The sequence below is a fragment of the Cannabis sativa genome, chromosome 1, assembly GCF_029168945.1.
Source record: "Cannabis sativa cultivar Pink pepper isolate KNU-18-1 chromosome 1, ASM2916894v1, whole genome shotgun sequence".
In the NCBI taxonomy this organism is placed as follows: Eukaryota; Viridiplantae; Streptophyta; class Magnoliopsida; order Rosales; family Cannabaceae; genus Cannabis; species Cannabis sativa.
The window spans coordinates 41656512-41718185 of record NC_083601.1 but is presented as its reverse complement, the minus strand read 5'-3'; the positions used below and the strand labels follow the sequence as shown (position 1 = coordinate 41718185).

Here is a 61674-nt window from a genome sequence, read left to right as displayed (position 1 = left end):
GAAAATAAAATAAACACAAATCTCTACATACAATAGTATAAATACATTTAAATTATATTTAAATTATGTATTTATGTTAAGTATATTTATGTTTAAATTTAACAAGAATTATGGAATCTAAAAAAAAGAAATGTAAAATAGTCTATAATTATTATTATATATATATTATAAAAAAAATTGAAAAAAAGTTTCTAATTGTATATAAAAATGTATGAGAAAATAGTAATAAATTTTTTTGCACATATTTTGTAATTAATTAAAATAATTTATACAAAATTGTAAAATACCCTAAAAATTAATGCAAAAAGAACTTTTTATAAAATTAGTGTCCATATTATAAAGTATTTCTATAAATTTATAGCGAGTCAAACTTTAATTGTAAATATAACTATTTGTCATGAATTTTTTGTTAGACATTTATTTGTATAGACTAAAACATACATGATTATGAATAAAGTGCGGAATTAATAAATCATATATGCACTATAATTTAAGGATCGAAATACCTCCAGCCATTGAATCTTGAGCTTCAAACCCACATGTTCTGATCTGCAAAGGAAACTGACTACCATGGGTAATCGGGCTTCCTCGCTCTCTCAACTCTCTTTAGATGGATTTTGCTGTTATGAACAGAATGAGTGAGGAGCTCGGGGACCGAGACCCTATATTTATAGGTGAGATACTCCATCAGTATCTGCGCCACATTAATTGTCAGAATATTTTGACAATTAATTCAGGAAATCAAATCGGGTAATGAATATAGAAATCTGACCATATATAGAATATTACATAATTGATTTTGTCCAGATTCAATGAATATAAAATATTCATTTATCAGAAAATCAATTATTTATTTTATTTCCTTAAATAGAAATTTATTTCTTTAAATAGAAATATATTTCCTTAAATAAAAATATTCTTATATTCTCCCACTTGGTCAGCATTTAGACTAAAACATTCAAACCCAAACGTTCCTCATTATATAATAAACATACGAATCATAGCGACATGTCCTCATTATAAGTCGAGTATTATCTTCCATGTATTACGATATATTTATTATATAACAATGTACTTTATGTGGCAATGTACTTAAGCGAATAAACCCTAACCCTTATGTTTATTCAGGTCCTCTTACGATAATTTTCTTAGATGAAATTAAGGTGCACATAAATATGAGAAAATATCGAAATTAGAGTTTCGTTGAATAATTTTTGGTTGTACAAATAAAAACTGCATATGGGTTAACTGAATCCCATATTTACTTTATGATCCTTGAATTTGTGTTGCGGCATGCCTTTAGTCAAGGATATGTGCGATCACCCAATTCAGTTTGCGTGATTAATGACCACTTATCACGCCTTTTATGGCTATATACTTAATGTCGATATGCTAGCTTCGACCAGTACTCTTATAGTTTTTAGCCATAAATATTGTAGCTGAATTTATCGCAAAATTTTCTTAATGGCCTAATGAAACTGTAATTCTGAACTCTAGGCCTACTATGAAACTCTATAATACATCTTACGAGATGTATCCTCAAAACAATAAATGAATCTGACTTCTATAGTGGAAATAACAATCAAGATTCTCTACAATATAACTTACTGGTAATCTTAAGGACGTAATAAAATATTGATTTACGTGAATCAATACAACCAGTGAAGTACATTAGAATCTAATTGGTTAACTATATTTCCAGATGGTCAATTCATCTTAACAAAATATGTATGAATATAATTTTTTTTTTTTTTTAGTATCTTAAAGACACCTCATCACTTTGTATGAAGAATAAAGTGGTCTTGACTTTAGTTATTCTGATACTGCTTAACGATCCTGAAACAAATGTAATGCAAAATCTTATTCAGACTTTTAGGCATACATTAGGCTTCTAAAATAGAAGCGAATGAATGTTCTTAATTTATTCTCACTCCAGATCATTTTTCAGATGCTGGTTCGAGTTGAATTTATCACACTTAAAGATAAAAGTTATATCAGATGAATAATACATAATTTTATTTAATCAGAGATGCTGTGGCTACTCTCTAATTAATTAAAATTATATATATTATTTATATTCCTTATCTCAAAATAATAATTTGAGATATGAATTATTTTAACCTATATAGAAAACTTTTATCATCATTTGCAAGTAACATATTGTGTACGTATAAAACAAATATTACTCCCACTAACCTTCTGGTATATAATTATTTCAATAATTCTCTTTTCAAACCTAAAGGAAAAGATGATATAATACCAATTTGTGAGATTTTTGTTTTAATCTACAAGTAGACACCTTAAGCTTACATATGTTCACCACTATTAGAGGAAAAATTTATGGCAGTCTGTATACATTCTCCTCTAGTTCACTGTTTGGAACTGATTAATGAATTGAAACGAGCAACAAATGCCAAGGTCTATAATAGAATCATTTATAAAAAACAAGTGAGAATGTAAATCTCCTTTGTTATTGATTCTTAGTTCAAAATGAACTTCCTAGCAATGAATATTCTTTTATATCTTTATGTTTCTCAATGTTGCCTAATGAATATTATTGGTGAAAAAACTTATGCTTAATTAATGTTCTCCACCCCATTAGGCAACTTTAATAAAGATAAACTTTATTAATCGCTCTTTAAGATATTTATTTCTTCATTCATGGCATGTTGTACTGCAACTTCAATTCTTTATCATTCTATAATTTAATTTATGTCTCAAATTAATATTGTAGTTGAACTCTTATTGTACAAAAATGTAATCACTAGAAAACATTGATCTTACTGTTCTAATAAGTCATCTTAAGGATGGACCAACAAACTCTTAAAAGAGCAAATGGTTCAATAACATGTTATTTTAGAAATTGTAAGCAATTACTAAATAACATAACTTATTAGAATTTTACCAATGACTTGTATATTATTAATGATTAGTTATGAATTCTCAATAACCATTAATCTTAAGGGTTGTTGTGAATCATAATTAATCTAACACTTGAGGTGGAAGTTTGAGAAAATATGAATGATCTTTCTCGGAAACTAGGTTCCTAGATTGATCACTCCCACTGATCAAGTCAATTCTTAATTCCACAATTCTAGTGTTGTGAGATGGATAATAAAATATGTAACCCTTAAACCTTATAGCTTTTCAAATGAAATATGCTCATTTATTGTTTAGGGCCCAGATCTTTTCTTTGACAATTGTACTCTAACTATATATGGGTATTTATAAAATGTGTACATGTCATCAAGTCAGTTTTCAACCTTATCACAACTCAAAATATGTTTGAGAAACAACTTTGGTTAGAACACGATTCGATATGTACACCCCATTGTTGAGTATCAATAGACAAAGATTTAGGAAAGATTGGAGTTTGCTATGTAGGCTCCACCCCATGTCCAAAAATGCTTAGTTTCTTAAATCTGTTACACACTATAATTTGGGTGTACCAAGCATATGTATCGGGCAATGAACCCATGCTTTTAAAGAAACTTTACAAATAGACTGGGAGTTTATCCATACTCACGAATTTTAATGTAGTATTCTCCATTTTATATTTGATCTCACTATCTTAATATGCAAAATGCACCATTTCTCTACTTAAGATTTAAATGTCTTTGAAACATATAAATCTATACTTTTGTAGAAAAATTATTTATGTGAGTAATCGTTAAAAAGGAGATGCAAAATTTGAGTCCATGTCTTCAAAATTAATTGACTTGTATGATTTCTAATATGATAGAATTCTAGTATGCACCGATTTTGACTTGTTGGAATACATATTCTTAATGAAATTCACACAAGTTCTAAATAAAGTTAGTAAAATCAAGTGTAATGAATATCCCCACCATTTACTAACATTTATTCTATTTATGGAGATATGTTCCATAATCTTTGGTGCTATAATGTAGAAGAATTCTTATTAATAATACATTTCTTATTGTCAGATTGAACTTGCATATCTTTATGAGTGACATCATTTGTAGTAAAGACCTCTAAATGTGTCTAAATCAAGTTTCAATAGAATCTTGGAACATAAAGATCTTTGCCAATTTTAAAACAAAGCCACTACTATATTGCTTGTTCCTTAAACTTCTAAATGTGAGAACTTATCTTGTCTGTGGATAAGATTTGCTCACAGTTACTGACTTTCTTAGGTTTATTTGTAAACCTTGCAAGAAATTATGAATGTGGAATAACAATCTAAAATAATCCACTATGTGTTAATAATCACATTAACTATATTAGAATGAATTCATACACAATAAATTAAAATTTATTGGTGATAATAAAGTGTGATTTATTTTTCTTAATTATACAGTAAAAACTGTATATGCTAGATGAAGTTATCAGAATAAATTTTCTACTAGTATGGAAGAAATTTATGAATAGTGATGTAATAAAATTACATATATAGTTTTGAGGTTTAAATGAATCATGTTTTTACCAATGAATAAACATGCTTAAATATGAAATCTTATTAAACAAAAATTGCCTGTGGGCTAAATTTTTAATTTAATAAGATTAGATTTAGATGTAGATTATGATAGATTTACACAATTTATGAAAAACTTAAAGTTTAATATTTCTATCTTAATGAAATGTATGAAACACTTAATTATTTATAAATGTTTCAAAATTTTATACTTTATGATAAAATTATTAAATTAAATCTACATAATTTCCTGTGGGATAAATTAAGAGAATTTAATTTAATATATTAATTATGTAAATATAATAAAATCCCTGTAGGGTAAGATTATTATGTTCACATAATTCATGTCTATTATCTGATCTTAATCCACTTAATATATATAATTTTATATAATTAAGGATGATGTGGCTACTCCCTAATTATTTAAAATTATGTGGTTCACTAGACACCAAAGTATAAACTGAAGATTAAAATTTTACTAAATCCAAAATTGCTTGTGGGCTAAATTTTAAATTTAATAAAATTAGATGAACTTTATGATAGATTTAATTAAACAATTAGTTTTGGAAAATGAAGGTTTATTATCTATCTTTAATTAAATTTGTGATAACACTATTAAATTAAATCCCCATAACTCCCTGTGGGGTAAATTAAGAGAACTTAATTTAACATATTATCCTAATTAATTATACAAATATAATAAAATCCCTGTGGGGTAAAATTATTATACCTATATAATTAATTACAAGTTATGTCCATTAAGGTGAATGTTAATTAATATATAATTTTATATAAATAAGGATGCTGTGGCTACTCCCTAATTATATAAAATTATATTTTCACTTTGACATTAGGTATTGGGCTCTACCTAAAAGTAATTTCGTTATTAACATAATAGACAATCACTGAGATTAGTGCTCCTAGTGTGGTCGTCCGAAGATCATTAAAAACCGTTCTAGATATGAGCATTTGTCCCAAATTCATGTTTTCTTATGTCAAACCACAAAATTACTTACATTTTATTCATATTTTATTCATTTTAGGAAGTTTTATGAATATTTTATGAATAATTTTATGAAGTTTTATGAAACTTAATGTGCTAAATAAAATATTCAACCTATCTTAATGTTTGAATATTTCTAAATATATCTAGCACTATAAAAGGAATTTATGTATAACATTTAAATCATACAAATCAAAATTAATTGTACTAAAAATAAATTTGTCAAATAAATACAAATTAAAACAATTATTGTATGATAATAAATTAAATGCTTAATTCCATGATATGTAATTAATTATGCATTTATAACCATATAATATCTTAAATATTTGTACTAATAATTAATTTGTATAAATAAGGTAAATATACAAATTAGTACAATTAATTATATGAAATGAATTAAATCACTACTACAAATTACACTATTCACGTCGGTCAACGCTACTGTTCATAGCGTTGACCGACGTGAATAGTACTCAAATAATTGGGGCGTCTCTTTAAAAATGACACTAATAATATGTTATTTGCGTCTTTTAAAATATGACGCTAAAAACTAAACTGACGAGAATAAGCAGAAAATTTAAAACTTTACGTTTCATTTGCGAGCTTTTAAAAACGACACAAAATAGACTCAACAAAAAGTGAAATCCCTAAAACTATAAAACGCAAAATACTCACGTAAGCCCTCTCTCTCTCGTTCGATTCTCTTAAGATGCTTCAGACGACAGTGAGAACTCACCCTAAAATCCCAAAATCTGTGCCGTTCTAAGCCGCATTCGCCGTCGTTGTGGAAAATCGTCTGTTGGCCGTGTGATTTTCTTCCCCGAGGATCAAATTTGGGGTTGGTCTGCACTTCACTGGAAGAAATTGGAGGCCATTGTTCTTTTCTTCCTGGTTTGAATTTGAGCTCATTTGGTATTTATTTCTGTTTGCCTTTTCATAAATGAATAAATAATGTGTTTTGATTGAATTTCAATATATTATCTCGAGTTTGATTTGTACGGATTTTTAGCTTCCTCGTTCTTTCTTGTGATTTCCTTTTTCTTGGGTTCAACTTCGAGACTGTTCGGACCCAAAACCATTACCAGCAGCTCTGGAATTGAAGAATGATTTTGAAAAGAAGTACAATCAACTCAATGAACAGGTATTTGTTATACGCATGTGGTATATTAGAGTGGTGTTTATTACACGCATACCTGAAACGCACCACCAGCAGCCATTTTTGCTTTCTCTTCTCTAAACCCTTTCTCATGGTAATCTATTTTTGGGTCATTTTTAGGATATGGTATTAATTAACTAAGATATCTTTTTATCGGTCCCAATTAATTTTGATCCCCTTTGCTCACTTTCTCTGACTCCTTTTTCTTTTCTTCAGAAATTAGGGTTTCACTTTTTCTTTGAATTATTATAAAATGAATGAACATTAGTACATTTACAGTGTTTTCCATAGATTTGTTTTGTTATGTAGTCATCCACTTATATATATATTTACATGTTTCACTAAAGTTATCAATTTTATTATGTAGGCTAACACGCATACTATCATTTTGATGCAAACTTCTTAGAACAGAGCAACAAGGACTTTTATGGATTATGATTCGATCAGTCAAGCAATAGATGGTATGTTTTTAGTCAAAGTAGTCTTTGTTCTGGAAAATTGTTACAAGATTTTCAAGGGTAAACACTTAATCTTGAAAACAGTTGTATTGTATCAACCTTTTTTTTTATTGATTTCTTTGTTTTGTCTTAAATAATATGAACCAATCAACTCATCACTGTCCTCTTATTGGATCACAACAAAATGAATGTCATCATCAATATCTAAATTTATGGTAGTCCAAGTTTGATTTGATTTTGTAAATCTCTGCCTACATATTTTGTTCATATTATCATAGATTTATAACTAGTTTTTAGTATATATCTTAGTGAAGATTTACTGTAGATGCTGCTAAGTAATTTGGATTTGGAGTTAAACAACAATCTTAGGGAAAGTGCATTAGTAGCTTTAGTGCAGTTGAATATAGTAATGACTTTTTTTTTTCCCTTCTATCAATTGTCAAGTATATATCTCTCTAAGGCTAATAAATTAAGTTTTCAAGCTTCACCATTGCTCAGATCTCACACAATTTACATACTCTGGTTTATTTTTTGTTTTGAAAAGAAATGGAAACAATTAATTTCTGGTGTTGGCCCATTTTTTTTTTATATATAATTATTGAGTTATTTCTGGTTCTTTTGATTCTATAATGTGTTCCTATAAAAGCATGAAGATTTACAAAATTTGTGTGCACATGAACTGTGTGATGAAATTCCTCAATAAGTATTTGCTTCAAACTGTTTGTGGGTTATATATTCCTCAATAACTTTAACCATTATTTGTCCTCTGTGAGTGTTTGTGCTATCAAAATGTTGAATTTGCTGCATGTATTTATATATTTTTATCATTACTTTCAGGGCAAGGGTTAATTGAGACCGCTATTGTGAGCTAATCATGAGTAGTAAAAGCATAAAATCCGGGCTATTATACTTTCCCAGCTCAATGTTTAGCTTGTGTACTTCTGAACTTGTGCTGCCAGACAGCGTTGAAACTGCGGGGTTCGATAGTTCAGCGTTGCATTTCAGACATACGAAGACACATTTACTTCTATAGAGTTAAGAAGAGCCTGACCAGGCATTATAATGTTAAAGCTGTCTTTTTTTCATTCCTTCTATTTTCTCTTTTCTATTTGAAACTAATGTATAATTGAAATTCTGACTTTGTTGTGTGGTGGAATTGGAGTTAATTACTTACTGTGTTCCATTGGCCATTGTTGCTTTGAGATTGGGAAAACTTATTGATTTTTTACTCATGTAGAGTGATAGTGATGCAAGTGATTCAAGTGGAAACAACAGTTAAAGTAGTAAAAATGACAGAAGAAGAGAATTCAATAGTGAAAACAACAAGAGTAGTAGTAAAATTGATCGAAGCTTGTCAGGAGAACCACCCAAATATTTGGTAAAAAAAAAGTATTTTCGTAATGGATATGGCATTTTTGAACCGACGTAATAAGTTTTTTGTGACAATTTTAAAATGCCATAAACAATTTTGCGTCATTTCTAAACCGACGCAGAAAATAAAATAGAAAAGTACATATTTTGCGTCGGTTTGTAAATGTAGATAATTATTTTTTGCGTCGTTTTAAAAACGACGCTAATAAAAAACTATTTGCGACCACGGTATATACGTCGGTTTTTTGAACCGACGTAAATTCTTTACATGACACTTAAAAACCGTCGGGAATTATACTTTTTGTAGTAGTGAATGCAAAATTAAAGAATGTACTTAATGGCAGGTTATCAATTAATTCAATCCGTAAATTACTTAATTGGTAAACAAATATAATAATTGCGCACTTAATTGTAGAATAATTAAATATTCACATTCTTAAAATATCCCAATTATTATAATTACATGTAAAAATAAAGCATGTAATTTATTTACCAAGTTAAAAACTTTCCATAATAATTTATTACTAAATAACATATAATATATGAAGATATATGTTAAATAAGAATGGAAAGTTTAAAACAAATGTAATTTAATTGAATAAATTAACAAAAATAAGGAAATAAAATAAAATTCCAAAAATAAATCAAAATAATAAAATTTTGAAATTTTCTTAAATTTTTCTTAATTTTCCTTTTTTTTTTTTTTTTTGAAAAAAAAAAAGCTGCCCTGAAAAACGACACCGACAACTAAAATTGATGAAATCAATTTCAAAATGATCTAAATGAAAAAATTAAGCCATTCATATAGATTTCATGCATCGAAAACACGTAAAACAAAGACTTTAAAATCACCCAAAATTTCGGGTCCGATTTTTTTTTTTTTTGGAGATTTCTTTGTTTTTCAAAATGAGTTTTCATGCTTTAGAACAATCTATATTAATATATGAATGTATTGATTCAGAATGTATAATGTATATATAAACATATATATATATATACAGAAAATAAAATAATGTAGCGTATGTATATATATAATCATGAAATGTATATATGTAAATATTTATATATAGCATTTAAGTATATAAACAATATGATATAATGAATATATGAACATATATATATATACAATATATATACCTAATGAAATGAAGAAAATATCTATATATATAAACTGTATATGAATATATATATATAAACTGAATGTATATATAAACAGAATGTATATAAATATATATATAAACTGAATGTATATAGGTATATACGTATGAAAGTGTATATATATAACATGAATATATATATAATATGAATGTATATACGAACCCGAAAACGAATATATAATATATATATATATGAACACCGTATATACGTATATATATATTAAACTCAAGCTAAATCAAGGCAGAGATATATAATCCGCTCTGATACCAACTGTTAGACATTTATTTGTATAGACTAAAACATACATGATTATGAATAAAGTGCGGAATTAATAAATCATATATGCACTATAATTTAAGGATCGAAATACCTCCAGCCATTGAATCTTGAGCTTCAAACCCACATGTTCTGATCTGCAAAGGAAACTGACTACCATGGGTAATCGGGCTTCCTCGCTCTCTCAACTCTCTTTAGATGGATTTTGCTGTTATGAACAGAATGAGTGAGGAGCTCGGGGACCGAGACCCTATATTTATAGGTGAGATACTCCATCAGTATCTGCGCCACATTAATTGTCAGAATATTTTGACAATTAATTCAGGAAATCAAATCGGGTAATGAATATAGAAATCTGACCATATATAGAATATTACATAATTGATTTTGTCCAGATTCAATGAATATAAAATATTCATTTATCAGAAAATCAATTATTTATTTTATTTCCTTAAATAGAAATTTATTTCTTTAAATAGAAATATATTTCCTTAAATAAAAATATTCTTATATTTTTTATATATGATATCCAATAAAAATAAAATAATGTCACTGGTTAGTTTTTGAGAAAATAATGACACACATAACTTTATCTACTTCTTAAGATTAATATATAATAATATATCCTCCAAAATCACATATTTACACATGACCAACCCGTTGATTTTGCTTTGGTGTTGGATAATAGACATAAATATGTTAATAACAATAAAATATGTATTTTAATAAAAATGGATCATCTATATATTAATTTTTCTTTCTACAATTTCATTTATAGGGTAATTATATATAAATTATATATTATATTATTAGCTGGAGTGCACGAACCCTGGATGATTATATAAATTAATAATGTGTTTGTGTGTATACATATATAGTATGCATATTACATAAATATACAATATATTTCTTTTCTAGTATGTATGAATGAACAGTGAACTTATTGCCTATTTGATAGGGTACTGCAATTATGGAAGAGCACTTATTTATTATTTATAACTTATGCACCGCAATTAGTTTTTTATATAATTTATTCTTAAATTTTTTCTTCCAATTCATATTCATAAAAAATATAACTATAAAATAAAATTAAATTATATTTTAAATATTATGACCGAAACATTAAAATAAAAAATTTTATGAAATTTTCTTAAAAAAAAGATAAAAAATATATATACATGAATTAGAAAAAATTATGAAAATGAAATCAAAATAAGTATTGAAATTAACATAAAATAATGTGAGAAAAAAATTTAAAAAAAAAATATCAAGAGTAATTTTTAATAATTATTTAAGTTTATATTTTTTTTAATAATGAAGTGTATTTATAATTTTATGTGCAAATAAAAGTCCCCTTTATTTATCTATTATTTTTTTTATTACAAAAAAGTCCACTGCGCAAGTTGGTGTGTAGACTTTATAATTAACTTGAAACCAAGATCCACGTGGTACATAATGCTAATCTGAAAGCTCGCGTAATAAAATGAAACAAATTAATCATAATTATGATCTTAATTAATATTGTTCCGTTAATTTATCCAAAAACAAAAAATAAAATAAAAAGGAGAATTGTTTCTTTGCCTGTCCTCGATCTAATCGGCGGCTTTTCTATTCTTTATATCGAAAAGATAAAACAAAATCTTAAACCATTTCCCTTTACTTTCAATCAACTCTACTTAATTTCTACATTTCAAAAATAAAAAATCAACTCTTGTTTCCCTATATTAAATATGTTTATTTAAAACTAATTGTTAGAGGAATATTAAATAACTTACTTAAAATCTTTTAGTTAATTTCTGCGCTCAAAATTACATATATAGATATTTTTTTAAAAACAATATTCGTTATAATTACAATATTATTCTTGTAAATTTTTAAAAAATTTCAATTAGTTTACTATACTAAAAATAGAGCTACTGATATTCCTGTCTATTACACGTGTTAGAAAAAATTTCGAACATATTTTCAACACCATAAATTATATGATTTTTTTGAAAAGTTTTATAAGGATGATGTTGTAACTATAACGAACACCATTGTGAAAAAAAATATTTCAGCATGTATTTTTAGCAGGGTTGACCCTAAAATATAGTGGGTCATAGGAAAATAAATATGTTTGAACCCTTATTTAGAAAAAAAAATATTTTGGCATGTGTTGTTCAACAGGACTGACCCTAAAATATAGTGGGTCATAGGAAAATATATGTTTGGCCTTACTTAGAAAAAAAAAATGGTATTTTCTAAAATCAGTCAAAAAAAATATATAATTTTAATAGTGAAAAAAAAAATTGAGCCCTTGGGCTAAGTGGGTTCTAGGCACATGCATAATATGCCTATGTCTTGGACCGAGCTTGATTTTTGGGCACGGAGGTTGACTAGAGCATCTCCAATGGTTCAATTTTGGAGGATATTTGTTTATGTGGATTACTTATTTGATAAAACACAAGGATGTTATACTATTAGAGATAAATAGGTACTATCATAGAATATCACTAACATTGATGCTATCTCTTTTTTAAAAAATAAAAAATAGAAAATTAAAAATAAATAAGTAGGGTGACAATATTTATAATTAAAACAAGTAATATATTAAATAATAATTTGTGAGATATATTATACCATTAACAATTATCAAAATAAAGTGGAAGATAATTAATAAATTAATTTAATATATTTTTGGATAATATAAAATTTGTTAGCACCATTAGAAAATAGTAGGACAAAAAATTGCAATAACACTCTTCATTAAAAGAAAAAGCTTCATAGTTATCAACGAAAGTGCATTATTGCAGAAAATATTGATTAAAAGTAAATGTTATAAATAGATATATTGTTTAGTTATAGCAATAAAAAAGGGAAATTTGATTTTCTATACTTAAACATTTTCAAAATTTCTTTTTTGAACCAATACATTTTATACTATGAAAAATATGATTCTTTTTTCAAAACTCCAAAAATACCCCCTCTATCTACTTTGTCTCTCTCTCTCTCTCTCGGACCGAAAAAAAAAAAAAAAAAAACATATGGTCCGACCATCGGACCATGTCCATCTCTCTCTTCGTTTTCCTTAAAAAAAAAAAAAAATGGTCGATGGTCGGACCACATGGTCCGATGGGTCCGATTGCGGACCCCATCGGACCATGTGGTCCGACCATCGGACCATATGTTTTTTTTTTTTTTTTCCTATTCGAGAGAGAGAGAGAGACGAAGAGAGTGAGAGGGGGCGGTACAGTGGGTGGGTGGTGGAGGTGAGCCGTGGTGGTGCATTTGAAGGTGGGGGCGGTGAAATGGTTTGAGCATCGACGGCGTGGGTGGTCTGCCGTGGGGTGTGTGGGTGCGGCACCGAGAGAAAGAGAGAAAGAAAAAAAGAGAGGCGAAAGAGAGAGAGAGGGCTGATGGTTTCAAATGGGGAGGTATTGTGGGAATTAAGAAAATATTATCCCATTTTACCAATATTCCCCATTTTAAGTTTAGGGAAAAAATTATTCCTTAATGTAAGCATAGAAATTCAAATTTCCCATAAAAAATGTGCTATTATAAATATCTATATAAGTCATAAAATAAATTATTTTAGTAGTAATTAAACATGATCATATTATTTATTAGTTATAAAATACTTTTGTTGTGTTATATATAATAATACATATAAATTAATGGTTTTTTGTGTGTGTTTGTGATATGTGGGTCAAATTATTTGATCAACATCAATTATTATAGGGAAATTTGAATTAAGATCAAGTATATTATAATGCATGCATGCATGCATGCCCCGTACCTGTAAACGTGCATGCCCTACTTGGAATTATTATCTATATTTTCCATGCGCTCTTATATATTATTTTCTTTATTTTAAGAAAAATAATGATAGAAAATCATATATATATATATATGGTAGGAATATTAATTAAAAGATCTATATATCTATATATAGTGATGAAGAAAAGAAGACAGTAGTCTTCCGTATTTGATATATAAAAAATATATGGAGAGATATCTGATTCTTATAATCATCAAGTCAAGTCGATCTAGCTATATGATAACATTTATTAATGAATATGTTGAAGTAAACCCCATATTATCTATACACTGTCAAACCAGATTTTTTACACAGAGATTACAAAGACAGTAAAAATCTTATGTGGCCTCAGGCCTCTATTTACCTAGACAGGTTTATAAGTTAATTAATAAAGTTTGTTAAAACTTTATTATTAACTCTTCTCCTGTATTCCACTACTATATAAAAAGCCAAAGATTATAACATCAAATAGAGAAGAAAAAAATCCAGATCAGTAACAACACAACAAAAGACAGAACATTACAAAACCAGATCAGAGACAAATATTCAGATTCTTCTAGAGATCAATACAGAGCAACAAAAGGAGGGAGTTCGTGGTTGAGGCTTACAAAGGTTTTGCCTTGAAGCCCTAGTTTGGGTTTGGAGATCCACAACTCAAGAAGGTGTTGTTCATGTAACAAAGAAGACAAAATACACAATTGTTAGTAGTGATTGTTGAGAGAAACAAAGAGAATAGAGAGCAAGAAAATATTGCATATATATTCGGATTACCACTCTTACCATTGTGAGCTGGAATCCAAGCTTTGTAACTCTGAAGATTCATAGTGGAACGAGGCGAGCTCGAAGAGGACGTACCCGCACAATTTAGGGGAACCTCTATAAAATTTTGGTGTGTTCTCTCCATTTTATTTTCTGCAATTACTATTGTGTTTTTTGCTATTTTCGGTTTGGTTTTTCTGGTTTATTGTGAATCGGGTTGGGCTGTAATTTTCTGGGTATTGTGTTTGTTGTTCTTCGTGTTCTTCTGTGAAGAACAACGAAGAAGGTGGCTCTGTTGAAGAGGGATAATTTTCTGGGGATAGATTCGAACTAGGGTGCAATCGGGTTGGGTTTATTCTCTAGCTGGGGTTGTTTTTCTGGGTTATTTCTGGTTTGTTGTGGCTGGTGTTCTTCATGTTCTTCATAGAAGAACATTGAAGAAGAAGGAGGATTTTATTTCTCTGCTAGGGTTTTGTTAGTGGAGGCCGTGTATAGGTTTGAATGATAAAAGAGTATATATATGTGTGATACATTTAGGGTTGCTGTGATATGTTAAAAACGACCTGTAGTATTAATTTAAAATTAAAAAGGGTCTGTCGTTTGGGTTGGTTCCAGGTCAGAGGGTCAAAAGAAAGCTTTGACTTGTTTTTTCCTTTTGCTGTGGTGTAGGGCATTAAATCCTACAGTGGTATCAGAGCCAAACAAGGCACAATCTGCAGCAAAGATTAATCAAGAAAGCATAAAGAAATCATCAAGAAAGCATCAAGATTCACATTCATACCAGCAAGAATTCAAACACACAAAACCAAGATTGCAAAGAACAACACCAGGATTTTTCTAAACTCATTATCTATATAATTTCTTTGAAATAACTTTATACATATACAATTATGAGTTCCATGAAGGTTGATATAGATAAGTTTGATGGTTCAGGTGATTATCGTATTTGGAGGAAGAAGATTAGGGCTCTATTGGCTCGGCACGAAGTTTGTTGAAGGTTCTTAAAGATCCGGTGGAATGGTCAAGTGATACGACCAAAGACCAGCAAGAAGAGTTGCTGGAAACAGCAACCGGATTGATCATTTTCAACCTTTCTGATGCTATAATCAGATTGGTTGACAAGGAAGATACACCTGCCAAGATTTGGAACAAGTTGGAAGAGCAATTTCAAAAGAAATCTTTGATCAACAAGATTTACTTGAAAGAGAGAATCTTTGGTTTTAAAATGAGTCCATCTAAATCTCTAGAACAGAACTTGGATGAGTTTTTGAGATTACACATTGAGTTAGCAAACTCGGGGGAAAATGAGGCCTTAAGTGATGAGAATCAAGCAATTATAATTCTCAATTCACTACCGGAATCCTACAGGGAGGTTAAGACAGCCATTAAGTATGGGAGAACTGAGATCACTCTTGAAGAAGTAATCTCAGCTTTGAAATCGAAAGATTTGGAAATGAAGGTTGAAAGACCGGGGCATACTAATGGGGATGTTAACCTAAGTAGGGGAAGGCCTGGACAAAAGAAACCATGGCATAATAAGGGTAGAAGCACTAGTAGAGGTTCAAGCACTAGTAGGGGTTCACACAAGGGCAGCAATCATCATCACAAAGGGAGGTCAAATTCAAAGGGTCCTAAAGATCCAAATGGGTGCTACCATTGTGGAAAGTTAGGGCATTTCAAGAGAGAATGCTACTTTTACAAGAAAAGCAATGGGAAACAAAATTCAGATCATCAAGAGGAATCAAACAAATCAAACAAGACTAAAAATGACTATCAAAATGCAAACCTAAGTGATGGTTATGATAGTGGAGATGTCTATGTGGCTGCATCATCTTTTAAAGATGATTGGATTATTGATTCGGGTTGTACTTTTCACATGACTAACAATAAGTCTTATTTGTTTGATTATAGGGAATCTAGAGGGGGCAAAGTCATTCTTGGGAATGACCAAACTTGCAACATTGAAGGTTCAGGTTCTATTAACTTTAAAATGTTTGATGGCATTATTAGAACCTTAACTAATGTTAGATATGTTCCTGATTTATCTAGAAACTTAATTTCTATTAGTGTACTTGATGATCTTGGTGTTGTTAGCAAAATTGAGGCAGGTACAATAAAGTTGGCAAAAGGTTCTATGACTATCATCAAAGGACACAAAAATGGTGGTCTATACTACTTGCAAGGAAGCCCCGTAGCTTGCTGCCACAACACCAAGGAGCATGTGACGGAAGACACTAAGGCTATCCTATGGCATAGGAGGTTGGGACACATTAGTGAAAGAGGGCTACAACTTATGAGTGAACAAAAGCTACTTGGTAAGGACAAGGTAACCAAGGTAGATTTTTGTGAATTTTGTGTACTAGGAAAGCATCATAGACTTAAATTTCAAACTAGCACACACAAATCACAAGGTATATTAGATTATGTTCATTCGGATTTGTGGGGTCCTGAGAAAACCCTAACTTTTGGGGGTAGTGCCTATTTCTTGTCTATTGTTGATGATTATTCTAGGAAGGTTTGGGTTTATCTGTTAAAGCATAAAAATGAGGCTTTTCAAAAATTTGTACATTGGAAATTACTTGTTGAAAACCTAACTAACCGGAAATTGAAAACCCTAAGAACAGATAATGGCCTAGAATTTTGTAATGATGAGTTTACAGGTTACTGTCAAGACAATGGAATCCAAAGGCATAGGACCGTGAGAAAAACTCCTCAACAAAATGGTGTTGCTGAAAGGATGAATAGAACCATATTGAACAAAGCAAGGTGCATGCTTTTCAATGCCGGGCTCGCAAATGGATTTTGGGGAGAAGCAGTTGTAACTGCAACATACCTAATCAACAGAAGTCCCTCTAGTGCAATTGAAGGTAAAACCCCTGAAGAAAGGTGGACTGGTAAACCACCTGACTTGTCTAATTTGAAAGTTTTTGGATGTGCGGCTTATGCACATCAAAGTGTAGGCAAGTTAGAGCCAAGGGCTCTAAAATGCGTGTTTCTGGGTTACCCCGAGGGTGTAAAGGGCTATAGATTGTGGGTGAAAGGGAAAGGAGGTTTCAAAACTCTCATTAGTAGAGATGTGATTTTTCAAGAAAATGATTTTCCTTGTAAAAATACTAATGAGCTTGATGCAGGTTCCACAGAAACTAACCCTGCAGGTACATCTATTGGAGTCTCTCAAACCGGCCCAACTGAAGTGGAACCGAATCCTAATCAGGTGGAACCAATTCAAATGGAACCTCAAGAAGCACCAAATCAGGTGGAACAAGTTCAGGTGGAACATGAAGTTCAAGATGAAGAAGACGGGAATCAGGAAGACCTCACAGAATATCAGCTTACAAGAGATAGAGCTAAAAGAGTCCCTAAACCGAACCAGAAGTACAGTTACAATGTGTGGGATGAGAGTATTGCCTATGCCTATATGTGCAAACTTAAAGCCGAGATCTATGAGCCACAATCTTATGAAGAAGCACTCAAAGACCGAAACTACAAGGCTTGGTTGAAAGCAATGAAGGAGGAAATGTACTCTCTCATAAAGAATAAGACTTGGAGAGTTGTACTTAGACCCGATGGCAAGAGTGTGGTATCTTGCAAATGGCTTTTCAAAGTCAAGGAAGGGAGAACCGAGGATGAACCGGTAAGGTTCAAAGCGAGATTGGTGGCAAAGGGGTTCACACAGAAAGAAGGGATAGACTTCACAGAAATATTCTCACCGGTGGTGAAATATAAGACTATAAGGTTGATGCTCGCACTAGCTACTCAGTTTGACATGGAGATTGACCAAATGGATGTGACCACGGCTTTTCTACATGGGGATCTAGAAGAAGACATCTATATGGAGCAGCCAAAGGGGTTTGTGGTTAAAGGCAAGGAAGACCATGTTTGCAAGCTTGACAAGTCTCTTTATGGATTGAAGCAATCCCCGAGACAATGGAACAAACGGTTTGACACCTTTATGACCAAACAAGGGTTCAATAGAAGCTACTATGACCACTGTTTGTATTTTAAAGGTTCGGAAATTACTAAAGTCACTTACTTGCTACTTTATGTGGATGATATGCTAATAATTAGCAAGGAGAGGTCAAATGTCAACAAGGTCAAGGATTTGCTCAAGTCGGAATTTGAAATGAAGGACATAGGTGTGGCTACTAAGATTTTGGGGATCAACATTCAAAGGGATAGAGGCAAAGGGAAACTCATGCTACATCAGGAAGACTATATCAACAAGATCATAGAAAAGTTTTCTATGAAAGATTCAAAGGTTGTTTCACAACCGATTACCAACCAATACCTTATGTCTAAATCTATGTGCCCTAAGACCAAGTTAGAACAAGAAGAGATGGCGAATGTTCCCTACTCTAATGCAGTGGGGTCCATAATGTACTTGATGGTTAGTACTAGACCTGACCTTGCTTATGCAATCAGTGTGCTAAGCAGGTTCATGTCTAGTCCTGGAAAGGAGCATTGGAAAGCCATGAAATGGCTTATGAGATACTTAAAAGGTACATCTAAGTTGGGATTGGTCTATCAGGGTCACCAAACACATCAGAACATCGAAGGGTTCAGCGATGCAGTTATGCGGGGACGGGGACACTAGAAGATCTACTTCGGCCTACTTTTTCTTAACGGGGGGAAATTGTACTAGTTGGAAAGTACAATTACAGCCAGTAGTGGCGTTGTCCACTACTGAATCTGAATATATAGCTACTACAGAAGCTATTAAAGAGGCTCTATGGTTAAAAGGTCTTATGGAGGAGCTGAAGTTAATGAAAAAGGAGCCTATAATCTACTCCGATAGTCAGAGCAGCATCTATTTATGCAAAAACCCAGTTTTTCATGATAGGACAAAACACATTGAGATAAAATATCACTTTATCAGGGATAAAGTTTCACAAGGACAGATCGGGATAGACAAAGTGCCTACTGAAGTGAATCCAGCAGACATGGGCACTAAGGTTGTGTCCCTCAATAAGTTTAAGCTTTGCTTAAGCTTATTGGGGATTGACACAGGTTGGTAAAACCCTTAATGGGTTCGAGCTAAGACCCTCAGTTACACTCAAACAACACAGAGACTACAGTGAACAGTTCATATGGGGTTTAGGTGGAAATTGTTGAAGTAAACCCCATATTATCTATACACTGTCAAACCAGATTTTTTACACAGAGATTACAAAGACAGTAAAAATCTTATGTGGCCTCAGGCCTCTATTTACCTAGACAGGTTTATAAGTTAATTAATAAAGTTTGTTAAAACTTTATTATTAACTCTTCTCCTGTATTCCACTACTATATAAAAAGCCAAAGATTATAACATCAAATAGAGAAGAAAAAATCCGGATCAAGAATAACACAACAAAAGACAGAACATTACAAAACCAGATCAGAGACAAATATTCAGATTCTTCTAGAGATCAATACAGAGCAACAAAAGGAGGGAGTTCGTGGTTGAGGCTTACAAAGGTTTTGCCTTGAAGCCCTAGTTTGGGTTTGGAGATCCACAACTCAAGAAGGTGTTGTTCATGTAACAAAGAAGACAAAATACACAATTGTTAGTAGTGATTGTTGAGAGAAACAAAGAGAATAGAGAGCAAGAAAATATTGCATATATATTCGGATTACCACTCTTACCATTGTGAGCTGGAATCCAAGCTTTGTAACTCTGAAGATTCATAGTGGAACGAGGCGAGCTCGAAGAGGACGTACCCGCACAATTTAGGGGAACCTCTATAAAATTTTGGTGTGTTCTCTCCATTTTATTTTCTGCAATTACTATTGTGTTTTTTGCTATTTTCGGTTTGGTTTTTCTGGTTTATTGTGAATCGGGTTGGGCTGTAATTTTCTGGGTATTGTGTTTGTTGTTCTTCGTGTTCTTCTGTGAAGAACAACGAAGAAGGTGGCTCTGTTGAAGAGGGATAATTTTCTGGGGATAGATTCGAACTAGGGTGCAATCGGGTTGGGTTTATTCTCTAGCTGGGGTTGTTTTTCTGGGTTATTTCTGGTTTGTTGTGGCTGGTGTTCTTCATGTTCTTCATAGAAGAACATTGAAGAAGAAGGAGGATTTTATTTCTCTGCTAGGGTTTTGTTAGTGGAGGCCGTGTATAGGTTTGAATGATAAAAGAGTATATATATGTGTGATACATTTAGGGTTGCTGTGATATGTTAAAAACGACCTGTAGTATTAATTTAAAATTAAAAAGGGTCTGTCGTTTGGGTTGGTTCCAGGTCAGAGGGTCAAAAGAAAGCTTTGACTTGTTTTTCCTTTTGCTGTGGTGTAGGGCATTAAATCCTACAGAATATATAATTATAATGAGAAAGTGCAACATATTATTGAGACACAAAATTAATTTTTAATATGGCTGTACACAACTTAGATAGCTAGCTAGAATTCTAATAATAAATATCCTTTTTATAACAAAACAGTTTTTTTTTACGTATCCCTCGAACTATATAGCACTTGTTTAACCTTTTTGTCCAGAAAAAAAAAAAATAAACAGTTTGCTAATGGTATTTTTTTCTTATTAATTAATTATTATGTTACCAATTTAAATAAGAACATAAATTACTCTAATAGTTACCAATTTATTTTGAGTCATGCCATTTGTCCCACATTGATTATTTTATATTTTTTTTTTAAAAAAAAAAATAAGTTAATTAGAATTATTTTAAAACAAAAAAATTAATAAAAACTTAATTTTAAATTTTTTAAAAATAATAATAAAAAAAACATATTAACATAGAACTGTTTTTTTTTTTAAAAGTAAAACACTAATAATCAACGTTAAAACTAACATACAAATCTATAAACAAGTATTATTATACTTGAAATAAAAACTAAAAACTCAAATATTCAATCTCAACAAAAAGTTAAGAAAACAAAAAAAAAAAATGGATGAAATTCATTGGCTGAATAAAAATAAATTTAGTTGATGACATGTTTTTATTAAGAGTAATTTGCGGCAAAACTTCCCAACTATCAATTTACTTGCAAAAAATCATCCAACCTTATATTTTGGTGGAAAACCCTCCAAAGTACTGTTCCGTTTACATTTTTAAGGTGTCGTCTGTCCAGCCTCGTTAAGTTCTAATTTTACCCACGTGGCAATGACAGGTCACTAAAAAATTATCCTATGTGGCCATATTTTACAAAATAAAATAAAAACTTTAAGAGTAATTTGCGGCAAAACCCCCCCAACTATCAATTTACTTGCAAAAAACCATCCAAAAACTTTAAGGTTGGATGGTTTTTTGTAAGTAAATTGATAGTTGGGGGAGTTTTGCCGTAAATTACTCTTAAATTTTTTATTTTAATTTTTATATTAATTTTGTAAAATATTGCCACGTAGGATAATTTTTTAGTGACCTGTCATTGCCACGTGGGCAAAATTAGGACTTAACGAGGCTGGATAGACAACACCTTAAAAATGTAAACGGAACAGAACTTTGGAGGGTTTTCCCACCAAAATATGAGGTTGGATGGTTTTTTGCAAGTAAATTGATAGTTGAGGGAGTTTTGCTGCAAATTACTCTTTTATTAAACTATGTTTTTTATTTGTTATTTTGAATTATTTTTTTTACTAAAATAAGTAATATAAATAATTTATTTAGTTGTTGTTTATATATTAGGTCTTTAGCTTTGAAATAATTTTCACTTTTTTAAAAAAATTTAAAAACAGCTAATTAATAAAAAATACCATAAAATATTTTTTAAAAAATATTTTGCAAGCGCGATGCATAAGTGGGTTAAGCATATACTTAATTAGATCGAGCCCACCCATCCCATGCGCCAAAAAAAAATTCTTCTAAAAATGTACATATATATATATATACAGTAGAACCTCTATTTAAGAATACTCTATTCAAGAATAACCTCTAATTTGTTATAAAAAAATTAAGTCCTGATTTGGGCCAGTTATAAATAAGAATAACCTCTAAATTGTAATTAGTTATACATTTTCTAAGTCCCGTAGTAACAAAGTATACCTCTATATAAGAATAATTACATCTTAATAAAATATACTTGTATTTTGTAAATTTATTTATGTAAAATTAATAATTTTATCTTAAATTATAATACATGTATGAAATTATATTTACTCTAAAATATTTCTATTATGATATAGTATTAATGATTATTTATTGTTATTATTGTTACATTGATATTTTTTAGTTTTTTAATTTTTTTTTTCTAGTATAACTCTATTTAGTTATAACCTCCCAATTAAAATATAATTTACTTGGTCCCAAGTGTATTCTTGGATAGAGGTTCTACTGTATATATATTTTTACTCATTTTGAAAGTACCATATTTCTAAATAAGGGTCTATTTTTTTTAATGGCTCGCTAAAGTTTAAGGCTAACCCTGCTGGTAGCAAACCGTTGATTTTTTAAATAGAATGAGCAAAAGTCTACAAATATTATTTATACTTCGGGAGTATTTTTGCTAAGCAAAATAATTTATAGGACTGAAGTCTACAAGCTCTATAATTTAAGCGTAAAAAACTTTTTATCATAGCAAGTATTTCAAAATATAAGTCAGCTTGTACTTTGTGTGATCAAGGATTTATCAAGGACAGTGGCGGACCCAGAATAATTAAGACATTAAATATAAGTATTATTGGTAGAGTTTCAAAAAGTAAAATAAAAATATTAAAGTAAATATGCTTTTATTGGGATTAGAACACATGACCTCCTTTACATGTATGAAATGACTTTACCATTATATCAAAGCTTATTTTATGTGTATATATAGATATCACTTTTATTTATAAATATATGTTGTAACTAACTAAAATGCATATATATTTTTTTCTCGAATTTTTTTTTAGGGTGGACGACTGCCCCACCTCGCCTCTATGTGGGTCCGCCCCTGATCAAGGACATATATTATCTTTAGTTTATTTTTAGTATTTTATTAAGGCTATTTAAAAATTTTGTCCACCAAATCATGATCTATGTATTATTAAACTTGAACTTTTTAGTCTGTTATATATAATTTCAACAATAAAATTATTGTTAATTATTAAAATATAATAATTTCCCCCTTTTTTGTGTATTCTTCATGAAATACTATTCAACATTTTGACCATTCGGCCCATTTAATTCAAATACGTACGTACCATCCCATATCAAGATCGTGCAGGATTGAAATGATTATTAATAAATAATAAATGAACTAAAAAAAATCGCCAAGTGAATAATATGAGAAATTCTTAAAATAAAATAATATGAGAATTAATTAAAAACCCATATAATGTCCATCGATTATTCTCGAATAAAAAAACCATGTACTGTCCATCGATTTGGTTTGAATTGAGAAATGAGAATCTCATCATGATTTTTCAAATATGAAATGTCCTATTAAATAAAGAGGCTCGTGAAGATTGTGCTGTGAGAAAATTGGTATATTATCTTTCAATTATTTTTTTAAATTTGAATAATTTTTTTTTAGTAAATCATACAATTTTATTACTAGCAATCAGCTAAAATAATAGCCTACAAATAATCTAATAGAAATCTCTCCCGTAAGAGACACAACCACCTGACTAGAATTAGAATTAGAAAAACAAGTTAAATAATTTAATTCTCATACTATTTAAATCTTATTTCCTATACTATAGATTACTCAATTTTTTTCTTAAAAAAATTAATTAAGTCCGCTATAACGATACTGTATACATCGTTATACGTATCAAAAAACAGTTTATAATAATTTTTGTATATACTAAGAATAGAATATACTCTAAAGTGTTGGGTGTTCAAACTAACACATTGACTAGAATTAAAAAAGATCATCGATATATAAGTATGGATCATAATTATATTGGTATGAATATTCTTTTAGGAAGGTGCCCAAAAATAAATTTGTATGGAGCTTAGGCTTGAAGCGTACAATATCGTACCAATGTGGTGATAGATGATGTCCAACGTCCTGACGGTATCAAAGTCGGATCCCAAAGTTAGTCATGTGAATGAATTATTCTCATAATGTTAAACAAAAGGAGATGAGCCTAAATAATCTCACGATGAGATTTGTGAATGTGCTCAATTAGATAGGTGGTGTGTTTTGTATAGAGAAGTTAGCCTAAGAAAGAGCGAAAACTCTTGAGATAGTGGTGCTCCAACGCATTGGAGTGAAAACACTATTTGATGGAGAGTGAACATATGAGAAATTGTTTGAGAGGAGGCAAAAATTGTTGGGTGTACAACTAAAGTCCCACATTCATTAAAAAAGTGAAGTATCATGAGTATATAATGATGACCAATGTAAAAGATAAATAATGTCTAACATAAAACAATAAAATAAATAGGAAAAGGGTATGTAGTAGTAGGGGAAAAATGGTATGAGTTTTGGTTGGTAGAACTAGAAATAGAGATCTTTGATTAATTAGCACATGGAAAGCATGTTCTAATTAATTAATTATTCTTTTATTATTTATCAACTTATTCCTTGAGCAAAATTACAAAAACAAATCTTTTGGAATGAACATTTGGCACCTTTGTCGGTTAGTTTGAGCAATTCTCCAATTTCCAATTCATTTAAAAACACCAACGTGATTATTAATTAAGTTAAAGATTTTGTCATTCATATAAGCAAGAAAACGAGTATTAATTCTTAATGTTTAAAAAATAAAGCCAACTCGTTTTAACATATAATTAAAGTTATTAAAATCAATCATAATCATTGAAAGGACCTATTCAAAACCAATATGGGCCTAGTTGGCATGCCTAATGCTTCGGACTATGTTGGTGCGTGTAGTAATGGACTTTGCCGAGTGTAATCGGATATGCATACCTCGGATTTCACTACACATTTTTTAATTAAGAAAATAAGTGGAATTTTTTACCACTTAATTTGTTTTTATCATATTTTTTATTTGATATAGTTTCGACCTTTTCACATATATATAATTTAATCTATGGATTTATATATGAGACAATTTGAAACTTATTGAATATAAAACGTACTTTTGAAAAGGGTTAGTGACAATAAAAGGATTAGTGTTCTCTTTCTATCTCTTCCTAGCTAGGGTTTCCTTATCCCTTTCGATCTCGTGATCCATAGGATTTCTCCTCTTTTGTTGGGTTCGCCGATCAGATCTAGGTTGGTCGTTGGTGGCGCCCCGAGCTCTCAAGCTCTTTAGCACAGGTTGACAGACAAATATATGAGAACACTAACTTAAAACTATCAATGGAGATTACATAGAATGTTTTAATCTTCCAAGAACACTATTATTATTTTATGTATTTTTCTTTGAAGTGGAAGACGATAATACAAGAACACATTATTGTTTTTTTTTATAAGTGAACACATTATTGTTTCATGTATTATTTTCATGGCAATTTAATACTATTCAATACTTATAATGTAATTGCTCACTTTTTATTACATTTTATAGTAACATTATATATATGTGCCCGTACATAATTATATTTTAATATAACAATCTCTATTTAAGCAACATATATTACCTTATAAATGCCTGAACTAAAAATTTACTATCATATATATAAAATTATTTATAACAATCTCATCTATTAACTATATTCATATATAAAGAATCAAAGTAGTCTTCCTCATATTAATAATATTAAATGTTATTATTGTAGCCTTTATTAATAGGATATACCAAAATTGTAAAATTAATATTATACATATATATTTATTATTATTGTTGAGAATGATGGGGTTTCATCTCAAAACCAATTGACAGTAACTCATGTTCTTATATATGACTCACTTCTCTACCATTTATTCCATGTGGGACAATGTCCACAATAATTATTATTATTATTATGGTAATATGATTTTCATCATTTATTATAATCTCCACATTTGGTCATTTCGCTTAAAAAAATAAAAAAATAAATTTATGAATACTTAAAATAATAAAAAAAAAATTACAAAAATGTGAAATTAATTTTTTTTTTTAATATTTTTACGATTTTTTTTTTACAAAAATATAAATAATTATCTTTTATATTATTTTTTTAATTAAAAAATATTATTTTACATTGTTATTTTACTTTATGTTGTCATAATATGACATGAAAGTTCTTTTCTAGATCAATGTAATTAAACAAAAATTTTAAAAAGATATCCTTATAATGTAAAACTGAAAAAAGAAATCTGTCCTTTCAAAAAAATAAAAAATAAAAAATCTGTGAAAATGTAAATAATGGTTAGATTTTTGTAAGTAAATTGTATAAAAATAAATAAAAACGCCCTTTTAGTCTGCCCTTTTAGTGGGTCATAAATCATACCCAAATCCAACGCCTTAATCTCCTTTTTGTTCTGCATTTCCACAATATTATCAGCCAGCTTTGTCGATGGTTCAGTATCTGGGCACACTTCGCCCTTATTCCCTAACCTATTTTGCCCCCTACGCACGCCAAATCCCACTCCCCACTTCCTCAATTTTGCTTCCTAAGACTGCCTCATCTCCCTTTAGACGCTTTCTCCATGCTTGTCTTCGATATGGTAAGTAACCCTCTAAATAATCAATATATATATAATTTGTTTAGGGTTAATTTGTCTTGCGGCAGTTCTACATTATTATCAGAGTTTTAATTTTTGATTTGACATTGTGCTGTTTCACTTAAATTATAGATATCGATGAGTTTTATCAATGGCGTTTATGGGTGTTGTAAACTACGAAATTATTAGGATTATGTTGTTTAATAGACTAGCAATCTCAATTATGTCATTGTTATATTTATTTGGGTCCTGCTATTTCTCTACGTATGCTCTTGTACGTATAACTTTGATCATATAGAAAGTCCAAATCTTCTTTTTTTTTTTGTTAACTTCAAAAGTTTCTTGAGTTTATATCATTTTACTGTTTCTAAATAGACCAACCTTCTTAATTTTATTAAGGACACCTTGCTTTTGCTATTACTCTTTACTTGTTTTGCACAAGTATGGCATAGACATGAGATTTTTGTAATTAGTTGGGATTTTCAATGAAATGATTCAGGGTTGAATGCTGGTGCTATATGTTGTTTAAGAAGCTAAACTTGTTGCTAATGCTACAATGAATTCTCTTTCATCTGCTATCCATATGCAATTACTAGGCTCCTGTTTTTATGGCTGCTTCCATTGCCTATGTGAATTAGTGAAATATCAAGTAATTTGGAGGAAAAAATAATAATTATGTTGACTACTCATGACAAGAGCATTTATCATCGATGAGGAAACATACAGAGAATTCTGTTGATTTCCCCCGTATGCAGATTCCAAATGCAGTTGTTTATGACTTGATGACTCATGCGTAGCAGATAATGCAAGGGGGGTCTCTGGTGCGGAGTTACCTAAGGATCAATCAGAGATCATTTTTATGGGTACAGGAACAAGTGAAGGAATTCCTCGTGTGAGCTGCTTGACTAATCCTCTGAAGACATGCGAGGTATGAATGCGCCTATGTACTTTTTCTGCACTTTCTGCAAGTTTAAACTGATTCCTTATATTTCTTACAAAATAAAACTTTGATGATTCAGGCAATGTCATGATTTTTAATTTTACAGGTTTGCTCAAAAGCTGCAGAACCGGGTAATAAAAATAGGAGACTTAACACAAGCATCCTCATTCGACATGCCACAACATCTGGAATAAGTAACATCCTTATAGATGCGGGAAAGTAAGTATCTACATTGGTTCTGTTTAATCTGCATTGTTATGGGTCATGACAGTGTTTCACCAATTAGTTTTTGTAATGCAGATTCTTCTACCATAGTGCTCTTCGATGGTTTCCAGCCTATGGGTTAGTTATTATCTTGTTTAGTATTTATTTATTATTTCATTTTAATTTAATAGTGTAATTTTTTGCTGGTCACACTGGCTATCTGAGGGTCACAATATATGTATATGTAGTGGTTACATTTATAAAATGTCAAATTCGCATTGTGCAAATAGCAAAACTACCATTGACTGTCCATTTCATTTTTAGAGACCTCTGATATCTTTGTGTTGTTAGACCATCCAATTTCCCAGCGCTTCTCCTGCAGACTCATTATTATGTTTTTGCATTTTCTCTAGTATGTTTCTTCTCGTAACTAGTTTTATTTTGCCAGGCTAAGAACAATTGATGCGGTTATAATTACTCATTCTCATGCTGATGCAATTGGAGGTCTCTGGCATGCATACTTTCTATTCTTGAGATAACTAATAGATTAGTGATGATATAATAAAAAATTCCTTTCAATATGTATAGTTTTCCTGTCATATTCAAATTGGGAAGTTCAACCCTTTTGTTTATTTGTATCCAGGTCTTGATGACCTGCGTGATTGGACAAACAATGTCCAGCCATCTATTCCAATTTATGTGGCCCAGCGCGATTTTGAGGTCCATTCTTTGTTTTTTAATTACTTTCTTGCAAGAACTATAACATAGAATTTTTTTTATTGCTCAAGTTTATTACTAAGTTAGCTACACAATTATCTATCATCATCATTTTCGCCTTTGTTCAATTTTTTCCCCTCTAATTGTATATTGAAATAATTGCAGGTGATGAAAAAGACTCATTATTATATAGTTGATACAAGTGTTGTCACTCCTGGTGCTGCTGTTTCAGACTTGCAATTCAAGATCATAGATGAAGATCCATTCACTGTTCAAGGGTTAAAGGTCAGACTTCAAATTTTCTGCTTTAATTATATTATCTTATGAAGTTTGTTCATTTTTAAAAAATAAAATAAATAAACCTTTATCTTAAAAAAACTGCTCTTATAATTTAATATTTTGTGAAACAAAATTGTAGATAGTGAATATTCTTATGGAGAGCAAAGGAAAGTTTGAGAGAACAAAGAGAAGCCAAAACTTAAAATATAAATATGTACTGGAATTCAGTAAATCCTTCCAGTGTTGTTGCCTTGGTGGAACTGATTTACAACTCTACTACATTTTTTCTTTTCGGTTTATCAGCTGTCTGGCCAGCTTTGGTTATTTCTAGTTCAATTTGCATGCGTTCTATGTGCTCAGACATCAATAACAACTTATTTTTCATTTAAATCTTCTGTTTCAGTTTACCCCTTTGCCTGTGTGGCATGGTCGTGGTTACCGCTCCCTCGGTTTTCGTTTTGGTAATATTTGTTACATTAGGTAATGCTTTATTGTGCCACACAAATCTATATTATAAATGCAATCCTTGCACCTGGATTTCTTTAAAATTGATCAGGATTCCCGAGCTAATGTGATTCACTTGTGCAGCGATGTTAGTGAAATACCTGAAGAAACTTATCCACTCCTCAAGGATTGTGAAATCCTGATTATGGTGCCTCCCTATTCATTCATCTAACTATTCTGTTTAACTCAAAACTTTTATGAATAATTACACTCTTCAAAAAAGAAGTATATTAATTCAAAAATAGTTCAAAAGCATAATAACAATAAAATTTGGGCCTTGCTGATGTTTCAAATCATTTCCTTAGGATGCCTTAAGGCCGGACCGGTCATCATCAACACATTTTGGACTTCCAAAGGTAAAATCCAATTCATCCCTACAATAAAACTGTCTTTGTGAGAATCTTAATTTCAATTTGATCTCTTCCAGGCTTTGGAGGAAGTGCGGAAAATTCAACCGAAAAAAACTCTGTTCACTGGTATGTTTCAACTTCTTTTCTTGGTTTACTGGTTTTATTTATTAGTTACAAGAAAATTTAGTTTCTTTTGATCTACACCTTTAATTTACTTTCACAAGTCAATCAATTTTAACTCAGTTATAAAATTATGTGAGATCAGGGAAACAATAAGGTTATTCTAATTATTGAAAATTTAATAAATTATATATTTTTTTCTTCTTGATTTTTGCACTTGTAAAGGTATGATGCATCTAATGGACCATGAGAAGGTAAATAAGTATCTTATGAAGTTGATGGAGACAGAGGGCCTTGATGTACAACTGAGCTATGATGGGCTTCGGGTACCTATAATTCTCTAGACTTAAAATCAATCTCATAATTAAGGAAATTGTCTTTTGAACCACATTTGTCAACTGATCTTTCCTGGATTATATTGGTCTTCAAAATAAGAAAGAAGAAGAAGAAAAGAAATATTTTTAGCACTTTTTGGTGCATCATCCAATTTCATCACTTGACTATTGATTTTTCCTGGTAAATAAGATACGTGCTTTCAATAAAATATACCCAAGAATCTTTCTTTCATTACATTTCCATTTATATATATTTTTTCACACAAAATCAGAACAACAGTGGAGGATACAAGGCAATCACTGTTTAACTGAACCTTGACAGAAATTCTTCTTAAGATAAGTTTTTACTTTTGTGTTTTTTTTTCCTATAAAAAAGTGCAATCCAAAAAATATATAATTTTTGTAAAAGACAAGTTTCCTTTGGCCTTGTCCCCATCAATGATTTTTGAGTTGAAACTGAATGTGAAATCATCAAAGGACTGTTCTTTTGAAATTTGAGAAGATTCCTTCAAACCAAAAGGAAAATAAAAACTCATCAACTTTTGGGTTTTCAAGAGGTCAGTATTGTCTCAAGAGTGGGATTTGGTAGCAGCATAGCATGGGCATGAAAGAAAGAAAATAATAAGAGTGTGAGCTTGTTCTTCTGCTTTTGGGAACAAAAAAAAATTCCACAATATGGGTTTATGTTATTATAAAAATTCATCAACAAATTACACATTAACAATTGACTTAACTATCATTCCATCATAGGAGGTGGAAGGAATAATAATATGTTAGTTGATTGGACTAACAAAACAAAGCTTGATATTTTAGGTTGAGTTTATTATATGGTAATGTGAAAGTGAAGAGTCATTGTTTAATTGTGTAGATGAGATCACAGAGTTAGGATTATGAGGGGGAGCAAGGCAAGAAGAAGTAGAAATTGGGGGCATGCAAACCAAATATGTTGTGTCTCTGTGTGTGTCAATTGTTAATGTGATTTCTCAATTATTTAATGTGGGACTGAATGCTTTTTCACAAACCTTCGCAGTGACCTCTCTGTGACACAGTGTATAATAATAATATTAATTATTATTATTTTATTAATATATCTTTCATTTCCTCAAATTCACGATGATATATATATACTAGATGAGAGTTACTTGGCGAGACACGTAAATATTAGTTTTATTTTAAATTCTAGTGATTTTTCTTTAAGAATTTAGTGACTAATTGTAAATTATGTTATAAATGATATGTTTTATAAAACTAATTATTAAGAATGTCATAATTGTGTATATAAACCTATAATATATACATTGTTATTTAAATATTTTATGTTATAAACGATTTTTTTGTATAGAGTTTAAATTTTATATTGATGATTGTTATTTAGGGTGGATATCGGTGTAGTTTTTTTTAATTTAAAAAAAAAAGATGGTTTATTTGTTGGGTTTAATTATTGAGTTTAAACGTTTAAAAAAAGATTGTTTAATTTTTTGGGTTTAATTATTTATATATTTTTAAAAGTTAACGGTTATAAACGATTTTTTTTTGTATAGAGTTTAAATTTTATATTGATAATAGTTATTTAGGGTGGCTATAGGTGTAATTTTTTTAATTTAAAAATGTTTAATTTTTTGGGTTTAATTATTTATATATTTTTAAAAGTTAACGAGAGAATCAAACCTACTAACATCGTTAAATTTAACATAATATTCTTTTATTTTTAAGTATATTCTGTTAAACCAAGAAATGTCTTTAGATAGACACTTTTAATATATAAAGATATATATTATATTTATGTATATATACTAGTATGAAACGTAGTTACGTACTTAAAAACTAGTGAAACTGACATACAGGCGGAAGATGGTGGGAGTGGGCAAAAAGAAATTGTTCATCAACCGAAAGTGTCGCTTATAAGCAAAATCATTTAACTCCTATAGACTTGGACGAAGAATAAGCAAGATTATCTCACGTGTCAACAAGCCCACCAATTCGGAGTAGAGACCGTCCAGGTGTGTGTACATAGATTTCGTATACAACATACCTACAAACTCAATTAATTAGTTCATTTTTTTTTAATAAATAAAACACACCCCGAAAATAATAATACACACCCAAATGAGGAAGCTAAGTCTGATTTGGGTCCTTGACCCTTTTGTGTGGAGAAATTTGGACCTCAAATTGTTGTCTGGTCAAGATTCACACACCTTCAAAATCACCCCTCACCTCTCCCCCACATTCCCCTCCACCTTACTCGCCCCAAAACGCCTTATTTTCTCCCTATCGACTTCCAACCGTTTTTCCTTCCTTTCCTTTGAATCTTTGACTACAAACCCAAAAAAAATTCATTTTATTTTTGGATACCCACGTCTAGATTCTTTATTTCCATTGGCGGGTAGCTTTTATTTTATTGAGCTGTGCCTTAAGCAGTTGGTGATTTCGACCATCGTTTTGGCTGAGGAATTTCATCAAACAGTTTGTCTTCGACATTGAACAATCTAATTTTTTGGGGAGGAGGGAATGGTGGGGGCTTTAGCCTTAGTGGGTTCATCGGTGGTGGACTCGCATACTTGTCCGTGCTTGTGCGTTGATGCTCTGCCTTCGACGAACATGAACTTTAAAAGTGTTGGAGATTTGGGAAGGAAGCATACCGTTAAGGCAGCTGCTGGGTCTTCTTCTTCCTTGGATTTGAGCAGCTCGTTCATCGATTCTGGCCATGAAAGGCGGCTTTTGTCGGCGATGAAATCGATTCCGGCGGGAATTGTTATTAGTCGAAGTTACAGGAACCAGAAGAAGAGTAATCGGCGGCGGAAGGTGGTTGTTAGTGAATTGGGTGGCCAATATGAAGATTCTTTTGAGGACGTTAAAGTGGTAAGTTGATCTTGTCTGCTTTATATTCTTAATTAAAAAAATATAATAAACTGTTGTTTTGACAAAGTTATGCAAGGAGTAAATAATAATATAGTCTATTTCAAAAAAAATGTTATAAGCTGAGAGCATAAATACATAAAGAGAAATGTTATCGCTATTGGTTTAATTAAGGGTTCTATATAATTTAATATAATATTTTTTAGAGAGTATCGCTAGCCAATCACAACGCGATATGTCGAGAAGGTGCTAGGTACCACTGGTGCCTAATAGTAATCCTCATATATAAATTTAGAGCATTGTTACTAGACATTTATAATCTACGACCTAATATTACTTGGTCTATAATTGATTAACCATTTTCTGTAACATTTATTAAAGTATAACAAGTGGGATCTATTATTGAGTTGCACGAATAGCGATAGTACACCCTTACATTTTAGAAACATGGGAGCATTTCTCATAAATATAAATAGAGAAAATTGCGGCATAGATCTAATACTCACTTTTTTTATTTTAGCAGTAAAATTTCAAAATTAGTAAACCGTTAACAATTTACACTTTTCTCTCATTTTAGATATTAAGGTGTGATGTTAGAGTATACATATATAATAATTTTAAAATTTTATTTAAAAAATTAAAAAAAAAAATTGTAAATAAAAATTAAATTTTATATAATTTAAAGTAATAACTTTAAGACATATCTCCATACCTCCAAAAAAAAAAAAGTTATAAACTACTAGTGCCAACAATGCTCTTTCTCAACTATTTAAATCTGCTTCCGAGAAAGAAAAAGCTACCATGTATAGCAAAACATCTGTTTATAGGGAAATGTGCTATATGGCTCTTCCTATAGTATACCTCACTCTCTTTATGTACATTTATTTAAACATCTATGTGTCTCTCTGCTTTTTCTGTGTCAGGATATATGCCTTTGTCTCTGCACACTTTTACCCATGTACAAATTAACATGTACTCGTGTGTGTTCAATATTTAATAGTTATATACGTATTTCTTAGCTGTATGTATACATATTTCTTTTTCAGATAACAGAAACATATACTTATAATTAGTAGGATACTGTATACATATTTCTAATATTTTCCACCATCGAAATTTCATTTTTAGCATAAACATGTGTACGTTTATGAAAGCATTTATAGGGTAAATTTGACTGAAAATTTAACTATTTCTTGACTTATATCATCATTCTATCTAATATATATGAAAGAATCCTATGTACAATTATATTTGGCTAGTAATTAAAAAAGACATATAATTGAAAGGGCAAACATACATACCCCTACTCTTCCATATACTGTCAACAAAGTCTGCAAGTTCATACATAATCCCTTACAATTACATTAGGTTGCAAATCAAACGGATTCTAAGATATGTTGCAGGCACTTTTGACTTTGGTTTGCATCTTCAACAAGCTCCTTCCTTGGACATTGAAGCTTTCTGGGATACATTACATACATAGTTTTCTAGAATAATTATCTTTCATAAAATATTTATAAGCATTTCGAGCTAAGCTAAGAATTAATAATGTGTGCATGCAGCAAATACTCAACTATTTCACGTACAAGGCTGTGAGGACAGTTATGAACCAACTTTATGAGATGAATCCGACACAGTATAGGTGGTTTTACGAGTAAGTAATTAATATTAAACTTTAGCTGGTTTCATTTATTACCTTTTTATTGTAATCTGTTTTTAGAACAACATGTAATGTAGGTTATATATGGTAAGAATGATATATTATATTTATATATATGTATATAATAAATATAATGTCTTTTATTGCTTGAACTCTCATTATTTTGAACAGTTTTGTTTTAACAAACAAGCCTGGTGGAGATGGTAAGAGATTCCTTCGCACCCTTGGCAAGGTAACTTTCCTCTTCTTCAAGACTGTAATAAAATGTACAATAATATGCCATATCATTTTTATATCATTTTTTTTTAAAAAAAAAAATCAAATAGAAGTGAGTTTATAATAATAAGGGTAAATACCATTTTGAACCCTGTGTTTTGCAAAAGTTACTGATTGGACCCTACTGTTTTGTTAAATGATAAAATGGACCCTGTATTTTTTAAATTGGTAAAAATAGGACCCTGAACTGTTTTTTTGTTAAAATAATATTTAATAATTATCCGATCTAAAAGTGTTATGACAAAACTGTTTATATTTTCTGTATCTGTTTGTATTTTCAAGTTGGTTATATTAAAAAAAAAGTTGTCAAAAATTAAGCTCAGGGACCTATTTGTACTATTTTGGAAAATACAAGGTCTATTTTGTCATTTAATAAAATAGAGGGTCCAATTAATAACTTTTGCAAAACATAGGGTCCAAAATAGTATTTACCCTAATAATAATAATGTTAAATTATTTACATATATATATCTATTAATGTCTCAGGAGAGGCATGAGCTCGCTGAAAGGGTGATGGTCACAAGGCTTCATCTCTATGGAAGATGGATCAAGGTATGAATACTTGATTGAAAGCTTTTCTATACGTATTTATTGATCAACAATTTTGGTTAATTAGTTAAATTAAACTACAATGTTTTGTTTGTTTGATTGTGATCATATGTAGAAATGTGATCATGCTGAAATATACAAAGAGATATCTGACCAAAACTTGGAGTTGATGCGTGAACGTCTTATTGAGACTGTGATATGGCCCTCAGACGATACCAACACAGAAAAGATTGGATAAAAGAGGAAGAAGAAAAAAAAAGGCTTATCAACTTCAACGTATTTTAAACCTTTCTTTTCTTTAATTGTTCCTTAATTAGTTTTAGGTAATTTTTGCTTCAAGAGTTTGGCCCTCCATGTATCCACATTGTCTATCAATTAATACAAAAGTGTTCCTACTTTTAATGTTATTATTGTACTAATTCGTAACTTGTATATATGCATATGATGTTAATATGTGTTTACAATCATTTTAAAGCTGTGCATATTTAATTAACTTGCGAGTTTGACCACACTAATTAATTATGATGTTAATAGATAATGGGAAGTTTAAAATATGGTCAAAATTGATCAAGAGCTTTTGCTTTTGGTGCCTGAGAAAATGGTTGATTATTTTACTTTTTTGCATGATGATTAAAATTTGTAAAGAAAACAAACAGGTGTGAAGTCAGAGTATTTGATTTGAATAGTATTGAACATGCATTCAACGTAATAATAATTTGATGTAGAAAAGTTGCTAAAAGATGTTCCTTTGTGATGTTTATATTACATTTAACAACTATCAAGCTATCTAGGCTTGATAGAATTTTAGTAACTAGAATGCCATGTTTAGAGTAATTTTATCAAAAAAATAAATAAATAACTTGTGTGTTTGATGTGATTTTTTTTTTTTTTCAAATATATATATTTATATATATACTCTTAAGTGAGACTAGCACATATATTGCACCTTCTTCTACCATTTTATTTATATTTTTGTTTGTTTCATTTTCATTTTGTATATAATTACAACTAAATTTATATAATTTTATTTTTACATCTTAATTGTAACAAAAAAAAAAAAAATGACAAAAATAAGTTCATTTTTGTAAAAATATTTTTTTCGTTAAAATAATAAACTACTTTTTTTTTGTAGTTGTTATGAGATTGTATTTTTCTTTGTTTTTAGTTTTGTCGCGAGATTGATTTCTCGTTAATTTTTTAGTTGTGTTTCTTACTTTTGTTGAACAAATTTTATTTTTGTAATTTTAAAACTTTACAAGTATATTTTTGCAAATAAAAATTTTAGGCCGTAAAATTGTAAATAAAATGTAAAAAAAAAAAAAATCATATTCTTAAAAATTACCCTTATGATAATCTCGACAATTTGATCATTTTGCCAAAATTATAGTAAATGACCCCAAATCATAGTACTATATAAGTTAGTTTATGTCCTCATTTCAAAAAAATATAGCAAATGACCCTAAATCATAAGGCTATGTTAGTTATGTTCTCATTTCAAAATCATTAATTTTTATTTTTTATTTTTTTTAGAATTAAAAACAAATTATTTAAACATTGATTTATAAATACTTAAAATGAAAAGAATTTCAAAAATATGGATTTACAATTTTTTTAATATTTTTGCGAATTTATTTTATTTATTTTTTTTACAAAAGTACCTCAAGCTATTTTTCAAGTTGATTTTTCATAAAAAAAAATGATATTTGTTGTTACATTATATTATTGCAGCATATTCATTAAATCTCGTAGTTTGGGTATTCAATTATTGTGTAAGGTACGTGACTGCAAAATTAACAATCTCTTCAGTCGCAGAGAACTTGATATTACCAACTACTAACAATGATATGATGGCGAGCCATCGAAAAATAAAGAAGAACCAAGAACGAATCAAAACAAAATAAAAGCATGTCATATAGACATGACTAAAACACTCAAAATCATGTCACAGAGACAAGACTAAAACACTCAAAAATATGTCACATAGACAAAACTAATAGTAGAAGCAAAACCCAGACCCGGACCCAAACTTGGACCCGAACCCGGACCCAGACCTCGACTCCAACCCCGGACCTCAGACTTGGACCTCGGACCCCAGACCCTTGACTCAGAACCCCGGACCCCGACCCCAACCCTGTCCCCGACTTGGACCCTAGACCCGAACCTTGAAACCTGGACCGGACCCGGACCTCGACCTCAACTTGGACCCGAACTCTGACCCCGACCCGGACTTGAACCCCGACCCCGACCTGGACCCCTGACCCAAACCTCGAAACCCAAACTCGGACCTGGACTCCGGACTCGTACCTAGACACAAACCTAGACCTCGATCCAGACCCCGGACATTGGACACTAGACCCCTACCCGAAACTGGACCCGAACCCCGGCCTAAGTCTGGGTCCTAGTCCGAGTGCGCATCTATGTCGGGTCCGGGGCCGTGCCCGAATCCGGGTTCAAGTTCAGGTCTGAGTTCGGAGTTTGGTCCATGATTAGATGGATTCATATGGTGTAGAATATTAGTTTTTTTCAATAAAAAATATATAAATATTGTTTTAAAAAACTTGAGCCAAACACCAATATAACTTTAAAATGATAAAAAATTATTTTTTATTCCCAATTTTAAAAACACAATTTAGAAAACTCAAAACACAGCCCAACAGCCTCTTAATCTCCTTTTTGCATTGCCAAAACAACCTTCGCCCTTATTCCCTAACCTATTTTGCCCCTACAGACGCCCAATCCCACTCTCCACTTCCTCAATTTCACTTCCTAAGACTGCCTCATCTCCCTTTAGACGGTTTCTCGATGCTTATCTTCGATCTGGTACGTAACCCCTAAATAATTAATGTATATAATTTGTTTAGGGTTAGTTTGTCTTGCGGCTGTTCTACATTATTATCAGTTTTTTAATTTTTGATTTGGCATTGTGCTGTTTCAGTTTAATTATAGATATAGATGGGTTTTATCATTGGCGTTTATATTATTAGGATTATGTTGTTTAATAGACTAGAAATCTCAATTATGTCACTGTTATGTTTATTTGGGTACTGCTATTTCTCTACATATGCTCTCGTAAGTATAACTTTGATCATATAGACACTCCGAATCCTTTTTTTTTTATGTTAACTTCAAAAGTTTCTTGAGTTTACATCATTTTACTGTTTCTAAATAGACCAACATTCTTAATTTTCTTAAGGATACGTAGCTTTTGCTATTACTTTTTACGTGTTTTGCACAAGTATGGCATAGACATGAGATTTTTTATATTAGTTGGGAATTTTAATGAAATGATTCAGGGTTGAATGCTGGTGCTTTATGTTGTTTAAGAAGCTAAACTTGTTGCTAATGCTACAATGAATTCTCTTTCATCTGTTATCCATATGCAATAACTAGGCTCCTGTTTTTATGGCTGCTTCCATTGCCTATGTGAATTAGTAAAATATCAAGTAATTTGGAGGAAAAAAATAATAATTATGTTGACTACTCATGACAAGAGCATCTATCATCGATGAGGAAACATACAGAGAATTCTGGTGATTTCCCCTATATGTAGGTTCCAAATGCAGTTGTTTATGACTTGATGACTCATGCGTAGCAGGTAATGCAAGAGGGGTCTCTGGTGCGGAGTTACCTAAGTGTCAATCAGAGATCATTTTTATGGTTACAGGAACAAGTGAAGGAATTCCTTGTGTGAGCTGCTTGATTAATCCTCTGAAGACATGCGAGATATGAATGCTCAACCTTTAGGCCTACGTACTTTTTCTGCACTTTCTCCAAGTTCAAACTGATTCCTTATATTTCTTACAAAATAAAACTTTGATGATTCAGACAATGTCATGATTTTGAATTTTACAGGTTTGCTCAAAAGCTGCAGAACCGGGTAATAAAAATAGGAGACTGCATCCTCATTCGATGTGCCACAACATCTGGAAAAGGCAACATCCTTATAGATGCGGGAAAGTAAGTATCTACATTGGTTCTGTTATTGTTATGGGTCATGACAGTGCTTCATCAATTAGTTTCTGTAATGCAGATTCTTCTACCACAGTGGTCTTCAATGGTTTCCAGCCTATTGGTTAGTTATTATCTTGTTTAGTGATTATTCATTATTTCATTTTAATTTAATAGTGTAATTTTCTGCTGGTCACACTGGCTATCTGAGGGTCACAATATCTGTATATGTAGTGATTACATTGATAAATGTCAAATTCGCATTCTGCAAATAGCAAAACTACCATTAACTGTCCATTTCATTTTTAGAGATTTTTGATCTCTTTGTGTTGTTAGACCATCCGATTGCCCAGCGCTTCTCCTGCAGACTCATTATCATGTTTTTGCATTTTCTCTAGTATGTTCTTTCTCGTAACTAGTTTTATTTTTGCCAGACTAAGAACAATTGATGCGGTTATAATTACTCATTCTCATGCTAATGCAATCGGAGGTCTCTGGATTGCGTACTTTCTATTCTTAAGATAACTAATAAATTAGTGATGATATGATAAAAAATTCCTTTCAATACTATAATTTTCCTGTCATATTTTTCATTTAAATCTTCTGTTTCAGTTCACCCCTTTGCCTGTGTGGCATGGTCGTGGTTACCGCTCCCTTGGTTTTTGTTTTGGTAGTATTTGTTACATTAGGTAATGCTTCATTGTGCCACACAAATCTATAATATAATTGCAATCCTTGCACCTAGATTTCTTTGAAATTGATTAGGATTCCCAAGCTAATGTGATTCACTTGTGCAGCGATGTTAGTGAAATACCTGAAGATACCTGAAGAAACTTATCCACTCCTCAAGGATTGTGAAATCCTGATTATGGTGCCTCCCTATTCATTCATCTAACTATTCTGTTTAACTCAAACTTTTATGACCAATTTAACTCTTCAAAAAAGAAGTATATTAATCCAAAAATAGTTCAAAAGCATAATAATAACAATAAATTTGGGGCCTTGCTGATGTTTCAAATCATTTCCTCAGGATGCCTTAAGAACGGACCGGTCATCATCAACACATTTTGGACTTCCAAAGGTAAAATCCAATTCATCCCAACAGTAATAAAACTGTCTTAGTGACAATCTTAATTTCAATTTGATCTTTTCCAGGCTTTGGAGGAAGTGCGGAAAATTCAACTGAAAAGAACTCTGTTCACTGGTATGTGTTGCTATATTTTATTAATACTACGCAAGTATACGCAATCAAGTAGTAAATCTCACACAGGTGAGGTCAATCCCACAGGGAATTGGATTAAATACCACTAAACTATACTTATAATTCTATCTGGCAGATCAAAAGTAATTATGATTTAAAAATAGTAAAGTATGAAAGTAATTCAGAAAACTTAATAACACAATTGAAAGTTGAGCAAGATGAGATAATAGGGAGGAGAATCCTATTGTTGTTTACCCAAATCGTTAATGCTTAATTACTATCCTATTCTTGAAGTGAATGACAGATTATGAAATAACCTAGCTCCTTTCAGATCTTCTAGATTCTAAATCACATGTTATCTAATTAATTCCTTAATTAAACTAACATGAAATCAGCATTAAGTAATAATCTACTCGTCACATAAGTCATGCAAATACTTTCGTTTCACATAGAACATTGATTATCTTAATTTTAGCATTCTCCATTCTCACTTTTCAGATTTCGAATTGAGATCATAGAGCATGCACAAGGTGATCAATCTTAAACATGAAATTAAGAACAAATTAAGATAATTTCACACACAAGAATTGAGGAATGGTAATTAAACATTAACTAGGCAAAACATTAAACAACAATCATCATCCTCCCTAAATGGGAAATTTAGTTCAGAAACAAATCCATAACCATTCCTATAGCAATATTCAACATAAATAAATTAAAGAGGAATAGAGAAAGAAACTGTTGGTGGATGAATCTGGATCTTCACTTTGATTTCCTTTGCTCTTCTTGCCTCTTTCTGCTGTGTTTTAGGGTTCCAAATCGCTTCCCCCTGACTTCCAATCGCAGTTTTCTATTTATAACTGAAATTTAGGGTTCGATGGACGAAAATGCCCCTGGTCCGTACGGGATCTCGCCGCGGCTAAGCTTCCTCTCGCCGCGGCGAGATAATTGAAAATAAGGGGTCTCTCTGTATCTTTTAAATGGCCGCGGCGAGCCTCTTCATCGCCGCGGCGACTGAAGCTTCATGGATTTTCGAAATCTAGCGCGGCCGAGTTGTGTTTAGCGCGGCCGGATGTGCACAATTACTCAAAAATTGTGTTTTCTTCGGCTCGACACATCTTTTAACGAATTTACGCACCCGAGACCTCTTTTATTCCAAAGAACACGAAAACATAGAAAACAAGCGTAATTCCGTCCCAACACAGCTAAAAACGCACATAAATTGGATCCAAAACATAGGCTAAAAAAATAGCCTAACAAACTCCCCCAAACTGACTCTTTACTCGTCCCCGAGTAAACTAGGACTAAACTAAAAACAAACTGACAATGATAGCTAAACTTTCCAACAATTTAATTGTTACCACCACCTGCACAACTTCAATCCATCAATAACCAGAATTTCAACTTGCCAACTCTAAGAACTACATTGAATGTGCAATTTACAAGTAAGTAATTCATACAAACATAAAACATCGCAATTGCCATCAATATCACAACTGTTCTAAACTTTCCAACATCCCACTAACACATGATCAATAATTTTGAACGACATACCTCTCTCCACTAATGTTGACAAATTTCTATTTGGAATCAATAGGTCTTTTTCGGTTAACATCGCATGGCTTAGGTACATGGGTAGGTGAGAAGTCATTTAGGCTATACTATACCATAAGCACTATTAACCAAACAAGCTTAGACATTTATTTTGCTTTCTTTCCATATATCCCAAAAACAGAAATAAGAGATTGCAATTTTTCTTATGTGTGTACCTCATAATTTTCTTAACTTTTTTTCAAGAAGACACATTTTTTTTCTTTTTTTCTTTTTTTTCATAGGCACAACACACAATATTATTCTTTTTTTTTTCAATCTCTCATTCCTACACTTTATTTTTCCACTTACAGCAGTTATCCCCCCAAACTTGCTTCAAGGCTCATGGCATAATAAGTTACGTTCAGGGTGAAAAGAATTTAAGATACGAATTCAGCTCAGTTAAGTGGTGAAAATTTTTTTAAAACAGGCTAAGGCTCAACTTTGGGTATACTATGGTAAAAATTTCTAGGTAGGCTTGAAAGGCTCAATCGTTCCAAAGAAAACTTGCCTAAATCACTTTCCAAACAAAAAAATATCAAGGATTTCGCTTCAAGAGAATATGTCATACAAATTCTATTCCATGTTCAATCAATCATTCCACAAACCAAATAGAGCAGAGGTGATATGTGAGAATAGCAAATGTTTTAAATCTACATGAATCACTTCCTAGCACACATCCATCTTAATTCAAACAGTTGCAAGTCAAGCACACAGTTATGTTTTAATCCATTGCACAAGTGATTAACAACAATTCAATCAATCTTTCAATTTAGCTATCACGCAAGACTAAAAAAAAAAACTAAAACAAACTAAACTAGAACAAATAAACGCGAAAAAAAAAAAATTAAGTTTCTCCCCCCCAAACTAAAATGCACATTGTCTCCAATGTGTGAAAATAAACCAGGGTGAGAGAAACTTACCTGAGCCCCTTAGAAGGGGTTTGGCGGCGGTGGCTGGTCATAAGGGTTGAAACGGGGTGGCATGGCAAAATAGTTCGGTTCGTCCACACCGATATTCATCCTCGTGACAAGTGTATTCAATTGAGCCACCTGCTGCTCATCGAAGATACTCCTCTGGGCCATGTAATTTTGCATATGCATGTTTCTTTGAATCGGATAATTCGGTGATCGTGAGTGTCTTGCATGGCGGGGGTCGAAGGCCCGACAAGACGTGGTGGTTCGATGTCCTCACGTTCCTCTTCTTCTCTTGCCGGAGGACCTCTTTGAACTGGCGGTTGACCATGAGGATGAGGAGGTTTGAAGCGAAGAACAGTCGCCAAGTTAATAGGGCGCTGTGGCAGTGCCTTTGTATCATATGAGTACTGCGGTACCCCATGTTTCTCACACAGATCAGTGATTATTCCAGCCAACCCAAGTCCTCCACCGGAAGATCCCTCAACCATAATGTCAAAGGTCACTCGAACAATATCCCCCACATTCAAATTATACCCTTTCATAATGCCGTAAACCCATTTAATTCTGTCTATTTGAGCATCAGAAAAATGCTTGTTGGGGAGCATCCTTGCACTAACAAAGTAAAGCCAAGCCTTGGCCACTGGGTTGAGTTCACATCGGTACAATTGGTATAGTTCTCCATTAAGCTCATGGAACCTAAGGCCAGGATACCCTAGAGTCTCAGCAATATCCACATAATTCAAACTTCTCTCTCGAAATTGCCGTTTCAAGGGTTGTTGCTCCACAGTGAAAGTTGGGAGGTCATAAAGGGCATGAATATCGGCTGTGGTAGCAGGCACTCTAACCCCCCTAACTCTGACTTTGCCATCTTCTCTTTCAGGCCAGTTGGCTAAAAATTCCAAAGCTAGAGTTTGATTACCACGCTCAGTGACATCTACGAACTGTTGGAAATTATTTTACCAGGATCTTAGATCTACTCACAAGTATGTTTATTAACATCCTAAATATGAACTTTCTAAAACGATAAATTAAACACATATAAAGTTTAAGAAACCTTACATTGGGTGCAGCGGAATAATATGACTCCTTCCGTTCAGATATCTAGCCCTTGATTCCTTTCTGTAGCAGAGCATTATCAATATCTGAACCTGGATCTCTTTCTCTGAATCTTTGATGCTGAAACTCCTTTGCTGATGATCTTTCTTCACGATCTTCCTCACTATGATTGAGGTATCACTTGATGTGTGTGGGCACTACTCTAATCACTAAGAGAGGTTCGAAATATTGAGGAAGAAAAGAGAGAGAGAGTGGCGGCTAGAGAAGAGAGTGGAGGCTCAGGTTTTTCTGATTCAGAAAGTGTGTAATTTTCCTGAAGCCTTCACTATCTATTTATAGCATTCCACTAGGGTTTGATTTGAATTATATGGCATTAAAATAATGAAAAAATCATTTAAAAAAGATAACACAAGTGGCCGGCCCTATGCTAGGTGGACTGGGCCTTGATTTTTGCAATTTTGCAATTTTACCACTTTTGTATCTGATTTTCTCAAAAATGCCAATTTCCTAATTCAATCATTTAAATGCCAATTCTAACTATTTAATAACTATAAATAATTATTAAATAATATTGTCATTTATCATATTTATTAATTGAACCATACAAAGTATCATAATTAACAAATATGCCCCTATAAACTCTTTCTTTACAATTTCGCCATTACTTAGTGAAAATTTCACAAATAGACATAGTCTAATTCGTGAATTATAATTGATTAATCAAAACCAATTACATGAGTCTTACAAGCAATATTATCTCAACTAGTGGGGGGACCATGGGTCTATATAACCGAGCTTCCAATAAGTAGATCAAGAATTTAGCACTAAAATTCACTAACTTATTAATTCTTCGTTGAATCCACGCATAGAACTCAGAATTGCACTCTCAGTATATAGAATGCTCTATATGTTCCACCATATAGACACATCATTAGTTATCCATTGTTATAATCCTAATGTGATCAATGATCCTCTATATGAATGATCTACACTGTAAAGGGATTAAATTACCGTTACACCCTACAATGTATTTATTCCTTAAAACACTTGACCCCGTATAAATGATATTTCGGCTTATGTGAAATGAGTACTCCACCATTTATGTTCGTTTGGTCGAAGCTCGAAGGAGATCATCCTTTGCTTACTATTCGCCAGATAGAAGCTATAGATTCCATGTTTATGATAGCGCTCCCACTCAATTGCACTACCGTGTTCCCAAAATGTACGTATCACCCTGACCTAAAAGTAGGCTTAACTAACAAATCAAAGAACACGAATAGCCTTTCAAGATTGAGCCTAATCATATCAGGATTAAGATCATTTGATCTAGGATCAACTAGGCGATATTGACTTGAATAGATTTTACGGTAAGTTTAATTAAATCTAAGTCAAAGTTCAATATCGGTCCACTTCGATGCATACTCCATGCATCCAACCCAAGCTTTACTTTAACCAATGCTCTGGAAAGAACATAGTATTTCTCCCAATACAAGTAAACTCTTGTTGTAGATTATCATATCGGTAAAACCACTGTGTACGATAAATCTAGGAAACTTTATTCACATAGTCATGTTTACTTTCCAATGTGTTGACGACACGATAAACGGGATCAAGTATGTGAAAAGGGTTTCGGATGAATTTATACATTATGTACATATAATCATGAAATAAATCATGTGAACCATGCAACATTAAATGTTATTTACGATCTATATTAATAAGTAAATCGATTATATTGAAATGAGTTTTATTTAGGGCATAAAACCCAACAAACTCCCACTTGCACTAATATAAAACAAAAAGTGCGTTTCAAATAATCTCGACACCTTGATATGCAAATCAAGTGTAGTAGTAGTAAACTCCTCGTAATAGGATCTGAAAGGTTGAATTAACCACAACCTTTTCTCCACTATTACTCTTCCTTTAATCACAAAATCATTGATAATGTGAAATTCCTCTCTATATGTCTACTCTCTTGGGATACTGGATTCTATACCTTTGGCAACTACTTTTGGTTAATCAGGAAATTAACACTAGTAGTTTAAGGCAATTTGGAATGGTGCCAAAGATGTATAGAACTTTCCTTAGATCGAATAAGTAACTTTCGAGTTAGCTTTAACATTCGGTCCACTTTTACGGTAGACCTAGAGACTTCAGATAGGTTTTTACACTTCTCCAAAATCACTATTCCACCCCCAGAGTAACCACCATCTTATCAGAAATATTTACTAGCACATAGGCAAATTTCGAAATCTGATATGGTGTAGTCTAAGAGTTTTAAACACACCCTTATAGACTAACATATAGTTCCTCTTCTTAATCTTAAAATTTACTTGATTGTCTTCCAATGTTCTTCTCTGGATTAATCGATACCTACTCATTACTCCCACTCAACGGCGGGTGTACGATCTAAGGCATACAAAAGCATATCTAAGACCTCTCACTGTTGATGTAAGAAATTCTTTCATGGCTTTATCTTTTCTGGAATAGTTAAGACTTTTCCTTAGATAAATAAAATCTATACCTAAGAAGTTGTGAAGCTTCTATAGATTGCCATTAGAAAGAAAATGCTTCAGCATCTTACTAAAGTAAGTTGCTTGCACTAGAGTAAGTAATTACCAGGTATACCACAAGCCATAGGTTTAGATAAACTCAAACCTATAATACTAGGAACAGGAAGTTTTGTTAAGTCCATAGAATAGACTTATTAACGAAAATTTCCTTTTATGTCCTTGTAATAGAAAACTTTAGGTCATTCCATGTGAATGGATTAAACCATAGTTCTATTGGCTTTCTTCTTAGTTTCTTATCTTGACAATCCATTACTTGTTTAAACTCACAATGGATTTTAATCACTAGTGTCTCCCAAGTCATAAGAAGGTGAGTTCTAGAAACTCTCCCACTACGACAAGGTACCGCGAATTATGTCGAAGAAAACTAAATGGTATTAACCTCTTTGGTTGTGACAAGACAAGAGAGGCAGTGGGATCATCATATGTCATATAAGATGATAGAACACTTTTGGAATCAAGAATTAAATATCTCCTTTATTTGCTACTTGTTTTCCAGACTTAGTCATTTTCTTAGAAAAGTAGTATTTGTTTGAACAAACACTTTCTTATCTATTGACAATGGGATGGTCCACCCCTAATCACTTAGAATAGCTAAGAAAACATGGTTAACAGTTCTAGCTTTTCTTAAGATTTTGATTAGGTCATCCATGAATCTAGTAATGATTTACATTAAGTATACAACCATTACATCATTCTGAAATTGTATTACCATAGAAGGATTTAGGCAACGACTAGTAACTAATCATCAATATGCAACTCGAAATTTCTAGGGAGGTAAGTTTGGATATAATTCAAAAATCAATTTAATGATCTTTGAACTGCATATCTACTAACTATTTCTCCACCCCTATCAGTTCGCAAGATCTTTAACCACATACCTTAATGGTGTTTAACCATTGCTAGAAATTAATGAAATTTTTCAAACATTTCAAATTTCTTTGCTAAAAGGTATAATCTAGAGTTATCGCTTTAAGAATACAACGAAAAACTCATATCCACCCCTGAATGTACATCCATCTGCGAATGAGATGAATTACTTTTAGTGGATATAGGCATATTAACTCTTTGCAGAGATTGATCTTGTCAAATCCACTATGAACAAGATACAAATGCCATAGATTAAGAAAATGTGGTAGTGTCTATGATGACATAGGTTTAGTTACATCAAAGAGTTCTTAGAATACTTCAAGTGGATCCTGGTCACAGAATACCTAACTCACATTCCATACAGTTTTAATCCATTAATCAAAGATGGATATTAAACACTTGAGAAAGTGTAACTGTATTGTATTCTGGAATTAGAAATTTAAGAAAATTTCTATTTGGAATCTAAAATTAAAGTCAAAGACTTAAATTCAACCAAATTTAATGAGTAATTCTTTCTTGGACCACCACTACTAATACAAACTCTAAGTCAGATTTGCCCATACAAGTAGGAGATTTCTAAGATTGAGGATTTATATCAATTGGGAATAGAATTTCGGGGTTATAATCATATGCGTCATATAAAATGACATGAAATGATTTATAGACCATTCATCCAATGATATGTTTTTAAAGCTAATTCGAAATGAATAAGCTAAGAGGAATTAGGATAATTTCGGTTAAAATAAGAATCCAACGATGCTTCGATTAGCGAAAGTCAAAGTAATCTTATTTATATAATCTTCTTGTTTCATATCGTAAAAATACTAGTCTAAGGTGTCATCAATTGATGAACAGCTAGATGTCGCATATACAATATTTATCTTTCGAGATCTAACACTATTATGTATGTCTAATGGTGAAAATCCACTAGGGATTTATCTCATTAGATAAACAAGCCAAGTTAGACCAACAATGAAGATTCGAAATTAAACTACAACTTAATAACAGAAAATAACATGGTTCAATATAATTCATACACAATTCAGAAATTATAAACATATAGTAAGTAGGAATGACAAGTGAAAATACTAAAACTTACAATCCTAAATAATTTCCAAGGTTTTCAACAAACTGATATCAGTGTCCCGTTTAGGCGAGAGTCAAAGCTACCATTCATTGAATAGAGTTGTCAGCTCGTCTAAAATGTTAAACATTCTAGCAACCTTTTATTCGATCAAGATTGGAATTCAGCGTTGTCCCGTTTAGGCGAGAGTCAAGGCAATTCTATCTTATGAGCTTCCACCATTGTTTCATAATTTGCAAGTCAAGTATGGTCGCCACCATTAGGGTGATCCATACCATACAAAACACTTACAAACTACTTATCATGCGAGGTTAAACGGTGCGAAATTGCTAATGAACGTTCCTCCATTAGGGAGGATTACTCACTAAAACAAACGCGGTGTAAAACCCACAATGGAGATCGAATGTCTCTTGATAATAAAGCTCATTATTTAAAAAGAGTTGTATTTTCTTTTATTCTCTTTATTTATTCTATTTATTTTAAATATATATTTATTTATTTAAAATTTCCAATTTAGAATGAAAAATTCTAAATATAAATTTTAATTTAATATTTATAAATTTTACTTAGATGGATATGAAAATAACATGAATTATTTCCATCTTAGTAATAATTTCCAATAAATATTTAGAAAAAATATTTAAGTTGTTACAAAATTAATTTAAATTAATTTACAACTCAAATTTAATTTTCTATAAATATATATTGCATTTCGAAAAATTAAAGTATATAAGAATACAATTTTCGAAAAATGCATATTAAAATAAAAAATAAATCCTGGAAAAATTATTCTAATTTAATGTTGGCCCAAAATTAATTAATAAAATTAATTTACAACAAAAAATATAATTTTCCTATTTAATTAAATATATAAGAAAAATTACAAATATTTAAGTATGATGATGAAAATCAACTTAAATATTAATTTTCTATTTAATTAAATACACTAGAAAAAAACTTCAAGCAAAAATATCACCTATCTAGATTTTCCTTTGACTAATTAATTCTATTTCTAATAATATACTTTAATTCAATTTATTTTAAATTAATCAATAAATGAAAAAATCATTGATTTAAGTTGATCCAAGAATTAATTAAAATAATTAATTTACAACTTAATCTATTTTTCAAGATAAAATTCGAAATTCTAGCATTTAAGAAATACAATTTCGAAAATTGATTAATAAAATAAAGAAAAAATATATTTTGAAAATTATTTAAATTTAGTTGAAAAAAATAAATTTCAACTAAAAATAATATTCTATTTAATTAAATGTCATGAAAAAGAAATATTTAAGTATGATGATAAAAATCAACTTAAATATTTAATTTTCAAATTAATTAAATGTATTAAATTCAAGAAATAAATAATTAAGTGTAGAGAAGACTTAATTATTAATCTCTAGTTTAATACTAGGAAAAATATACTTAAAATAAATTGTACCAAAATTAATTATTTAAATAATTAATTTCACAATTTATAATATTTTCCTATTTAATATTAGAAATAATAAGTAGTCTAGAAATAACTATCTAGAAAATATCTTATTTGACTAAGTATCTTTTCCACAAAATTTGAAAAAATAGCTAATTTAAGTTGTACTAGAAAAATCTAGAACTTAAATATTTTCAAATTTAAATTTAATTAAATATCAAAAATTAAGTTGTAACCACTTAATTTGAAAATATTCCATTTTAAGTTAATATTTGAAAAGATATTAACTTAAAAAAAATATCTAAAGAATCTTAATAACCAATGCCTAAAATTCCTCAACTTAATTTTGAAATTTTGAATTCAAAAGATATTCAGATTTAAGTTGGTTAGTTGAAGATAACTAAATATCAACTTAAATAGGAATATTTAATGAAAAATTTAAATTAAGTTCCAGAAAGAATCTAGATGGTTATAATTCTATATTTAATTAAATACAAGAAAATACATATAGTTTAGCTTAGAATATAAAATTCCTTAAACTATATTTTTCTTAAATTAATTTCAAAATAAATGAAATTAATTATGTTGCTAATCAATTTTATTAGGTTAAACTAGTTTAATTAACCTAGTACGATCATTCAAATCGAGCAAATGGGCCTTCACAATTGGGGTGGTTTGTGTGAGGGGGTGCTGGGTTCAGTATGTCGTACCCACTTCTATGGCTCCCAACTCTCACACAAGGCCCAAAAGAGAGGAATTTAACCTTAATAAGAACAACTGTTATTAATTGAATAAGCCCAAAACTAAATGGGCCTAAATAAAATCTATCAATGACTATGACATTTTATTTAGCAACATTAACCTATATGCATCTATAATAAAATTAAACACATAGGCTCACACAGGCACACTTTGGATGGGTCCTATCATGTTGCTAGGTCATACACAGATGAAAGAAGATTGTAAATATACCTGTTACAAATTATTATCTTGACCGGAGCCATCGAGATCATTAGATCGGCAAAAAGTAACCATGGCTATTTGCAATCAAGTAATAATAGGTTTTAAAAACTTACACATAAGCTAAAACACATACTCCTGCAACAAGGTTAGTTGGATAGTTGGATGTAGGATTTATTTAATTTTAAATTAAATATTTAATTTCGAAAATAATTAATTAAATAAAAAAAATAATTTTTTCGAAAAATTTAAAAAAAAATTTGAAAAATTCGAAATTTTTAAAAAATTTAAATTTAAAATTAAACCTACAATTTTTGAAAAATTAGGTTTCAACCAACCTAAATATCATTTCAAAAAAAATTGCTAACTACTTTTAAATTTTAAATGTTATTTTATAAATAAAAATTAAATAAAAAATTAGAAAAGATAAATAAATATCTTTTTCAAATTTTAAATGTAATTTAAATAAATAAAATAACAAAATTTAAAAAAAAAGTTAGCAAAATATCTTATATCATTTAAAAATTACATGATTATTAATATCTTATTTTTAAATTTAAAATAAGATAAGATATAATCAAATTTTAAAATAAGATAGATTTTTAAGCAAAAAGATAAATACTAATTCTATTCAAATTCAAATTACACTAATATCTTGAATTAAATTAAAAAAATTTAAATTAATTCAAAATGATAATTAGAATTGAATTAGGAATAGTAATAGTATATATACAAAACCATACAAAAAATTGGAAGTTAATTCCATGAAAAAGTATGAAAAATTGAAGAAAAAGGAAAAAATCCGAAACTGTACGGACAGTTCTGCGATCGCAGGAAACTATCAGCACAGCCCCGATTTTGTCAAATCTTCAAAAAATCATAACTAATTCAAATAAAATCCAAATTGAGTTCTGTAAAAGGCTAACTTGCTTAATTTTTTCCATACTATCCAATAAAAATAATTCCAGAAACGAAATCACAATTATTTTTCACGAAAATTTCACAAACATCAATCAATCATCAAATAACACTCAATACAACATGATACCATCCAAAGAACATACAAACAATCGTTTTAAAGTCCAAATTTCTTGCAAGTAAATCAATTACCATGGCTCTGAGGCCAGTTGTTGGAAATTATTTTACCAGGATCTTAGATCTACTCACAAGTATGTTTATTAACATCCTAAATATGAACTTTCTAAAACGATAAATTAAACACATATAAAGTTTAAGAAACCTTACATTGGGTGCAGCGGAATAATATGACTCCTTCCGTTCAGATATCTAGCCCTTGATTCCTTTCTGTAGCAGAGCATTATCAATATCTGAACCTGGATCTCTTTCTCTGAATCTTTGATGCTGAAACTCCTTTGCTGATGATCTTTCTTCACGATCTTCCTCACTATGATTGAGGTATCACTTGATGTGTGTGGGCACTACTCTAATCACTAAGAGAGGTTCGAAATATTGAGGAAGAAAAGAGAGAGAGAGTGGCGGCTAGAGAAGAGAGTGGAGGCTCAGGTTTTTCTGATTCAGAAAGTGTGTAATTTTCCTGAAGCCTTCACTATCTATTTATAGCATTCCACTAGGGTTTGATTTGAATTATATGGCATTAAAATAATGAAAAAATCATTTAAAAAAGATAACACAAGTGGCCGGCCCTATGCTAGGTGGACTGGGCCTTGATTTTTGCAATTTTGCAATTTTACCACTTTTGTATCTGATTTTCTCAAAAATGCCAATTTCCTAATTCAATCATTTAAATGCCAATTCTAACTATTTAATAACTATAAATAATTATTAAATAATATTGTCATTTATCATATTTATTAATTGAACCATACAAAGTATCATAATTAACAAATATGCCCCTATAAACTCTTTCTTTACAATTTCGCCATTACTTAGTGAAAATTTCACAAATAGACATAGTCTAATTCGTGAATTATAATTGATTAATCAAAACCAATTACATGAGTCTTACAAGCAATATTATCTCAACTAGTGGGGGGACCATGGGTCTATATAACCGAGCTTCCAATAAGTAGATCAAGAATTTAGCACTAAAATTCACTAACTTATTAATTCTTCGTTGAATCCACGCATAGAACTCAGAATTGCACTCTCAGTATATAGAATGCTCTATATGTTCCACCATATAGACACATCATTAGTTATCCATTGTTATAATCCTAATGTGATCAATGATCCTCTATATGAATGATCTACACTGTAAAGGGATTAAATTACCGTTACACCCTACAATGTATTTATTCCTTAAAACACTTGACCCCGTATAAATGATATTTCAGCTTATGTGAAATGAGTACTCCACCATTTATGTTCGTTTGGTCAAGCTCGAAGGAGATCATCCTTTGCTTACTATTCGCCAGATAGAAGCTATAGATTCCATGTTTATGATAGCGCTCCCACTCAATTGCACTACCGTGTTCCCAAAATGTACGTATCACCCTGACCTAAAAGTAGGCTTAACTAACAAATCAAAGAACACGAATAGCCTTTCAAGATTGAGCCTAATCATATCAGGATTAAGATCATTTGATCTAGGATCAACTAGGCGATATTGACTTGAATAGATTTTACGGTAAGTTTAATTAAATCTAAGTCAAAGTTCAATATCGGTCCCTTCCGATGCATACTCCATGCATCCAACCTGAGCTTTACTTTAACCAATGTTCTGGAAAGAACATAGTATTTCTCCAAATACAAGTAAACTCTTGTTGTAGATTATCATATCGGTAAAACCACCGTGTCTGATAAATCTAGGAAACTTTATTCACATAGTCATGTTTACTTTCCAATGTGTTGACGACACAATAAACAGGATCAAGTATGTGAAAAGGGTTTCAGATGAATTTATACATTATGTACATATAATCATGAAATAAATCATGTGAACCATGCAACATTAAATGTTATTTCTGATCTATATTAATAAGTAAATCTGATTATATTGAAATGAGTTTTATTTAGGGCATAAAACCCAACACGAACTTAGGTTCCATGAGCTTAATGGAGAACTATACCAATTGTACCGATGTGAACTCAACCCAGTGGCCAAGGCTTGGCTTTACTTTGTTAGTTTAAGGATGCTCCCCAACAAGCATTTTTCTGATGCTCAAATAGACAGAATTAAATGGGTTTACGGCATTATGAAAGGGTATAATTTGAATGTGGGGGATATTGTTCGAGTGACCTTTGACATTATGGTTGAGGGATCTTCCGGTGGAGGACTTGGGTTGGCTGGAATAATCACTGATCTGTGTGAGAAACATGGGGTACCGCAGTACTCATATGATACAAAGGCACTGCCACAGCGCCCTATTAACTTGGCGACTGTTCTTCGCTTCAAACCTCCTCATCCTCATGGTCAACCGCCAGTTCAAAGAGGTCCTCCGGCAAGAGAAGAAGAGGAACGTGAGGACATCGAACCACCACGTCTTGTCGGGCCTCTTGACCCTGCCATGCAGTACACTCACGATCAGCTGAATTATCTGATTCAGCAAAACATGCATATGCAAAATTACATGACCCAGAGGAGTATCTTCGATGAGCAGCAGGTGGCTCAATTGAATACACTTGTCACGAGGATGAATATCGGTGTGGACGAACCGAACTATTTTGCCATGCCACCCCGTTTCAACCCTTATGACCAGCCACCGCCGCCAAACCCCTTCTAAGGGGCTCAGGTAAGTTTCTCTCACCCTGGTTTATTTTCACACATTGGAGACAATGTGCATTTTAGTTTGGGGGGGAGAAACTTAATTTTTTTTTTTTTCGCGTTTATTTGTTCTAGTTTAGTTTGTTTTAGTTTTTTTTTTTAGTCTTGCGTGATAGCTAAATTGAAAGATTGATTGAATTGTTGTTAATCACTTGTGCAATGGATTAAAACATAACTGTGTGCTTGACTTGCAACTGTTTGAATTAAGATGGATGTGTGCTAGGAAGTGATTCATGTAGATTTAAAACATTTGCTATTCTCACATATCACCTCTGCTCTATTTGGTTTGTGGAATGATTGATTGAACATGGAATAGAATTTGTATGACATATTCTCTTGAAGCGAAATCCTTGATATTTTTTTGTTTGGAAAGTGATTTAGGCAAGTTTTCTTTGGAACGATTGAGCCTTTCAAGCCTACCTAGAAATTTTTACCATAGTATACCCAAAGTTGAGCCTTAGCCTGTTTTAAAAAAATTTTCACCACTTAACTGAGCTGAATTCGTATCTTAAATTCTTTTCACCCTGAACGTAACTTATTATGCCATGAGCCTTGAAGCAAGTTTGGGGGGATAACTGCTGTAAGTGGAAAAATAAAGTGTAGGAATGAGAGATTGAAAAAAAAAAGAATAATATTGTGTGTTGTGCCTATGAAAAAAAAGAAAAAAAGAAAAAAAATGTGTCTTCTTGAAAAAAAGTTAAGAAAATTATGAGGTACACACATAAGAAAAATTGCAATCTCTTATTTCTGTTTTTGGGATATATGGAAAGAAAGCAAAATAAATGTCTAAGCTTGTTTGGTTAATAGTGCTTATGGTATAGTATAGCCTAAATGACTTCTCACCTACCCATGTACCTAAGCCATGCGATGTTAACCGAAAAAGACCTATTGATTCCAAATAGAAATTTGTCAACATTAGTGGAGAGAGGTATGTCGTTCAAAATTATTGATCATGTGTTAGTGGGATGTTGGAAAGTTTAGAACAGTTGTGATATTGATGGCAATTGCGATGTTTTATGTTTGTATGAATTACTTACTTGTAAATTGCACATTCAATGTAGTTCTTAGAGTTGGCAAGTTGAAATTCTGGTTATTGATGGATTGAAGTTGTGTAGGTGGTGGTAACAATTAAATTGTTGGAAAGTTTAGCTATCATTGTCAGTTTGTTTTTAGTTTAGTCCTAGTTTACTCGGGGACGAGTAAAGAGTCAGTTTGGGGGAGTTTGTTAGGCTATTTTTTTAGCCTATGTTTTGGATCCAATTTATGTGCGTTTTTAGCTGTGTTGGGACGGAATTACGCTTGTTTTCTATGTTTTCAGGTTCTTTGGAATAAAAGAGGTCTCGGGTGCAGAAATTCGTTAAAAGATGTGCTGAGCCGAAGAAAACACAATTTTTGAGTAATTGTGCACATCTGGCCGCGGCTAAACACAACCTGGCCGCGGCTAGATTTCGAAAATCCATGAAGCTTCAGTCGCCGCGGCGATGAAGAGGCTCGCCGCGGCCATTTAAAAGATACAGAGAGACCCCTTATTTTCAATTATCTCGCCGCGGCGAGAGGAAGCTTAGCCGCGGCGAGATCCCGTACGGACCAGGGGCATTTTCGTCCATCGAACCCTAAATTTCAGTTATAAATAGAAAACTGCGATTGGAAGTCAGGGGGAAGCGATTTGGAACCCTAAAACACAGCAGAAAGAGGCAAGAAGAGCAAAGGAAATCAAAGTGAAGATCCAGATTCATCCACCAACAGTTTCTTTCTCTATTCCTCTTTAATTTATTTATGTTGAATATTGCTATAGGAATGGTTATGGATTTGTTTCTGAACTAAATTTCCCATTTAGGGAGGATGATGATTGTTGTTTAATGTTTTGCCTAGTTAATGTTTAATTACCATTCCTCAATTCTTGTGTGTGAAATTATCTTAATTTGTTCTTAATTTCATGTTTAAGATTGATCACCTTGTGCATGCTCTATGATCTCAATTCGAAATCTGAAAAGTGAGAATGGAGAATGCTAAAATTAAGATAATCAATGTTCTATGTGAAACGAAAGTATTTGCATGACTTATGTGACGAGTAGATTATTACTTAATGCTGATTTCATGTTAGTTTAATTAAGGAATTAATTAGATAACATGTGATTTAGAATCTAGAAGATCTGAAAGGAGCTAGGTTATTTCATAATCTGTCATTCACTTCAAGAATAGGATAGTAATTAAGCATTAACGATTTGGGTAAACAACAATAGGATTCTCCTCCCTATTATCTCATCTTGCTCAACTTTCAATTGTGTTATTAAGTTTTCTGAATTACTTTCATACTTTACTATTTTTAAATCATAATTACTTTTGATCTGCCAGATAGAATTATAAGTATAGTTTAGTGGTATTTAATCCAATTCCCTGTGGGATCGACCTCACCTGTGTGAGATTTACTACTTGATTGCGTATACTTGCGTAGTATTAATAAAATATAGCAACAAGTTTTTAAATCCCACTCAAAATCAACCCCAAATCCCTAAAACCTCACCCAAAAAATTAAAAAAAAAAAACCTTATTCATCCTTTTCTTTCTCAAAAGCTTCAAGATGTCAACAATGGAGGATGATTAAAGGAAAGAGTGTCATTGAGGTATTGATTCTAAGACTTCCAATCCAATTTTTATTGAAGAATTTGTGAATTTGTTGGATAGTTTTGGATTATTTGTGGATATTTGGGATTGTTTTTGCTATATACATTGTTGAAATTGATTGTGTGAATAGAATTGGGTTAAATTGAAAGGGATTTAAATCCCGGGAAGTCAAGTTTTAAGGGGAAGTGCTGTCGAAATTTTGAAAAATCTTGGGAGTTAGGATATAATTTTTGGTGAGATGGGTCCAAAGAGGTTAAGAGTTAATGAGGAGGGAGCTTCATCATCCAACCCACCTAGAGGACGCTCTAATCTTGATAGAGTTAGGTTTACCAACATGGATGCTCAAGAGCGGTTTTTGAAATTGAAAGATAGGGCATTCATTGAGGATAGAGGGATAGACATTGTGAACCTAAGCCAAACTGTCAACATTCCCCCTGCTTTTGCATCTATTAGGGATCAAATCCTACATAGGCAGTGGACTAAGTTCGTAGATGTCACTGAGCGTGGTAATCAAACTCTAGCTTTGAAATTTTTAGCCAACTGGCCTGAAAGAGAAGATGGCAAAGTCAGAGTTAGGGGGGTTAGAGTGCCTGCTACCACAGCCGATATTCATGCCCTTTATGACCTCCCAACTTTCACTGTGGAGCAACAACCCTTGAAACGGCAATTTCGAGAGAGAAGTTTGAATTATGTGGATATTGCTGAGACTCTAGGGTATCCTGGCCTTAGGTTCCATGAGCTTAATGGAGAACCATACCAATTGTACCGATGTGAACTCAACCCAGTGGCCAAGGCTTGGCTTTACTTTGTTAGTGCAAGGATGCTCCCCAACAAGCATTTTTCTGATGCTCAAATAGACAGAATTAAATGGGTTTACGGCATTATGAAAGGGTATAATTTGAATGTGGGGGATATTGTTCGAGTGACCTTTGACATTATGGTTGAGGGATCTTCCGGTGGAGGACTTGGGTTGGCTGGAATAATCACTGATCTGTGTGAGAAACATGGGGTACCGCAGTACTCATATGATACAAAGGCACCGCCACAGCGCCCTATTAACTTGGCGACTGTTCTTCGCTTCAAACCTCCTCATCCTCATGGTCAACCGCCAGTTCAAAGAGGTCCTCCGGCAAGAGAAGAAGAGGAACGTGAGGACATCGAACCACCACGTTATAAAAGTTGTGAACCAGCATCCACTTCTCTATACCATGATGAGGACACCTCCTGATCAGATCTTTAAACCTCTCCCAAGCCTCATGGAGAGATTCATTATCTTGTTGGCAGAAATTATTGATTTCTCCTCTCAGCTTTGCAGACTTAGGTTGGAGGAAAGAACTTTGACAAGAATTTTGTTGCCAGATCATTCCATGTAGCAATAGAATTAGGTGGCAAGGAATTCAACCAACTCTTGGCTCGTTCTCTGAGCGAGAATGGAAACAATCTCAGTCGAATGGCATCATCGCTAACTCCATTAACCTTAAAAGTTTCACAAAGTTCCATGAAGTTAGAGAGATGCAAATTAGGATCTTCAGAAGGGAGACCACCAAAGGCGGGCGAAGACTGCACCATTTGAAGGATGGCAGGCTTAATCTCGAAATTGTTTGCATCCACTGCCGGTGGCCTGATACATGACTGCACTCCCGTCAGAGTAGAGAGAATGTAATCTCTTAAGCTACGGCCATTAGCTTGATCTTCCACGGCACCTCCATTATTACCGTTATTACCCCCATTGTTTCCAGCATTATTGTTCACATTCGCAGCCATGATCTCTGATGTTTCGGCGATTCTTTGCCGAAACTCTTTCTTGCCTCTTGTTCTTTCGATTCCTCCTGCAAGTTTTCTCGATTTCAGGATCAACTGGTAATATGACTGTTTGTCCTTGACGGCGCATGCACTTAGGATTCCTGAAATAAATCAAGAAAATATTGCAAGAAAAAGGTTAGAAAAATCAGCAAGAGAAAATATACCAAAGTAGAAGTTAGTATAATTTTATGTAATATTAATCTTTAACAATTCCCCGGCAACGGCGCCAAAAACTTGTTGCTATATTTTATTAATACTACGCAAGTATACGCAATCAAGTAGTAAATCTCACACAGGTGAGGTCGATCCCACAGGAATTTGGATTAAATACCACTAAACTATACTTATAATTCTATCTGGCAGATCAAAAGTAATTATGATTTAAAAATAGTAAAGTATGAAAGTAATTCAGAAAACTTAATAACACAATTGAAAGTTGAGCAAGATGAGATAATAGGGAGGAGAATCCTATTGTTGTTTACCCAAATCGTTAATGCTTAATTACTATCCTATTCTTGAAGTGAATGACAGATTATGAAATAACCTAGCTCCTTTCAGATCTTCTAGATTCTAAATCACATGTTATCTAATTAATTCCTTAATTAAACTAACATGAAATCAGCATTAAGTAATAATCTACTCGTCACATAAGTCATGCAAATACTTTCGTTTCACATAGAACATTGATTATCTTAATTTTAGCATTCTCCATTCTCACTTTTCAGATTTCGAATTGAGATCATAGAGCATGCACAAGGTGATCAATCTTAAACATGAAATTAAGAACAAATTAAGATAATTTCACACACAAGAATTGAGGAATGGTAATTAAACATTAACTAGGCAAAACATTAAACAACAATCATCATCCTCCCTAAATGGGAAATTTAGTTCAGAAACAAATCCATAACCATTCCTATAGCAATATTCAACATAAATAAATTAAAGAGGAGTAAAGAAAAGAACTGTTGGTGGATGAATTCTGGATCTTCACTTGAATCTCTATGCTCTTCCTGCCGCTCTCAGCTGTATTTTAGGGTTTCTGATCGCTCTCCCTGACTTCCAATCGCAGTTTTCTATTTATAACTGAAATTTAGGGTTCGATGGACGAAAATGCCCTGGTCCGTACGGGATCTCGCCGCGACTAAGCTTCCTCTCGCCGCGGCGAGATAATTGAAAATAAGGGGTCTCTCTGTATCTTTTAAATGGCCGCGGCGAGCCTCTTCATCGCCGCGGCGACTGAAGCTTCATGGATTTTCGAAATCTAGCCGCGGCCAGGTTGTGTTTAGCCGCGGCCAGATGTGCACAATTACTCAAAAATTGTGTTTTCTTCGGCTCAGCACATCTTTTAACGAATTTCTGCACCCGAGACCTCTTTTATTCCAAAGAACCTGAAAACATAGAAAACAAGCGTAATTCCGTCCCAACACAGCTAAAAACGCACATAAATTGGATCCAAAACATAAGCTAAAAAAATAGCCTAACAGTATGGTTTAACTTCTTTTCTTGGTTTAGTGGTTTTATTTATAAGTTACAAGAAAATTTAGTTTCTTTTGATCTACACCTTCAATTTACTTTCACAAGTCAATCAATTTTAACTCAGTTATAAAATTATGTCAGGTCAGGGAAACAATAAGGTTTTGCACTTGTAAAGGTATGATGCATCGAATGGACCATGAGAAGGTAAATAACTATCTTATGAAGTTGATGGAGACAGAGGGCCTTGATGTAGAACTGAACTATGATGGGCTTCGGGTACCTATAATTCTCTAGACTTAAAATCAATCTCATAATTAAGGAAAATGTCTTTTGAACCACATTTGTCAACTGATCTTTCCTGGGTTATATTGGTTTTCAAAATAAGAGAGAATGAGAAGAAAATAAATATTATTAGCACTTTTTGGTACATCATCCAATTTCATCACTTGACTATTGATTTTTCCTGGTAAATAAGATATGTGCTTTCAATGAGATATATCCAAGAATCTTTCTTTCATTACTTTTCCATTTATATGTATTTTTATACACAAAATCAGAACAACAGTGGAGGATACAAAGCAATCACTGTTTAACTGAACCTTGACAGAAATTCTTCTCAAGATAAGTTTTTATTTTTATGTTTTTTCCTATAAAAAAGTGAGATCCAAAAAATATATAATTTTTGTAAAAGACAAGTTTCCTTTGGCCTTGTCC

At 31.6% G+C, this 61674-nt stretch overlaps 2 protein-coding genes, 1 long non-coding RNA gene, 1 other non-coding gene and 1 pseudogene across 8 annotated transcripts; all 5 read left to right on the top strand.

Moving 5' to 3' along the window:
- Window positions 1-5954: 5954 nt before the first annotated feature.
- LOC133033543 (uncharacterized) lies at window positions 5955-8257 on the top strand. 4 transcript variants are annotated; one of them, XR_009685663.1, is made up of 4 exons: window positions 5955-6332; window positions 6451-6582; window positions 6965-7058; window positions 7893-8257. It is a non-coding gene; the product is annotated as an uncharacterized LOC133033543 (long non-coding RNA). The 4 variants fall into 4 exon arrangements; XR_009685664.1 differs by having other exon boundaries at window positions 5955-6353; XR_009685662.1 differs by having other exon boundaries at window positions 5961-6353; window positions 6500-6582.
- An 18336-nt stretch (window positions 8258-26593) lies between these two features.
- Window positions 26594-30568, top strand: LOC115706974 (putative hydrolase C777.06c). Of its 2 annotated transcripts, none has more exons than XM_030634763.2 (12): window positions 26594-26890; window positions 27688-27815; window positions 27934-28046; window positions 28128-28169; window positions 28480-28535; window positions 28675-28751; window positions 28914-29033; window positions 29431-29507; window positions 29616-29679; window positions 29837-29887; window positions 29959-30007; window positions 30227-30568. In XM_030634763.2, the coding sequence occupies exons 1-12, from the start codon at window positions 26740-26742 to the stop codon at window positions 30343-30345; spliced, it is 1047 nt and encodes a 348-aa protein (XP_030490623.2). In that variant the 5' UTR covers window positions 26594-26739; the 3' UTR covers window positions 30346-30568. The 2 variants fall into 2 exon arrangements, with proteins under 2 accessions (XP_030490623.2, XP_030490625.2); XM_030634765.2 differs by having other exon boundaries at window positions 26750-26890; window positions 27643-27815.
- On the top strand, window positions 26733-61452 carry LOC115706977 (putative hydrolase C777.06c; annotated as a pseudogene).
- Window positions 32362-36084, top strand: LOC115706976 (chaperonin-like RbcX protein 2, chloroplastic). Its single transcript, XM_030634766.2, has 5 exons — window positions 32362-33195; window positions 34755-34846; window positions 35024-35084; window positions 35615-35680; window positions 35793-36084. The coding sequence occupies exons 1-5, from the start codon at window positions 32845-32847 to the stop codon at window positions 35913-35915; spliced, it is 693 nt and encodes a 230-aa protein (XP_030490626.2). The 5' UTR covers window positions 32362-32844; the 3' UTR covers window positions 35916-36084.
- LOC133033759 (small nucleolar RNA R71) lies at window positions 58882-58988 on the top strand. The gene has a single exon (XR_009685825.1). It is a non-coding gene; the product is annotated as a small nucleolar RNA R71 (small nucleolar RNA).
- Window positions 61453-61674: the final 222 nt, after the last annotated feature.

Excerpts from the sequence above, each read along its gene's own strand:
- LOC115706974 (XM_030634763.2), top strand. The coding sequence starts at position 26,740 with ATGGTTCAGTATCTGGGCACACTTCGCCCTTATTCCCTAACCTATTTT. Across the intron at positions 26,891-27,687 it reads CCATGCTTGTCTTCGATATG|ATAATGCAAGGGGGGTCTCT; the intron begins GTAAGTAACCCT and ends CATGCGTAGCAG. Across the intron at positions 30,008-30,226 it reads GAAAAAAACTCTGTTCACTG|GTATGATGCATCTAATGGAC; the intron begins GTATGTTTCAAC and ends GCACTTGTAAAG.
- LOC115706976 (XM_030634766.2), top strand. The coding sequence starts at position 32,845 with ATGGTGGGGGCTTTAGCCTTAGTGGGTTCATCGGTGGTGGACTCGCAT. Across the intron at positions 35,085-35,614 it reads TCCTTCGCACCCTTGGCAAG|GAGAGGCATGAGCTCGCTGA; the intron begins GTAACTTTCCTC and ends TTAATGTCTCAG. Across the intron at positions 35,681-35,792 it reads TCTATGGAAGATGGATCAAG|AAATGTGATCATGCTGAAAT; the intron begins GTATGAATACTT and ends GATCATATGTAG.